The sequence below is a fragment of the Pongo abelii genome, chromosome 1 (genome assembly GCF_028885655.2).
Source record: "Pongo abelii isolate AG06213 chromosome 1, NHGRI_mPonAbe1-v2.0_pri, whole genome shotgun sequence".
In the NCBI taxonomy this organism is placed as follows: domain Eukaryota; kingdom Metazoa; phylum Chordata; class Mammalia; order Primates; family Hominidae; genus Pongo; species Pongo abelii.
Window position 1 is genome coordinate 205,950,693 of NC_071985.2, and position 61,062 is coordinate 206,011,754.

General features: G+C 46.6%; 1 protein-coding gene, 2 long non-coding RNA genes, 1 other non-coding gene and 2 pseudogenes across 7 annotated transcripts; 4 read left to right on the forward strand and 2 right to left on the reverse strand.

Annotated features, from left to right (window-relative positions):
• Positions 1-15,814: 15,814 nt before the first annotated feature.
• On the reverse strand, positions 15,815-15,914 carry LOC112130988 (U6 spliceosomal RNA; annotated as a pseudogene).
• A 6,333-nt stretch (positions 15,915-22,247) lies between these two features.
• Positions 22,248-22,836, forward strand: LOC100441247 (charged multivesicular body protein 1a-like; annotated as a pseudogene).
• An 11,083-nt stretch (positions 22,837-33,919) lies between these two features.
• Positions 33,920-34,026, forward strand: LOC112130911 (U6 spliceosomal RNA). Its single transcript, XR_002913078.2, has one exon. It is a non-coding gene; the product is annotated as a U6 spliceosomal RNA (small nuclear RNA).
• Positions 34,027-37,344: 3,318 nt separating this feature from the next.
• On the forward strand, positions 37,345-43,461 carry IFI6 (interferon alpha inducible protein 6). 4 transcript variants are annotated; one of them, XM_054539075.2, is made up of 6 exons: positions 37,399-37,474; positions 38,378-38,491; positions 40,249-40,362; positions 40,988-41,065; positions 41,148-41,297; positions 43,052-43,461. In XM_054539075.2, the coding sequence occupies exons 3-6, from the start codon at positions 40,281-40,283 to the stop codon at positions 43,144-43,146; spliced, it is 405 nt and encodes a 134-aa protein (XP_054395050.1). In that variant the 5' UTR covers positions 37,399-37,474; positions 38,378-38,491; positions 40,249-40,280; the 3' UTR covers positions 43,147-43,461. The 4 variants fall into 4 exon arrangements, with proteins under 4 accessions (XP_009231361.1, XP_002811238.2, XP_054395050.1 ...); XM_063714037.1 differs by having other exon boundaries at positions 37,405-37,474; positions 40,249-40,350; XM_009233086.3 differs by lacking the exon at positions 38,378-38,491 and having other exon boundaries at positions 37,345-37,474.
• LOC129051799 (uncharacterized) lies at positions 38,431-40,197 on the reverse strand. The gene is made up of 2 exons (XR_008516293.1): positions 40,009-40,197; positions 38,431-39,688 (listed from the first exon to the last, which is right to left on the reverse strand). It is a non-coding gene; the product is annotated as an uncharacterized LOC129051799 (long non-coding RNA).
• A 6,045-nt stretch (positions 43,462-49,506) lies between the features above and the next one.
• LOC129051801 (uncharacterized) lies at positions 49,507-59,114 on the forward strand. The gene is made up of 3 exons (XR_008516294.2): positions 49,507-50,822; positions 53,116-53,245; positions 54,798-59,114. It is a non-coding gene; the product is annotated as an uncharacterized LOC129051801 (long non-coding RNA).
• Positions 59,115-61,062: the final 1,948 nt, after the last annotated feature.

The following is a 61,062-nucleotide window of genomic DNA, read 5'->3' on the forward strand; positions in this document are numbered from 1 at the left end:
CACCATTGCACTGCAGCCTGGGCAACAAGAGTGAAACTCCATCTCAAAAAAAAAAAAAAAAAAAAAAGAGAAAAGACAAATTAATTGATTCACCAAATCCTTTCTGATAGCATGAATGCAATTAATTATTGCATAATGGAGTATTATTTCCCAAAGGTACCCAGTGTCAATTTTCTTGCTTCTCTTTCAATTTCAATTACTTTTCCAAACTGGAGGTGTTTGCTGATTACTTTGGTATTCACAACAACAGTTAGACATGGCAGCATGGAATGTTTTCCAATGGGACAAATCTTTTCTCATCTGTGTATGGACAGATCTACATGTAATAAAGGCGGAGCATGGTACAAATTCTTCCCATTGGCATTTAGATGGCTCTTGAACACTAAAATGGCAAGGTTTTTTTTAATTAATAAGATTTGATTAAATTTTCAAAAAAAACCAGCTTTAAATAATATTGATTTAAAACTTTTTAATGCCTATAATTTGTATTTTATTTTATTTTTTGAGACAGAGTCTTATTCCGTCTCTAGGCTGGAGTGCAGTGGTACAATCACAGCTCACTGCAGCCTCGATCTCCTGGACTCAACTGATCCTCCCACCTCAGCTTCTTAAGTAGATGGGACTACAGGCGTGTACTACCAAGTCCAGCTAATTTTTGTATTTTTTGGAAATACTGGGTTTTGCCACGTTGCCCAGGCTGGTCTCGAATCCCTAGGCTCAAACAATTCACCCGCCTCAGCTTCCCAAAGTGCTGAAATTACAGGTGAGAGTCACTGCACCTGGCCTATTTATTATTTTTATTATTTTATTTTATTATTATTTTTTTGAGATGGAGTCTGGCTCTGTCACCCAGGCTGGAGTGCAGTGGCCCAGTCTCGGCTCACTGCAAGCTTCGCCTCCTGAATTCACGCCATTCTCCTGCCTCAGCTTCCCGAGTAGCTGGGACCACAGGTGCCCGCCACCATGCCCGGCTAATTTTTTGTATTTTTAGTAGAGATGGGGTTTCACCGTGTTAGCCAGGATGGTCTCGATCTCCTGACCTTGTGATCCACCCGCCTCGGCCTCCCAAAGTGCTGGATTACAGGTGTGAGACACCACACCTGGCCTATTTATGTATTTATTTTACAGACAGTGTCTCATTCTGTCACCTAGCCTGGAATACAGTGGCACAATCATAGCTCACTGCAACCTGGAACTCCTGGGCTCAAATGATCCTCTTGCTTCACCCTCCAGAGTAACTGGAACCACAGGCGCAAGACACCACATCTATCTGCTTTTTAATTTTTAATAAATTATTTAAAATATTTTGGAGTAATTTTTAAAATATAGGCCAGGCAAAGTGGCTCTCTCCTGTAATCCCAGCACTTTGGGAGGCTGAGGTGGAAGGATTGCTTGAGGCCAGGAATTGGAAAACAGCCTGGGAAATATAGAAAGACCCTGTTTCTATAAAAAAATTAAAAAATTTTAAAAATATATAAAACATTTTAAGTTTTAATTTTCACATTTATTTTTATTTATTTTTTGATCAAAATATATTCAAATTTTATATACTTTAAAACAGTTACATTTTAGTTTAAATTCTTTTTTTTTTTTTTTTTTTTTGAGACAGAGTTTCACCCTTTTGCCCAGGCTGGAGTGCAGTGGCGCAATCTCAGCTCACTGCAACCTCTGCCTCCCCGGTTCAAGAGATTCTCCCGCCTCAGCCTCCCGAGTAGCTGGGATTACAGGTGTGTACCACCATGCCTGGATAATTTTTGTATTTTCAGTAGAGATGGGGTTTCACCATGTTGGCCAGGCTGGTCTCGAACTCCTGACTTCAGATGATCCACCTGCCTCAGCCTCCCGAAGTGCTGGGATTACAGGCATGAGCCACCATGTCCAGCCTTTAGTTTAAATTCTTTAGATCAGGGGCTAGTAAACTTTTCTGTAAAGGGCCAGATAGTAAATATTTTAGACTTTGAGGGCCATTATGGTCTTTGCCACAACTACTCAGCCATTGTAGGACAAAGGTAGCCATGGATAATACATAAATGAATAAGTGTGGCTGTGTTCCAATAAAACTTTATTTACAAAAACAGGCAGCCAAGCCTGATTTGACCCACAGGCTCTAGTTTGTTAATGACTAGATTGTTACTGTCAAGGCTGCGTGTGGTGGCTCACACCTATAATCCTGGCACTTTGGGAGGCCGAGGCAGGTGGATCACCTGAGGTCAGGAGTTTGAGACCAGCCTGGCCAAAATAGCGAAACTCCATCTCCATTAAAAGTACAAAAATTAGCCAGGCATGATGGCACATGCCTGTAGTCCCAGCTACTCGGGAGGCTGAGACCGGAGAATCGCTTCAACCTTGGAGGCAGAGGTTGCAGTGAGCCGAGATCACACCACTGCACTCCAGCCTGGGTAACAGAGCAAGACTCCATTTCAAAAATAAATAAATGGGCTGGGCGTGGTAGCTCACGCCTGTAATCCCAGCACTTTGGGAGGCCAAGGCAGGTGGATCACGAAGTCAAGAGATCGAGACTACCCTGGCTAACATGGTGAAACCCTGTCTCTACTAAAAATACAAAAAATTAGCCAGGTGTGGTGGCACATGCCTGTAGTCCCAGCTACTTGGGAGGCTGAGGCAGGAGAATCACTTGAACCCAGGAGGCAGAGGTTGCAGTGAGCCGAGATCATGCCACTGCACTCCAGCCTGAGCGACAGAGCAAGACTCCATCTCAAAAAAAAAAAAAAAAAAAAAAAAAAAGATACTTGCACACACATATTTATAGCACCACAATTCATAATCTCAAAAATATGGAACCGGCCTAAATGCCCAGCACCAGTTAGTGGATAAAAAAAATGTGGTATGGGCCAGCTGCGGTGGCTCACCTCTGTAATCCTAGCACTTTGGGAGGCTGAGGCAGGTGGATCATGAGGTCAGGAGTTCAAGACCACCCTGGCCAAGATGGTGAAACCCCATCTCTACTAAAAATACAAAAATTAGCCGGGCATGGTGGCAGGTACCTGTCATCCTAGCTACTCGGGAGGCTGAGGCAGAGAATTGTTTGAACCCAGGAGGTGGAGGTTGCAGTGAGCCAAGATTGCACCTTTGCACTCCAGCCTGGGCGAGAGGGCAAGACTCCTTCTCAAAAAAAAAAAAAAAAAGAAAGAAAGAAAGAAAATGTGGTATGTATACACCATGGAATACTACTCAGCCATACAAAGGAAAGAAATAATGGCATTTACAGCAACCTGGATGGAGTTGGGGACCATTATTCTAAGTGAAATAACTCAGGAATGGAAAATCAAATATTGAATGTTCTCATTTATAAGTGGGAGCTAAGCTATGAGGATGCAAAGGCATAAGAATGATATAATGGACTTGAGGGACTTACGGGGAAGAGTAGGAGAGGCGAGGGATAAAAAGCTATACATTGGGTACAGAGTACACTACTCAGGTGATAGGCATACCAAAATCTCAGAAATCACCACAAAAGAACTTATCCTTGTAACCGAAAACCACCCGTTTCCCAAAAATGATTGAAATAAAAAAAGAAAAACCTTTTCCTTTCTCTGCCACACGTCTAGGCTACAAATTTTCCAAACACTTATGCTCCATTTCCCTTTAAATATAAGTTCCAACTTTAAGTCATTCCTTTGCTCCTGCATCTGAACATAGGCTATTTGAAGCAGTCAGGTCACATCTTGAATATTTTGCTGCTTAGGAATTTCTTCCGCCAGATACCCTAAGTCATCACTGTGAAGTTCAAACTTCTACAGATACCTAGGGCATGAATTAAATCCAGCCAACCTCTTTGCTAAGGCATAACATGAGTGACCTTTGGTTCAGTTCCCAATACATTTCTCATTTCCATCTGAGACCTCAGCAGCCTGAACCTCACTGTCCATATCACTATCAACATTTTGGTCACAACCATTTAACAACTTCTGAGAAGTTCCAAAGTTTCCCTCATCTTCCTATCTTCTTCTGACCTCTCCAAAGTCTTCCAACCTCTGTGCATTACCCAGTTTCAAAGCTGCTTCCACATTTTTTGGTACCTTTATGGCAATACCCTACTCCTTGGTACCAATTTTCTGTATTAGGCCATTACTGCCTTGCTATAAAGAAATACCTGGCCAGGGCTGGGCATGGTGGCTCACACCTGTAATCCCAGCATTTTGGGAGGCCGAGGCAGGTGGATCACTAGGTCAGGAGATCAAGACCATCCTGGCCAACATGGTGAAACCCCCTCTCTACTAAAAATACAAAAATTAGCTGGGCCTGGTGGCGCGTGCCTGTAATTCCAGCTACTCGAGAGGCTGAGGCAGGAGAATCAGTTGAACCAGGAAGTCGGAAGTTGCAGTGAGCCAAGATTGCGCTAATGCACTCCAGCCTGGCAACAGAGTGATACTCCATCTTAAAAAAAAGAAAAAAGAAAAAATAGAAATACCTGGCCGGGCGCAGGGGCTCATGCCTATAATCCCAGCACTTTGGGAGGCCAAGGTGGGTGGATCACGAGGTCAGGAGATCAAAACCATCCTGGCCAACATGGTGAAACCCCGTCTCTACTAAAAATACAAAAATTAGCTGGGCATGGTGGCGCATACCTGTAGTCCCAGCTACTCAGGAGGCTGAGGCAGGAGAATTGCTTGAACTTGGGAGGCGAAGGTTGCAGTGAGCAGAGATCGCACCACTACACTCCAGCCTGGCGACAGAGTGAGAATATCTGAGGTTGAGTAATTTGTAAGAAAAGAGGTTTAGCTGGGCGTGGTGGCTTTTGCCTCTAATCCCAGCACTTTATGAGGCTGAGGCAGGTGGATCACGTGTGCTCAGGAGTTCGAGACCAGCCTGAGCAACATGGCAGAATGCCATCTCTACAAACAATACAAAAATTAGCCAAGTGTGGTGGCATAGACCAATAGGAGATCTAGTTTGTTTTCATAGATTCCAGTTCATCTTCATGGTGGTGTGCGCCTGTAGACCCAGCTACCCGGGAGACTGAGGCAGGAGAATTGCTTGAACTGGGGAGGCAGAGGTTGCAGTGAGCTGAGATCGAGCCACTGCACTCCAGACTGGGTAACAGAGCGAGATTCCATCTCAAGATAAAATAAAATAAAATAAAACAAAATAAAATCAGTGAAAAAAAAAAAAAAACAAGCCTGAGCATGGTGGCTCATGCCTGTAATTCCAGAATTTGGGGAGGCTGAGGTGGGAGGATCGCTTGAGGCCAGGAGGTTGAGACCAGCCTGGGCGACCAAGTGAGACTCTATCTCTACAAAAAGTTAAAAATTAGCCAGGTGTGGTGGTATGTGCCTGTATTCCCAGCTACTTAGGAGGCTGAGATGCAAGGATACTTTGAATCCAGGAATTCAAGGTTGCAGTGACCTATGATTGTGCAGTGACTCCAGCCTGGGTGACAGAGCAAGACCTTTTCTCAAACAACAAAAGCAAAAACAATAAGATTTTTAAAAACCAGAAAGTAGGAGAGAAAGATGTAAAAGATATCGCTGGGCACGGTGGCTCATGTCTGACCCCAACACTGTGGGAGGCTGAGGCAGGAGGATCACTTGAGGCCAGGAGTTTGAGAATAGCCTGGGTTAGCCGGGCATGGTGGTGGGCACCTGTAATCCCAGCTACTCGGGAGGCTGAGGCAGAAGAATTGCTTAAACTCGGGAGGCAGAGGTTGGCAGTGAGCTGAGATCATGCCACTGCACTCCAGCCTGAGCAAAAGAGCAAGACTCTGTCTCAAAAAAAAAAAAAAAAAAAAAAAAGAGAATAGCCTGGGAAATATGGTAAGACCTGATCTCTACAAAAAATAATTTTTAAAAAATTAGCCAGGCACTGGCCCAGGAGTTTGAGGTTGCTGTGAGCTGCAAATGCACCACCGCACTCCAGCTTGGGTGACAGAGTGGGATCCTGTCTCAGAAAAAAAAGAAAAAAACAGAATAAAGATGTAGTTATCTTATGAAAGGTTAAAAAAAAAGAAAAGTGTCTGAGAAGACTCCAGTAGAACAAAAGGAAAGAAAAAAGAGAGAAAAAAAGAATTATTCAAAATGATTTTTTTAAAAAGTAAATTTTGTCCTAAAGTCAAATGACTGGTTATTTAAGAAAGAAAAAATATAAAACAAACAAAAGGTCTGAGCAGGTTGTGGAAGGTCAGAGTAAGTCATAAAAGGTTTAGAAAGGATAAATTTATAAAAGAAATTTTATGTGTGATCAAGTTGAATATACTTAAAAGAGGATTATTTGTAGGTCTTTCTAAAGATTGTGCTTTAAACCAGGTCCAGCGGCTCACCCCTCTAATCCTAGCACTTTAGGAGGCTGAGGCAGGAGAATTGCTTGAGCCTGGGAGTTTGAGACTAGCCTGGGCAACATAGTGAGACCAGGTCTCTACAAAAAATAAAAAAAATTACATAGGCATGATGGCAAGCACCTGTAGTCCCAGCCACTTGGGAGGGTGAGGAGGGAGGATCACTTGAGCCCAGAATTTAAGGATGCAGTGAGCTACAATATTGCCACTGCACTCTAGCCTGGGCAACAGTATGAAACCCTGTTTCCAAAAAAATTAAAATTTAAAATTAAAGCATTAAAAAATGAATAAGCTTTAATATTAAAAATATAATTATACAAAACTAAAATTTTGGTCCCACATGATAGAACAATAAGTTTTTCCTGAAGTATTCATCTGCTTTCGGTAAAATTGCAAAAAGTTTTGACTTTTAATTCTAAAATCTGTTTCTGTAAATTTTCAACCATCTTCCAAACTACAGCTTTTTTTTTTTTTTTTTTACAGATTCCATTTAATTTTCCTAGTTTCCAGTTAGAAATAGTGTCTTCTTCATATAGAATGATTATTTCATTTCTCAAGGTAGGGTTTTCCTCTTGAAGCTTCTCAGGTACATCTCTTGGGATTTCACCTTTTGCTGTTGATATAGTTCAGATTTTTGTCCTTGCCCAAATCTCATGTTGAATTGCAATTCCCAGTGCTGGAGGTGGGGCCTAGTGGAAGGTATTTGGATCATGGGGGTGGATCCCTCATGCCTTGGTGCTGGCTTCGTGATAGTGAGTTCTCATGAGATCTGGTCATTTAAAAGTGTGTGTACCTCCCCTTGGCTCTCTCTCTTGCTCTTGCTTTGAATGTGTGATATGCCTGCTCCCGCTTCACTCTCTGCTATGAGTAAAAACTCTCTGAGGCCTTCCCAGAAGCAGATACTGCTATGCTTCCTGTATAGCCTGTAGAACCGGGAGCCAATTAAACCTCTTTTTTTGTTAGTTTGTTTGTTTGAGACAGGGTCTCGCTCTGTCAGCCAGCAGGCTGGAGTGCAATGGTGTGATCTCAGCTCACTGCAACCTTGACCTCCTGGGTTCAGTGGTCCTCCTGCCTCAGTCTCCTGAATAGCTGGGACTACAGGTGCCCGCCACTATGCCCAGCTAATTTTTTTGTATTTTTAGTAGAGACAGGGTTTCACCATGTTGGCTAGGCTGGTTTTGAACTCCTGACCTTGAGTTGGTCTTGAACTCCTGACCAAAGGTGATCTGCCCGCCTCAGCCTCCCAAAGTACTGGGATTACAGGTGTGAGCCACTGCGCCTGGCCATTTTTTTTTAAATTTATTTACTTTTTGAAACAACCTTAAATAATCTAGTATTTAGACAAAATTATTTATTTATTTATTTATTTATTTATTTATTTATTTATTTATTTATTTTTGAGACAGAGTCTTGCTTTGCCGCCCAGGCTGGAGTGCAGTGGTGCGACCTTGGCTCGCTGTAACTTCCACCTCCTGAGCAATTCTCCTGCCTCAGCCTCCCGAGTAGCTGGGATTACAGGCATCCGCCACATACCCAGCTAATTTTTTTGTATTTTTAGTAGAGACGGGGTTTCACCAAGTGATCAAAATTATTTTTTGAATAAAGAACACACTTTTATGTCTTTTAAATAATTTTTTACCTGGAACACTTTTTTTCTTTCTTTTCTTTTTTTTTTTTTTTGAGACAGAGTTTCACCCTTGTTGCCCAGGCTGGAGTGCAATGGCGCAATCTCAGCTCACTGCAACCTCCGCCTCCCAGGTTCAAGTGATTCTCTTGCCTCAGCCTCCCAAGTAGCTGGGATTACAGGCTCTGTAATAAGCTGAGTCTGGCACAGTCAGAGTAAGTAAGGACTTTGGCATTTACTTAGAAGCTATTGGAGGTATTTGAGCAGAGAAGTAACACATCTATCTGCCCAGTGGAGCAAGGTTAGAAGTAGGGAGATCAGTTAGGAGTCAATTGCAATAACCCAGGTGTATTAGGGTTCTATCAGTGAAGCAGAACCATTGGAAGTTATATAGAATAAGGGATTTATTATAGGGATGTGATCTGATGCAGTTGTGGATGCTGGTTAAACAGTTTACGCACAGCTGTTTCTTGTGGATCTGGTATTGGACTAGAAGTCATCAGGGCAGGTAACTGGAAAGGAAAAATGGACATGAAAAGGGGGAGGATAAGGTCAAAATGGAACCCATGAAAACAAACTAGATCTCCTATTGGTCTCTCCCTACCCCTAAGCCTCCAAGTTTGATGATGACCTACAGGAGAAGCTGATGACCTTCATCAATATATATCTAGCCCAGGAGTTTTGGAAGCTGAAGGTAGAAGTCCAGGGGGAGATGGAGTGGCTTTGGGCCCAGCTGCTGCCTCACACCAACAAGGGGAGTCAGCAGATTAATGAAACCACACATAAACTTCAGTAGCATCTGACTCTATGTTGGCTTTCCAATTGCAAACATGGCTACATCTGAACGTCTTCTTTCTAAATTGTGTCCTCATCTTCTTCTGGTGGCAAATTCTCACCCAAAACTACACAGGAAAGGGATTTCTAAGAAACATAGTTCCATCTTAGCTAAATTGACTACCAAGCCCACTATGCCAGGTGAGAAATTAAGATGGCTTGGACCAGAGTATCAGCAACAGGGGTGTGAGAAGTGTTTTGTGAAAGTTGTCAGAATCAAAATAAAGTCACCCATTTTGATTTAAAAACCTTGACAAATGGAGATGGGGAAGGCCAAAAAGGGAGTTTTCTTATGCACAAATGCCTGATAATAAGAAATATCACAGAAGACTCTGCAAAAACCACATACTTGCACAAAGGCCACCACAAACTTATATACACACAAAAATATATCCACGAGAACATCTGTCAACTGCTGTCCAACCTCAGACTAGCATCACCCTTGTTATTAATATTTGATCATTGTAATCAAGGATAATTATCTCGGCCTGGCACAGTGGCTCACGCCTGTAATCCCAGCACTTTGGGAGGCTGAGGCAGGCGGATCACCTGAGGTCAGAAGTTCGAGACCAACCTGGCCAACATGGTGAAACCCTGTCTCCACTAAAAATACAAAAATTAGCCGGGCATGGTGGTGTGCACTTGTAATCCCAGCTACTTGGGAAGCTGAGGCAGGATAATTGCTTGAACCCGGGAGACAGAGTTTGCAGTGAGTTGAGATCGAGCCACTGCACTCCAGCCTGGATGACAGAGTGAGACACTGTCTCAAAAAAAAAAAAAAAAAAGAAAGAAAAGAAAAGAAAATCAGATCCAGGATCAGGTAAAAAGTGCAGAGTGCAGAGTTGCAAAAGATTCTAAATGAACAGATTTGGTAGGTCTCCTGTGTCAAAGTCAAGGCACTGATAGGGAAAAAGTAGGACCCTGAGACCAGGGATAGGAGCGTTATGGTGGACAAACCTAAGAATCTTTATCTTACAAATTCTCCTGAGTTCTGGGTGGCAGAAGCAGCCCCTTCCCTCTTGCCAGGGAAGAACAATTTTCTCTTGACTCATGTGAGGAAATGATTTCATGTGAACCAGGTGCTTCATAAGATGGCATTTGTTCTTCTTAAGACTTGTTTCCATCACACTGTCAAATAACTGAGGTCAATTCCTAGGAGATCCTGAATGTGGAAATTTGCTTATTGGTCTCAGGATAAATAAGCTACACCTCAAAGGACGTGAAAGACTAGTGAATATATATGGAAATAATTTCAGGATTTTTAGGCATGGTGGTGAGGATAGGGAAGCAGGAAGAATATAAGATTGGCTAATGGGGAATATATTGACATAAACCACTCTTCAGTAACTCAGGCTTCAGTATTCTTGCAAGAATGCCTAGAGCTGGTCTCTGGTAGATAGTTTCCAAAGATGGCCACTATCAAATTCTTCCCTCCCTGTGTGTACATGCCACTCCCCACATCAAGAGATGGAGTCTATTTTCCCCCATCCTTAAATCTGCAAACACTTATTAAGCCTAAACCAGACAGCAGAATTGTGAGACGTAATAAATTGCTGTTGTTTTAAGTCCTTAAACTTGGGTGGTTTGTTAATTTGCAATAGATAATTGAAATATAGTCTTAATAGTTTGCAAGGATGTTTCTTAGAGCTTGGGCTGGATGATGACCTACAATAAATGAGCTTAATATACTAGAATTCCCATGGTAGCGTTTTTTTTTTTTTATTGAGACGCAGTCTTGCTCCGTTGCCCAGGCTGGAGTGCAGTGACGTGATCTTGGCTCATTGCAACCTCCGCCTCCTGGGTTCAAGCAATTCTCCTGCCTCAGCCTCCCGAGTAGCTGGGATTACAGGTGCCTGCCACCATGCCTGGCTAATTTTTGTGTTTTTTCAGTAGAGACGGGGTTTCACCTTGTTGGCCGGGCTGGTCTCGAACTCCTGACCTTGTGATCTGCCCACCTCGGCCTCCCAACCATGGTAGAGTGTTTAAGAAGAGGTAAGAAAGTTCAGGAAGGTAGGACTATAAGACCCAAGAACTCAGCACCAGACTGTGTTCTTTAGGAAGGCCCAGAGGATATTCTTTTCACTAAGACAATAAGTTCACTGTAAGGGAACACCAGCATCTTTGAGTAGCTCAGTGATGTCTGTCTTCAGTACTCTCGGATTAAAAGTAAGAAGCACTACCATGGAACTGAGATCCTAATTATCAATCCTAATGTTCAGATTCCAGAATGGCAGAGGTGACATCAAGACCAGGTGAATATAATTACTGTTAAAGGCAGCAGTCCCAGAGTGGCAGTGAGTGTGCCTTGACCGTCAAGGATCCATACGCTGATTATGGGAATGGGATACAGCTAACTGGATGGTCCTCGATTTTTATTTTTATTTTTTAAAATAAAGTTCTGGCAACCAGAAGACTGACATTAGCTGCTGCTACACTGGAAAATTCTGGTCCCTCATCTAGATTTTTAAATTTTTTTCATTTTTTTTTTCTTGCTCTGACACCCAGGCTGGAGTGCAGTGGCGCCATTATAGCTCACTGCAGCCTCAAACTCCTGGGCTCAAGCGATCCTCTCTCCTCATCCACTGCACCCAGCTAGATTCCTGACCAAAATTCACAGGACCAGAACCACTTAAATATAGGGTGACCATACCCCCTTAAGGAATGACTCTGTAATCATACCATCATTATATACAGTAAATATCCTTCCAATCCTTCCCCAGAGGGCTGATCTGCTGCCATTTACACTGTTCACTGAAAAAGAAGACTATCTAGAATTTTCAAAGAGCATTATAGAATCTGTGCTGTCATGGAAACTAGAAAACAAAATACCATCATCACTTCCTGATTAGAATAGGAGCTAAGGGAGGCCAGGTGATAGATGGAATTGACCTTAAGTCCAATGAGTCTCATAGAAATTAACAGAATCCTCTTACAATGTCGTGACCTGTGGAGTAGAAGCTATTATGATAGGAAGAGCCAAGTGGGATCCCGAAACTACCTGTATTAGTCAGTGTTCTCCAAAGACAGTGCCAATAGAATGTGTATATTTATGTGTGTGTGTGTGTATACATCTGTATACGTGTATATATACAGTCATGTGCCACATAATGATGTTTCAGTCAATGACAGACTGCATATATGGCATTGGCCCCATAAGATTATGATACAGTATTTTTACTGTACCTTTTATATGTTTAGATATGTTTAGATACACAAATACTTAACATTGTGTTACAACTGCCTACAGTATTCAGTACAGTTACATGCTGTACAGGTTTGTACTCTATGAGCAATAGGCCATACCATACAGCCTAGGTGTGTAGTAGACTCTACCATCTAGGTTTGTGTAAGTACAATCTCTGACGTTCGCACAATGACGAAATCACCTAATGACACATTTCTTAGGACATATTCTTGTCGCTCTGTGACACATGACGGTATATATATAGAGAGAGGTTTTTTTTTTTTTTTGAGATGGAGTCTCGCTCTGTAGCCCAGGCTGGAGTGCAGTAGTGTCATCTTGGCTCACTGCAAGCTCTGCCTCCCAGGTTCATGCCATTCTCCTGCCTCAGCCTCCCCAGTAGCTGGGACTACAGGCGCCCGCCACCACGCCCGGCTAATTTTTTGTATTTTTAGTAGAGATGGGGTTTCACTGCGTTAGCCAGGATGGTCTCGATCTCCTGACCTCGTGATCCGCCCGCCTCAGCCTCCCAAAGTGCTGGGATTATAGGCATGAGCCACCGCGCCCAGCCATAAATACTTCTCCAACTCTCTATTGGAAGGCTGTCAATGGTGAGTTGTGTCCAGAGCAAGAGAGGGCTGTTGTGATATTGTGAAATATGTTTTTGGTCTTCATTCCTGTTTCCTGGCATACAACTCCCCAAATCCTTGGAATTTCCAAAGTGATGTCTTTTTATATGCTAATAATTGACTGGTGGCTAGCAGCTGCTAAGTAGCTTCAGGATGGAGGCTGGTGACCAGAAATACCTAGGCAGGATTACAGAGTTGAGACTTTCAGCATCACCCCCCTACCCTATGGGGAGGGCAGAGGGGCTGAAGGTTAAGTTGATCACCAGTGGCCAATGGTTTAATCAATCATGCCTACATCATGAAGCCTTCATAAAAAAAAAAACAAAAGGAGGCCAGTATGGTGGTTCATGCCTGTAATCCAGCACTTTGGGATGCTGAGGTGGGAGGATCACTTGAGCCCAGGAGTTCAAGACCAGCCTGGGCAACATAGGGAGACCTCCTTTCTACAATACAATACAATACAATACAATACAATACAATAATAAAATAAAATAATTAGCTGAGTGTGATGTATCTATAGTCCCAGCTACTTGAAAGGCTGAGGTGGGAGAATCACTTTAGCCTGGGAGGTAAAGGCTGTAGTGAGCCAAGATCATGCCACTGTACTCCATCCTGGGTGACAGAGCAAGACCCAGTCTCAAAAACAAAACAAACAAACAAATAAACCTAAAAAAACAGGGTTTGGAGAGCTTCTGGATAGCTGAACACATGGAGGTTCATGGAAGGTGTGTGCCCAGGAAGGGCCTAGGAGCTCTGTACCCTTTCCCTCATTTCTCATCCTCATTTCATCTGTATCTTTTGTAATATCCTTTATAAAAAAATTGATAAACATAACTAAGTGTTTCCCTGAGTTATGTGAGCTGCTCCAGCAAGTTAATTGAACCCAAAGAGGGGATCATGGAGACCCCAACTTGAAGCCAATCCATTAGAAGTTCTGGAGGCTAGACTTGTGCCTGGCTGGGGGAGCTTGAGGAATGAGCCCTAAACCTGTGAGATCTGATGCTATATTCAGAGGTGTTTGAACCAGAATGACTCCCTCTTGAATAGGAGCTGGGTAAAATGAGGCTGAGACCTGCTGGGGTACATTCCCAGAAGGTTAGGCATTCTTAGTCACAGGATGAGACAAGAGGCCAGCATGAGATACAAATCACAAAGACCCCGCTGATAAAACAGGATGCAGTAAAGAAGCCAGCCAAAACCTGCCAAAACCAAGATGGCAATGAGAGTAACCTCTGGTCATCCTCATGCTCATTATACGTTAATCATAATGCATTAGCATGCTAAAAGACACTCCCACCAGCACCATGACAGTTTACAAATGCCATGGCAATGTCTAGAAGTTATCCTACATGGTCTAAAAGTTAGAGGGGTGTGGTGGCTCATGCCTGTAATCTCAGCACTTTGGGATGCCGAGGCAGGTGGATCACCTGAGGTCAGGAGTTTGAGACTAGCCTGGCCAACATGGTGAAACCCCATCTCTACTAAAAATACAATATTAGCTGGCTGTGGTGGTGTGTGCCTGTAATCCCAGCTACACAGGAAGCTGAGACAGGAGAGTCACTTGAACCCGGGAGGCAGAGGTTGCAGTGAGCAGAGACTGTGCCACTGCACTCCAGCCTGGGTGACAGAGTGAGACTCAGTCCCAAAAAATAAAATAAAATAAAATAAAATAGGCCAGGTGCAGTGGCTCATGCCTGTAATCCCAGCACTTTGGGAGGCCAAGGCAGGTGGATCACGAGGTTAGGAGTTTGAGACCAGCCTGGCCAACATGGTGAAACCTCATCTCTACTAAAAATACAAAAATTAGCTGGGTTTGGTGGCACATGCCTGTAGTCCCAGCTACTTGGGAGGCTGAGGCAGGAGAATCACTTGAACCCGGGAGGCGGAGGTTGCAGTGAGCCTAGACTGTGCCATTGCACTCCAACCTGGGCGACAGAGCAAGACTCCCTCTCAAAAAAAATAATAAATAAATAAATAAATAATAAAATAAAAGTAAAAGGAACTCTCAGTTCCAGGAAATCCCCGCCCCCTTCCTGGAAAACTAATGAATAATCCACCCCTTGTTTAGCATATGATCAAGAAATAACCATAAAAATAGCCAAGCAGCAGCCTTCAGGGCTGCTCTGCCTATGGAGTAGCCATTCTTTTGTTTCTTTACTTCTCTAATAAACTTGCTTTCAGTATAAAAATGAGACTCTTGCTGGGTGCAGTGGCTCATGCCTCTAATCCCAGCACCTTGGGAGGCCGAGGTGGGCACATCATGAGGTCAAGAGATTGAGATCATCCTGGCCAACATGGTGAAACCCTGTCTCTACTAAAAATACAAAAATTAGCTGGGCATGCTGGTGTGCGCCTGTAGTCCCAGCTACTTGGGAGGCTGAGGCAGAAGAATCGCTTGAACACAGGAGGCAGAGGTTGCAGTGAGCCGAGATTGCACCACTGCACTCCAGCCTGGTGACAGAGCGAGACTCTGTCAAAAAAAAAAAAAAAAAAAAAAAAAGCTGGGGTGTGGTGGCTCACACCTGTAATCCCAGCACTTTGGGAGGCTGAGGCAGGCGAATCACCTGAGGTCAGGAGTTGGAGACCATCCTGGCCAACATGGTGAAAGCCCATCTCTACTAAATATATAAAAATTAGCTGGGCATGGTGGCAGGCACCTGTAATCCCAGCTATTTGGGAGGCTGAGGCAGGAGAATCGCTTGAACCTGGGAGGCAGAGGTTGCAGTGCGCCGAGATTGTGCCATTGCACTCTAGCCTGGGGGACAAGAGGGAGACTTCATCTCAAAAAAAAAAAAAAAAAAAAAGAGAGACTCTTAATTTTGGGGGTCTATTTTGCCTTCCAACTGTGCCTACTTCTTAAGCCCTAAAAAGTGCATGCTTTCCTGGCCCTATTCTCAAAGGGCTCCACTCTAAAGCCAGTAAAACAATTAAGTCACTTAAAAACTGGCAAATGAAAAACTCTTACAACTACTGGATCTTCTTCTGTCTGTTCAGCTGTATTTATGTGTCGTGTGCGATGTTTCACTACCAAAGTATATTAAAGAGCTCTGATTAATCGGCTTAAAAATAATAAATACTTAAATAAATATTTTGTCAGAAAAATAACAATTTTAATGCCTCTTAGTTCACATGACTTTAGTAATTTTGGAAAAAAGACAGTTTTAAAGATTATTGGTAAATTAAAATATCTTCAAGATTAAGACATTTGGTCTAAAAAAGGCAAGTGAGATATCAGGTTTGCTAAATGCTTTATTTTTTAATATAAATACTTCATGAATTTGTGTGTCATCCTTGCACAGGGGCCTGCTAATCTTCTCTGTATCTTTCCAATTTTAGTATTGTGCTGCCAAAGCAAGTACTGCTAAATGCTTTAAGGTCATAAATTGCTTCTTTGACTTTGAAAATTGTTCAGTTTACCTGCTTTGGAGCCATTAGATTTTAGGGAAGACTTGGGGATATATGGATTTAGCCATGCTCCCTAGCTGTGCTGGAAAGAGTTGGACCTTATCTTCACTTCTGTCTGGTATCCTAGGTTCCACACCTGGTACATAATTAAAATTGCTTACTTACCAGGTTTTTCACCAAAAATAAAAGTTGCTAAGAGTTAACATTCTAACACATGTAATCAAGACTACTAAGAAACAGTTTACATGCAAGTTGTGTAAGGAAAGTAGAATATGTTTCTGGTAAAAAATTATAAGAAGGCATGGGAATGTGGGGTTTTTTGGTCTGGTTTAAAGGATTAAAGGATTGTTTTATGTTAGGTAGGATAAAGCTGAAGGTTTGGCCAAGTTATGGAAGGTTTGTGAAAGATTAATCTTGTAAAAATTCTGTGTGTGAACCTATTGGTCAAAATTAAAGGGATATTATTTAATTATTCAGCTTTTCTATAAATCAAACATTGAAATAAAAGCACAACAGGGTTTTCTTACACTGTTGATCTGCTTTTTAACAGAAAATTATAAAAGATTATAACAGGTTTATGAGAATCTTACCTTATGGTCAAACTGATTAAGATTGGGTAGATTTGTGTATAAGGTCTTGTTTAAAATTGGGTTTGATATTAATTGTATACTAATGCAGAGGTGAAATTTGGCTTTCTCTCCTGAACAGGATCTTTATGGAATATTGAAAAAGTGAAAGATTTGTGTTTGCCTTTTAAACAAACTACAAGAAAAAGGAGAGAAAATAGATTATTTGGAAAGCTAAGTCTTTCCTCTATCAATGAGTAAAAGTTTTCAATTTTTAAACATCTTTGAGTTATCATATTGGCTAAATGAATGGCCTATGGTGACCTGAAATTCTATTTTATCAGTATTTTAAACTTTTGATATTTGACAAACTCCAAAATCAAATTATAAATTGTATATTTTTATGATTAGATTAATCGTTTAGATATTAGGTCTCCCTAAAGCTCAAAAATGACATATTTGCCTTATTTTGTATACTAAAATTATACAGGAAGCATTGTCAAATGTGAAATGGTGTTTGGATTTCTTTGGGCTGTATTTGTATAAATATATTATTGGTATGTGTTCCAAAATTATGGGAAACCCCTTTAATTCTGATAAGACATATTTTACATTATCAGTAATAATTATAATTGTTATATAAAATTGTTGTATGCCACAGAAGCAACCCAAATTCCTAGTTAATTGTGTCTTTAACTGTGGCTGCCCTAAGACTTTGTCATCCACAGACAATTGTTGTCTTGTTTTGACCCTTTTTAAAGGGTGGTTTATAATCAGCTATAGGACTGACAAGTACTCTTAAATGCAGCTCTCTGCTAACTTTGGAAAGTGTGCCATTAAAATAGAGAGAAGGAATTTACAAGACTTTCTTGGAAAACTAATGTAATTATAAATATCAAGCAAAACAGGAATTAATTGCATAGACTAAACTAATAGAAGACCAAAATAATCTTTTTATGATGTTTTACTTAAAATGTTGCTCATCCTTTCTGTTTTGTTTTTCAGAGTCAAGAAAACTTTTCTTTTGAGCTATCTACAGTTTTTAACAATTGAACAAAGTATACTCCTATGGGCAAAACTTTGAGCATATTTCTTTCTCTCTACTTGATTTTACCAGAATTTGGAAACTATTTGTGAGTATTCTTAACTTATGGCACTATAGTTAAGTTATTTGCATAAGTGTAATAAGAATCTGTTTTATTTTATAACAGGACACAATTGGAGACACTGATTATTTTACCAAGGCTTTGACTGGGATGGTGTGCTTTCAGATACAGACAGCTTTAAAGAATCAAAGCCGACTTACAGAGTCAAAAAAAAAAAAAATGCCCCTTGAGAAAACTAGCCTTATACCTTGTCTATGCAATCCCTGTACAGGGTTCCTGATCTGTAGTAAGTAAAGAATGTCACTTTCTGACAAGCCCAGGAACCCCAAATTATCTTGAGACCTGGAGAGGAATTCACCCAACTCATACAGGTATTTTCGGGAATAGACAGATAAATTCTTGGCTGGGCTCAAGGCTTTAAAAAGTCTAATCTAAGATTACTTATGGAATAAAGTTCCATCAAAGCCAATTTTAAAAGGAGCCTATATGGCAAATAATTATTCTTACTGCACTTTATATAAATAATCAGGACAAGTATAATAAGACTAAAGCTTATTTTGCAAACAAATCAGTCCTACCATGACTTGTTTTTAATGAAAATGGGGACTGGAGAGAAAAAAATTATGTTTCAAAAACTTCTGTACATCTGTTATTAGATTCTAATCTCATCTTTGTTTTTGAGGGTTTTTTTTTTTTTATATTTAGACTGACCCTACTTATTCCTGTAAATCAACCAGTGATCTCTGGCTGCTGCTCAAAAGAAAAGAGGGAAATAGGTAATGTAAAAATCTAGATCAGTATTCTAATTCTGGTCATGTATTGGAATCAGCTAGTGATCCCCTAACAACTTGGTTCCAACAACAGTCAAGTTCATGAAAAGCCTTCTTATTCAGTCTACTGGGATAATTTTACTTATTTCCTTTACTGCTGTGGAATATATTGCTGTTGTACTATTTTGTAGATACACAAAATAAGGCTACTCAACATTTTCTTAAATTGAACATTTATTATCTTTCACATAGCACCTTTTGTCAGAACAGAAGGTGATATCTGGAAGAGTTATGAATGGTCTTCACCATAACTGACTGAGCTCTTCTCTACCCTGAATACAAAAGACCCTAATAATTAGGCAAAAATATTATCTCCCCTATTCAGCCTGAAGAAGTTACAGAGGATAGATCTACAACCCTCTACAACCCTTAGGCTTAAGAGTCCCCTCGTAAAAGGGAGGGGGGAAATATGTCAAAGGTGTTCGAACAAGAGCAATTCCATCTTGAACAGGGGCTAGAGAAAATAAGGGTGGGACCTGCTGGGCTGCTTTCCTACGAGGTTTGGCATTGTTAGTCACAGGATGAGAGAGGAGGTCAATACAAGATACGGGTCACAAAGACACCACTGATCCCACTGGTAAAACAGGATGCAGTAAAGAAGCTGGCCAAAACCTGCCAAAACCAAGATGGCAACGGAAGTGACCTCTGGTTGTCCTCACTGTTCATTATATGTTAATTATAATGCATTAGCATGCTAAAAGACACTCCCACCAGTGTCATAACAGTTTACAAATGCCATGTCAACGTCTGGAAGTTACCCTATATGGTCTAAAAGGAAGAGGAACCCTCAGTTCTGGGAAATCCCCACCCCTTTCCCAGAAAACTAATGAATACCTCACCCCTTGTTTAGCATATGATCAAGAAATAACTATAAAAATAGCCACACAGTGGCCCTCAGAGAGTAGCCATTCTTTTGCTTCTTCTTAACGAACTTGCTTTCACTTTACTCTGTGGACTTGCCCCAAATTCTTTCTTGCATAAGATCCAACAAGAACCCTCTCAGGGTCTGGATGAGGACCCCTTTCTGATAACACTATCTCTGAGTAGATAGTGTCTGAATTGAATCAGAGGACACCCAACTGGTGACTGCTGCTTGGTGTGTGGGAAAATCCTCACGTACAAATTTGGTCACAAAAGTCTTCTGTGTTGATTGTTGTTGTTAAGTGAGATAATAGAACAGGCACATTGACTGTGGTTTCCCCCCACCCTGGCAGAGCTGGTGTCACGGAAGTGGGATTTGCTAGAATGGCCTAGGCTGATGGAAAGTTGTGGTTTGGGAAGAGAAAGGATGAAAGAGTGCGGAGTGAGGAACTTTTGATCCCTGAGTAGCCATGTGGTCACCCATGGCTTAGAGCCGCAGCTGTGCTGTGCTCAGTTACTAAAGATAAAAGTTACGAATGGAATTTAGAGACAGAACCACCTCCTGGAGAGTTGATTCACTGGATGCATAAGGAAATGCAAACTAATAAGCAAAAAGAAAAATATTCTTGTTTACTGTTAACTATAATAGCTAAAATGAAATTGAAAGAGAGTGCTGTGTCAGACCTTGGTGCTAAACCAAGTTCAGATTTCAGTGAGTCTGAGCTTCAGCTACTAGCCTCCAAACTGATGCCCAAGGGAAAACTTATGCAGGGAAAGAGAAAATGACTCAGAACTGGGTTACCAAGAAGACAGTCAATGTAGGGGAAGGGCAAAACCAAGTCACTATAGACTAGAGGGTACGATGTGAAGGAATTGTTCCATTTTGTAGATTACTATCTTCAGCTTCCTGAGGAATCATTACTAAGATGGATTGCAAGAGTAACTAGATTTCAAGTGCTGCAGAATGGAAGAGCATGTTGAGGTTGACGCAGGATCCACAGCTCACCACAGAACAATTGCAGGTGGCTATACATGACCCACACACAAACAGGAGGTTATTCCTGAGGGAACAGCCAGCCCGGTAGATTGGATAAAAGCCACTGTAAAATTTGTTCACCCTGAGAAGGGAGACTCTCCTGAAGGAGCTCAGAGAACTTCACCCAAAAATAAGGCTCCCTTTGGTATAATGAGGATTTTTAATTTTTAATTAAAGGCCTTTCGAGATGCACAGCCACTAGAAGAGACTTTCCCCCTATCTATATAAAGACTGGATGGATTCTCCAAGAACAATTGTTTTTCCTTCCACTCCCTGTTATTTCATTATGTATTACAGAAATGAAGACCGAGAATGTAAGCACATTCTTGAACAGACCCATTCACAAGATAATATCTCTTTCAGGCTCATTCACTTTCCAAGAGAACCATTTACAAGTTTGTTGTTGTCATGGTTGTTGTTGTTTTTGAGACGGAGTGTCTCTCTGCTGCGCAGGCTGGAGTGCAGTGATGCATTCATAGCTCACTGTAACCTCAAACTCCCGGATTCAAGGGGAGCCTCCTGACTATGGGTATGCACCACCAAGCCCAGCGAATTTTAAAAGTTTTTGTACAGATACGGTCTCACTGTGTTGCCCAGGCTGGTCTTGAACTCCTAGCCTCAAGCAGTCCTCCTGCTTTGACCTCCCAAAGTGTCAAAATTAAGGTGTGAGCCACCATGTCCAGCCCATTTATAAGTTAATCTCTATTCCTCCGTCCCCATCCATTCATTCTCCCTAGTAATCATTTATTGTCCCTCAACAGAATTACCTATATTCCCCATCTCCCCTATCCCCTCTGAAATAAAGCTATAGAAGTATTTGGGCCTTATTGGGATTTGGGTAATCACTCTGTGATTTTCCCTCATGCACACATTAATACATTTGTATGATATTTCTCTATTAATCTGCATTTTGTGGGTTGAATTTACAGTGATCCTTGAGAGGGCAAAGGAGAAGTTTTTCCCTTCGCCCCTACACTCCCTATAAATGTCAAATGAAACACCCCAGATGAAGCAGTTGATCGGTTTCATATGCAAGCCATGTGGAGCTGGCTTTACAATGACCAGGGATTCACCCGCTGAGGATGCCTGTATGGCAGATGCACCTGACAGCAATAACTTAACTGAAGCATACCCTGAGAATGATCCTAGGGTCTAAGAAGAATGTGTGTTCAGAGTCCTGAGCTAAGGAATCTGGGAGTGGCCAACCCAGAGTTTCGCTCCTTATCTATGAAGGACATCTGAGCCCCTGGCTCATTCCTTGGAACACGGGCCATACAGGGGATGGAGTCCCTTTTTGTGGATTAAATGGAGGTTGCTGGGTAGACGTTGCTAGGTGGAAGGTGCTAAGTGAAAATACTGTATCAACTGCATGTCTTTTATAAAAGGTAGCGGTTCTCCTGTCCAGCCCGCCACCACTGGACCGTCCCTGTGTGTGAGTTCCCCTCAGTAAACCCTAAGTCTCATTCACTGGTTCCGGGTCTCTTTGGCCTCTAGGACACAGTGCCATCCCTACTGGAGTCAACAGGAGTCCTGCATGACAATGCTTATTACCCGGGTCATGATAAATGCTGTGTTTCAGGCAGCGTCTTTTGCATGGGCACCTCATGTAAACTTACTACTGCAAAATTGAGCTATAGTCAGAGAAGCCTTATCAAATTTGCGCCTCAACTTCCCCTTGTGGGTCTTACGGATGGTAATAAAAACATTAAGGCAACTAACAAGAGAATAGGTAATGGGAGAGGGGAGAATCAAAGGATTTCTCCCACGAAGGCAAACATTTTTAAATGGTTATTAAGAAATAAGGCAAGAGCCACTGGCACCTGATGCCTCCCGGAGTTCATGTCCCTTCTGCCTTTCCAAGGGGTGCTTCTGTCAGACTGGCCATGGACGATACCTTGTTCCAGTTGAAATTTATGGTGAAGCAGCTGGAGAAACCAGACAAGAAGGCAGAAAAGCACTGCTATGCCAACCAGGCCAAAGTGAAGAAGTCCCTTCAGCAGAAAAACATAGAGTGCACCTGTGTGTACGCCAAGAACACCATCTGCAAGGAGAACAGCAGCGTGAACTGGCTCTGCATGGCATCCGCCTGGACACAGTGGCCCCCGAGGTGCGGACAGCTGTGACCATGAAGGTGGTAACCAAGAACATGGTGTAGGTGACCAAAGCCCCAGACAAGGCCCTGAACACCACGGACCTGCAGAAGGGCCTCTGCAGCGATGGACAGGTTCGAGTAGCAAGCGCAAAACCTGGCCGTGCACACGTTAGTGATGGAGGATTCCATGAGCTCGGCCACCACACTGACTATGCCTCAGGAGCAGGTGGAGAGCCCCACTGTGCAGAGCGCCAAGGAGAATGGCCTGGAGGTCCTAGACCAGCTCAGCCAGTTGCCCAAGGGTGCCTCTGCCAGGCGAGAGCTCCTTGTGAAGCCAGGAGGAACAGCTGTCAAGGGCGTTGGCCGCCCTGAGGAATTAGCTGCACCCTGCCGTGGGCACCGCCTCCTCTGCTCTGTGATGTGCCGCAAGGCTCCTGGCCTCCTCCCCACTGCGTCTTGCCTTTCTGTTGATCCTGCAGAGCTGCAGCTGGCAGCCACTGCCGCCCAGCTCCTCTCACCTGCCTGGCCTAAGTGGCCTTGGAGTTGTTCCTGTTTTCTTAGGTTGGGCGGTGGATCTGTGTCCTAGTGTTGAGTAGGGGTGACTTCTGTGACTCTGGGGCCGACCGCTGGGAGGTCAGCAGGCTCTCTTTTGCTCTCTGTGGAGTTGATGGAGTCTGGCCAGTGGGTGCCATATAAACTTTTGCCCAACACTGCGGGGACCTTCAGACTCTGTGATAGCAGACATGCTGCTCACTGTCAGCCAGTGGGGGTCAGGGCTGCCCTGTTTTCCAGGCAGCTCCTGGAGAAGGCCTCTCCACGCACCCTGTCCCCACCACCAATAGGCAGGAGGTCCCACCATGTGAACGGACACAGCCTGAAGAGGCACCAGTGGCTCGTGTATGCTGGGGAACGTCAGGTGCCACCCAACAGTGTCTTGGTGGCATTTACAGATGATGACCCTCCTCCTCCTCCTCTGTCATTCTAGGGGTGGGGTCTGGGCTGCTCCTGACAGCTGGCTGAGCCTCCCTGGGCCTCCTACCCTCAGCATCCCTGGTTCTTGAAGCTGCCCAGTCCATGGGGACAGAAACTTGCCCGGCTCCAAATCCAGGAGTTTCCATCCTGGTGTCCTCATCCTTGCTCAGCTGCCACCTCTGGAGGTGCCTTGGGCTACATGGGCTGTGCTGTTCTGTCCCCTCAGCAGGGGGTCTGTCCATGCACTGGCCGGAATTGAGCATGTGCGTGGGGCCTCCTCGGTGATGCTGCCTGTGTGCCATTCTCTTCTGTCTCTCTAAATAACTGGGTGCCTCCCCCGACTGCACCCCATCCTACCTTCCCAGCGTGGAAGCCAGAGTGGCTGGTGAAGGGAGCTTGGGAGAGTCACCTTCAGCTGGGCCAGTGGCTCTGTGAGGAAAACCTGTGCTGTGGCCACGCGGGCACCACCAGCAGCAGCTCATCAGGAGGACTCAGAGAGGGGGACGGCAGAGAGAGGGCTTTGGGTACAGCCTTCTGTTTTGTTTTTTCTGTTCCCTAAAGTTTACTTCATTTTCTTGAAGCTTCCAGGGTTTTGTTGTTGTTTGCCAAAGTAGAAAGGGCAGGTGGCAGGTGGGGAAGGTGAGTTCCAGCCCCTCCTCAGCACCAGCGCTGCACCTACACAGCCCATACCAGGGCTGCCGCGGTGTCGTGGCTCTTATGAAGGGAAGCGTAAGACCCTCACTCAGTGCGCTTGGTTTTCTTTTCAAGATTTCAGAGCCCCTGGGGAGGAGATCCCATTGGTGGGTCTGGACATGCGGAGGTCGAGGCACCATCTGGCCATGGTCCTCTCCAGCCTCCCCCAAAATTGACCCACATGCTGGGTGTTGAAACAAGGTCCTTCTATCCCTTGCAAATAACAGCTTTGGAATTAACAGTGTTGGGGAGCTACCTTGTCCTCCCAAGGGTGCAGGGCTCCACAGAGCCGAGGGCCAGGCAAGGGCTACCTCAGCCGTGTCTCCTTGGGCACCAAAGCAGGGATTTGTTGAAGGAGAGAGCCATGTTTGCCCTTTTCCTAAAATGCTGTTGTAAATAAACAGGTCCCCCAGCAAGCAAGGAAGCAAAGGAAGGAAGGAAGGAAGGAAGGAAGGAAGGAAGGAGAAGGAAGGACGAAAGGAGAGAGAGGGAGAGAGGGAAAGAAGAGAACACTGATAAGGGTAAAACTAAGAGGAAAAAGAAAGGGGAGAGTCATGAGACTCATCCGAGCAGGATGGAAATCCTTAGATGGTTATTAAGAAATACGATGAGTAAAATAAAAATTAATGAGGTTTTTAAAAAGAAAATTAATGCAGTGAAAACAAATGTCTTTTTTTTTTTTTTTTTTTTTTTTTTGAGACAGAGTCTCGCTCTGTCACCCAGGCTGGAGTGCAGTGGCGTGATCTCAGCTCACTGTAACCTCTGCCTCCTGGGTTCAAGCAATTCTCCTGCCTCAGCTTCCCGAGTAACTGGGATTACAGGGACCTGCCACCACGCCTGGCCAATTTTTGTATTTTTAGTAGAGATGGGGTTTTGGCATGTTGGCCAGGCTGGTCTTGAACTCCTGACTTCAGGTGATCTGCCAGCCTCGGCCTCCCAAAGTGCTGGGATTACAGTCATGAGCCACTGCGCCTGGCCAAAATAAATGTCTTAATACAACACTATTGAAGGTTGGGTGGACCAAAGAGAGTCTCTGATGGTCTTCAACATTAAAGGCCCCAAACCAGTTTGCTCTATTTCCTCCAGTTTGGAGGAATTTTAAAAGCAGGAAGGTAAAGATTTACAATAAGAAACGCCACCTGGAATTGCCTGGGGTGATGGTCAGACTGGTTAATCAAGGTAAGATTGACAGAGAGGCCAGAGTCTCCTGGCCTGGCCTCTGGCTAGGGACCTAAACACTTATTGCCCAAGAGAGAATAAAATGGTCTGGGGAGGGGGTGGAGAAGAGAAGTTCCCGGGACATAAAAATGTGCTTGGTCAACAGGATTCTGAAAGTGGGAATGTCTAAACAGGCTTTATGTAAAGGCTTAATGTAAAGTGGTTGTGTCTCCTTTATCTAATGTTTTACGGAAAGGGGCATTGTATATGACAGGGTTGTTCCCCCTACCTAGAACTGTAAAACAGAAGGCATGTAAATCCACCCTTCTGGCAATTTTAGTTGGACATGCTAAATGGAAACTCAAGCCCACACTGTAGAGTAGAAGCTGGAGTGCTGATAGGGACAAGTTCTCCATTCAATAGCTCTTTGTGGAGCATTTGCTGGGGCTATGACAAAAGCCTATGAGTGGCTGGGCATGGTGGCTCACACCTGTAATCCCAGCAATTTGGGAGGACAAGGCAAGAGGATCATCTGAGGTCAGGAGTTCAAAACCAGCCTGGCCAACATGGGGAAACCCCATCTCCACTAAAAATTAAAAAATTATCCAGGCTTGGTGGTGGGTGCCTGTAATCCCAGCTACTCGGGAGGCTGAGACAGAATTGCTTGAGCCCGAGAGGCGAGGCAGAGGTTGCAGTGAGCAGAGATGGTGCGACTGCACTTCAGCCTGGGCAACACAGCAAGACTCTGTCTCAAAAAAAAAAAAAGAAGAAGAAGAAGAGAAAAGGCTGTGAGCACCTGCAAGCAAAGACTACTGAGATTTTGGACTAGACAATTTCCACTTGAGGGGCACTTACTAACTTGTTATGGGACATTAACTGAAGCTACCCCTGTGACTGAAGGACATAAAATGATCTTGACACCTGAAATAACCATGCCGTCTCAGGTGATGTCACAGAAACACTCAAATAGAGACAGCAGTGTCCAGAAGAGTTCCATAACAAAATGGAAATGGCTTATACAGGAGCATGCTACCTGGGGAGTGCCAGGAGGAGATAAAAGAAAGGAACCTCTTTCTGCTAGGACCGGTTTGCGTGAGGAGCTGCTGGCTTCTACAGTGCCCCGTAACGGTCTCAAATGGCCAGCAAACAGCTTGGTTTGTGGATGGCAGTTCCAAGGTGAATGGACAATATCCTGTTTGGAAGTCTGCTCTGTTGATCAAAGAAGTGTGAAAATAAATAAAATGTAAACCTTATTGGAACCCCACAAACACCTTAAGCTTTGAGAGAGATGTGACTGTGATCTCGTAGCAGGGCAAGCCACAGACAAAACCCCTCAGACACCAAGTTAAAGAAGGAAGGGCTTTATTCAGTGGGAGCTTCGGCAAGACTCACATCTCCAAAAACCGAGCTCCCCAAGTGAGCAATTCCTGTCCCTTTTAAGGGCTTACAACTCTAAGGGGGTCCGCATGAGAGGGTCGTGATCGATTGAGCAAGCAGGGGGTACGTGACTAGGGGCTGCAGGCACTGGTAATCAGATCGGAACAGAACAGGACAGGGATTTTCACAGTGTTTTTCCATACAATGTCTGGAATCTATAGATAACATAACCTGTTAGTTCAGGGGTCAATCTTTAACCAGGCCCAGGGCACAGCGCTGGGCTGTCTGCCTGTGGATTTCATTTCTGCCTTTGAGTTTTTACTTCTTCTTTCTTTGGAGACAGAAATTAGACAATATAAGGGGTGGTCTCCTCCTTTAATCTGAGTCACATATAGTTACTACTTCCGTTTCTCAGATTATAGATTAACTCGCTTTCTTGTTTGTCTTATTCTGTACAATGACTAGAGAGAGTTACATGATGTCAGGGATAAAAACCACCCCCCTTCCTAATGAATGACCCTTTTTGTAGATTAACTTCCCCGTTGTTGTCCTGCTTTGCCTAGACCAGATGACAGAAAACCCATGACTATTACACCCTCTGTAAAAAATTTTAAATGCACCCTTTCCAAAAGGAAACACTGCATAAACCAATCAAATTGCTGTACCTATGCACCAATCGTGTGTGAAAAATGTAAGGCTAGGCATGGTGGCTCACACTTGTAATCCCAGCACTTTGGGAGGCCAAGGTGGGAGGATTGCTTGAGGCCAGGAGTTTGAGATCAGCCTGGGAAACAAAGCGAGACCCTGTCTCTACAAAAAGTAAAAAAAATTAATTAGCCAGGTGATATGGTTTGGCTCTGTGTCCCCACTCAAATCTTATCTTATAGCTCCCATAATTCCCACATGCTGTGGGAGGGACCTAGTGTGAGATGATTGAATCATGGGGGCAGGTCTTTCCCACGCTGGTCTCATGATAGTGAATGGGTCTCATGAGATCTGATGGTTTTAAAAATGGGAGTTTCTCTACACAAGCTCTCTCTTTGCCTGCCACCATCCACATAAGATGTGACTTGCTTTGCCTTGCCTTCCGCCATGATTGTGAGGCCACCCCAGCCATACGGAACTGTAAGTCTATTAAACCTCTTTCTTTTGTAAATTGCCCAGTCTTGGGTATGTCTTTATCAGCAGCATGAAAATGGACTAATACAGTAAATTTGTACCAGGAGTGGGGCGTTGCTGAAAAGATACCTGAAAATGTGGAAGCTACTTTGGAACGGGGTAACAGGCAGAGGTTGCAACAGTTTGGAGGGCTCAGAAGAAGACAGGAAAATGTGGGAAAGTTTAGAACTTCCTAGAGACTTGTTGAATGGCTTTGACTAAAATGCTGATAGTGATATGAACAATAAGGTCCAGGCTGACATGTTCTCAAATGGAGATGAGGAACTTGTTGGGAACTAAAGTAAAGGTGACTCTTGTTACATTAAAGAGACTGGCGGCATTTTGCCTGTGCCTTAGAGATTTGTGAAATTTTGAACTTGAGAGAGATGATTTAGGGTATCTGGTGGAAGAAATTTCTAAGCAGCAAAGCATTCAACAGGTGACTTGGGTGCTGTTAAAGGCATTCAGTTTCAAAAGGGAAACACTATAAAAAAATTTGAGGGGTGCATTAAAGTTTGGAAAATTTGCAGCCTGACAATGCAATAGAAAAGAAAATCCCATTTTCTGAGGTGACTTGGGTGCTGTTAAAGGCATTCAGTTTCAAAAGGGAAATACTGTAAACAAAATTTGAGGAGTGCATTAAAGTTTGGAAAATTTGCAACCTGACAATGCAATAGAAAAGAAAATCCAGGCTGGGCACGGTGACTCACACCTGTAATCCCAGCACTTTGGAAGGCCAAGGCAAGTGGATCCCATTAGGTTGGGAGTTCAAGACTAGCCTGACCAACATGGAGAAACCCCAACTCTACTAAAAATACAAAATTAGCCAGGCGTGGTGGCGCATGCCTGTAATCCCAGCTACTCAGGAGGCTGAGTCAGGAGAATTGCTTGAACCCAGAAGGCAGAGGTTGCGATGAGCTGAGATCATGCCATTGCACTCCAGCCTGGACAGCAAGAGTGAAACTCCATCTCAAAAAAAAAAAGAAAGAAAGAAAAAGAAAAAAGAAAAGAAAAGAAAATCCCATTTTCTGAGGAGAAATTAAAGCTGGCTGCAGAAATTTGCATAAGTAACAAGGAGCCCAATGTTAATCACCAAGACAATGGGAAAAATGTCTCCAGGGCATGTCAGAGACATTTGTGGGAGCCCCTCCCATCACAGGCCTGGAGGCCTAGGAGGAAAAAGTGGTTTCAGGGGCTGGGCCCAGGATCCCCATGTTGCGTGCAGCCTAGGGACTTGGTGCCCTGTGTCCCAGCCACTCCAGCTGTGGCTTCAGAGGGTGCAAACCTCAAGCCTTGGCAGCTTCCATGTGGTGGTGAGCCTGCAAGTGTGCAGAAGTCAAGAATTGAGGTTTGGGAACCTCCGCCTAGATTTCAGAAGATGTATGGAAATGCCTAGATGCCCAGGCAGAAGTTTGCTGCAGGGGTGGGGCCCTCCTGGAGAATCTCTGCTAGGGCAGTGCGGAAGGGAAATGTGGGGTCAGAGCCCCCACACAGAGTCCTTACTGGGGCACCATCTAGTGGAGCTGTGAGAAGAGAGCCACCATCCTCCAGACCCCAGAATTATATATAGATCCACTGACAGCTTGCACCGTGCACCTGGAAAAGCTGCAGACACTCAACACCAGCCCATGAAAGCAGCCATGAGGGAGGCTGTACCCTGCAAAGCCACAGGAGTGGAGCTGCACAAGACTATGGGGACCTACCTCTTACATCAGCGTGACCTGTATGTGAGACATGGAGTCACACGAGATCATTTTGGAGCTTTAAAATTTGACTGCCCCCCCTGGATTTCAGAGTTGCATGGAGCCTGTAGCCCCTTTGTTTTGGTCAATTTCTCCCATTTGGAATGGCTGTATTTACCCAATGCCTGTACCCCCATTGTATCTAGGAATTAACTAACTTGCTTTTGATTTTACAGGCTCATAGGTGGAAGGTACTTGCCTTGTCTAGGATGAGACTTCAGACTGTGCACTTTTGAGTTAATGCTGAAATGAATTGAGACTTGGGGGACTGTTGGGAAGGCATGATTGGTTTTGAAATGTAAAGATATGAGATTTGGGAAGGGCTGGGGCAGAATGATATGGTTTGGCTCTGTGTCCCCATCCAAATCTCATCTTGTCACTCCCATAATTCCCACATGTTGCAGGAGGGACCACATGGGAGATGACTGAATCATGGGGTAAGGTCTTTCCCCTGCTTTTCTTGTGATAGTGAATGGCTCTCACAAGATCTGATGGTTTTAAAAATGGGAGTTTCAGCCAGGCATGATGCATGCCTATAATCCCAGCACTTTGGGAGGCCAAGGCGGGCAGATCACCTGAGGTCAGGAGTTCAAGATCAGCCTGGCCAACATGGTGAAACCCCATCTCTACTAAAAATACAAAAATTAGCCAGTCGTAGTGGCATGGGCCTGTAATCCCAGCTACTCGGGGGGCTGAGGCAGGAGAATTGCTTGAACCAGGAGGCGGAGATTGTACTGAGCCAAAATTGTGCCACTGCACTCCAGCCTGGGCAACAAAGTGAGACCTTGTCTCAAAAAAAAAAAAAGGACATACAACTCAAAAGATATTGCCATAATTAGCTGAGCATGGTGGTGCCCACCTGTAGTCCCAGCTACTTGGGAGGCTGAGGTGGAAGGATCACTTGAGCCCGGGAGGTTGAGGCTACAGTGAGCTGTGATCATAACACTGAACTCCAGCCTGGGTGACAGAGCGAGACCCCATCCCCTGCACCTGCAAAAAAGATACTGCCACTTTACTAAAATTCTATTCAATCATTAATAGTTAGTCCCATCCATCATATTGTATGAATGTCTCCCAGGGTGATGTCATTCAGGTTTGCAGGCTTCCATTCAATCTTGTCAGGTTCCAAAAGCAGGAGTGATCTCAGCAAATATCTATCACTCTTTCTGACATTTGAGATAACCGACCACAGACAATGTCATCTCTTGCTCTGAGCCTCTTTTGAGGTGTTAATGTAATATCAGGTTTCTCTCAGTTCATAATCCATTTATTAAATTCTTTACCCTCAGCTACTATTCCTCCTTCTCTCCATTAATATCCAAAGATTATACCTTTGGAAGGGACATTAAGATTGCCACTGTGCTGGTCTAGATTGCAGCCAGCAATACTAGTCTAGTAAGTACTCCTCCTTAGTTAACTTCAATTTGAATAGGGTAAGATAGCAAAGGTGCAGAACTTGCGGGTGATTTTTACCACCAGGCAGTATGGCTGTACTCATTGTTAACTCCAATTTTGCAAAACCCACCTCCATCAGGCCTTTAGGAACTGTGACATAAAGTTTAAAAACATAGTTCTAGTTTTTGGCTTAGGAATCATCCCTGCTGCCAGCACTTTCCAGAACTCAGGGAAACACTTATATTTACTAGTTTATTATAAAGGATACTACAAGTGGGGACTGTGATATTGTAGCTGTAGCCCTGATCCTAGGACTACATCAGGAAGAGGAGGAAAAAAAATTTTTTTGAAGTGATTTGGGGAAGAAAGAAAAACAGTTATGGCCATTGTACCAGTGTACTCCTCCCTTGGCAAGAATTGAATAATCATACCAGCATCCTCCTCACTCCCTTTTTTCCTGATCTATTGGAAAAAATGAGGAAAATCTAGTGGGGCCACTCCTTTAGTCTCCACTTGTGTTGTGTGTGAGCAACATGTAAGCCAGCCCTTCATGCTTTCATCTCCCCCTATTTTAGAAAACAAATGTTTCAATTACCCACTCCACTTCTCTATCAAACTATTACTTTGAGGAGGATATCTCTCTGCCTATTATTATTATTTTATTTTAATTCCTTTTTTTTTTTTTTTTGAGACAGAATCTTGCTCTGTCACCCAGGTTGGAGTGCAGTGGTGCAATCACAGCTCACTGTAGCCTCGACCTCCCAGGCTTAAGTGATCCTCCCATTTCAGCCTCCCAAGTAGCTGGGACTACAGGTGGGCACCACCATGCTTGGCTAATTATGGCAGTATGTTTTGAATTTTATGTCCTTTTTTTTTAGACAGGGTCTTGCTCTGTCTTGGAGTGCATGGAGTGCAATGGTGTGATCTCGGCTCACTGCAACCTCTGCCTCCCGGTTCAAGCAATCCTCCTGCCTCAGCCTCCTGAGTAGCTGGGGAGTTGTATGTACTTTTTTTGTTTTTTGTTTTGTTTTGTTTTTGAGACAGAGTCTTGCTCAGTCACCCAGGCTGGAGTGCAGTGGCATGATCTCGGCTCACTGCAAGCTCCGCCTCCCAGACTCACGCCATTCTCCTGCTTCAGCCTCCCGAGCAGCTGGGACTACAGGCGCCCACCACCACGCCCCGCTAATTTTTTTGTGTTTTTAGTAGAGATGGGGTTTCACCCTGTTAGCCAGGATGATCTTGATCTCCTGACCTCATGATCCACCTGCCTCGGCCTCCCAAAGTGCTGGGATTACAGGCATGAGCCACCGCACCCGGCCTTGTATGTACTTTTGATGTAAGAAATTTTGGTTTTTAGAGGACGGGTTAATAGGTGCAGCAAACCACCATGGCACACGTATACCTATGTAACAAACCTGCACGTTTTGCACAGTATCCCAGAACCTAAATTAAAATTTAAAAAAAAAAAAAGAAAAAGAAAGAAATTTGTGTTTGAAGGCCTGGTGCAGTGGCTCATGTCTGTAATCCCAGCACTTTGGGAGGCTGAGACAGGTGGATCACTTGAGGTCAGGAGTTCAAGACCAGCCTGGCCAACATGGTGAAACCCTGTTTCTATCAAAAATACAAAAATTAGCCAGGCATGGTGGCACATGCTTGTAATCCCAGCTACTTGGGAGACTGAGGCAGGAGAATCACTTGAACCTGGGAGGTAGAGACTGCAGTGAGCCAAGATCATGCCACTGCACTCCAACCTGGGCGACAGAACTGCCATCTCAAAAAAAAAAAATGGGGTTTGAAGACCAGAGGTGGACAGTGATATTGTGAAATAGTTTTTGAAATAGATAATGAAGCCTCCATAAAAAACCAAAAAGACAGGGTTCCGAGAGCTTCCCAATAGCTGAACCCATGGATGTTCCTGGAGGACTCTGTGCCCATTCCCCCATACCTCATTTCCTGGCATACAGTTCCTAAAATCCTTAGTATCTCCAAAGTGATGCCTTTTGTGTGCTAATGATTTCTTATTTATTTTTTTAGAAATGGGATCTCAGTGTGTTGCCCAGGCTGGACTTGAATTTCTAGGCTCATGCAATCTTCCCACCTCAGCCTCTCAAATAGCTTGGACTATAGGTGTATGCCACCGTGCTTTGTATACTAGTGATTGACTGATGGCTAGCAGTCTCTAGGTAGCTTCAGGATGGGGCTGGTCACTGGGAAGATCAAGGCAGCGTTAGAGGGTTGGGACTTTCAGCTCCACCCACTGAAGGGGAGAGGGACTGAAAGTCAAGTTGATCACCAATGGCCAATCGTTTAATCAATCATTCCTATGTAATGAAGCCTCCATAAAAAAGGAAAAAGACAGGGTTCTGAGAGCTTCCCAATAGCTGAACACATGGATGTTCCTGGAGGACGCTGTGCCCATTCCCCTATACCTCACCCAACACATCTCTTCATGCGGCCTTTCTAATTTCCTGTATGGTAAACTGCTAACTGTGTTTCCCTGTGCTCTAGGAGCCTCTCTAGCACATTAATTGAACCCAAAGAAGGGATTATGGGAATCCCAACTTGCAACCAGTCAGAAGTTCCAGAAGCCCTGATTTGTGTCTTGGGGGTCAGTGTTGAGGAGTCCCTCAACCTGTAGGATCGATGCTCTCTCCAGGTAGACAGTGTCAGAATTGGATTGGAGGCTGGGCACAGTGGCCTATGCCTGTAATCCCAGCACTTTGGGAGGTTGAGGCGGGCAGATCCCTTGAGCCCAGGAGTTCGAGACCACCTGGCCAACATGGCAAAACCCCATCTTTACAAAAAATACAAAAATTACCTGGGCATGATGGTGCATCCCTATAGTCCCAGCTACTTGGGAGGCTGAGGCAGGAGGATCGCTTGAACCCAGGAGGTCGAGGCTGCAGTGAGCTGTGATTGAGCCAGCCTTGGTGACACAGTGAGACCTTGTCTGAAGAAAAGAAAAAAAGTGCTCACTTCAGCAGCACATATACTAAAATTAGAATGATACAGAGAAGATTAGCATGGCCCCTGTGCAAGGATGACATGCAAATTCATGAAGCGTTCCATATTTTTATTTTAATAATAAAAAAAAAAGAATTTGAGGCCAGGCAAGGTGGCTCACACCTATAATCCCAGCATTTTGGGAGACCGAGGTGGGCAGATCACCTGAGGTTGGGAGTTTGAGACCAGCCTGACCAACATGGAGAAACCCCTTCTCTACTAAAAATACAAAATTAGCCAGGTGTGGTGGCTCATGCCTGTAATCCCAGCTACACAGGAGGCTGAGTCAGGAGAATCGCTTGAAGCCAGGAGGCGGAGGTTGCGGTGAGCCGAGATAGTACCACTGCACTCCAGCCTGGGCGACAAGAGTGAAACTCCATCTCAAAAAAAAAAAAAAAAAAAGAATTGAATCGGAGGACATGCTTGGGGTGTGAGAAAAAAACCCCACCCACACATCTGGTCTGTGGTGATTGTTGTGTTGAGTGAGAGAATAGAAAAAGCAGGCCGGGCATGGTGGCTCCCACCTATAATCCCAGCACTTTGGGAGGCCGAGGTGGGCGGATCACGAGGTCAAGAGATCGAGACTATCCTGGCTAACACAGTGAAACCCCGTCTCTACTAAAAATACAAAAAATTAGCCAGGCGCGGTGGAAGGTGCCTGTAGTCCCAGCTACTCGGGAGGCTGAGGCAGGAGAATGGTGTGAACCAGGGAGGCGGAGCTTGCAGTGAGCCGAGATCGCGCCACTGCACTCCAGCCTGGGCAACAGAGTGAGACTCCGTCTCAAAAAAAAAAAAGAAAAAAAAAAAAGCACATTAGGTCATTTTGGTTTTTTTCTTTCCCCTTAACTGTGTAGCAGGTTCAGGCCACAAAACAAGCTATGCTGCCACTTCTGATTATATGATCCTACAATGTTGCTGGATATATCTGTGTAAAGATGGATAACGATTCTGTAGGGAGGGAGAAAAAAGATTCTGTAGAAGGTCTCTGAAAGCCCACATAGGAGAATTGCGGTTAGGATTCTTAGGATTCTGCAGTAAGGCTATGCTTACTGTGGTCCCCTTGGGAAAAGAGGCCCTGATGTGTCACTGGGCCCCAGTAGTGACTACACATCTCACCACTGGATGCCAGGTAGCTATATATCTTAAGTTGGGTATTATCAGAAAGGTAGAGCAGCAATTCCATATGTGATGGAAGCTGGGCGCATTGGCTCATGCCTGTAATCCCGGCACTTTAAGACCCTGAGGCAGAAGGACCACTTGGAGCCAGGAGTTGGAGACCAACATGGGCAATGTAGTGAGACCTCCATCTCTAAAAGAAATATAAAAATTAGCTGGGTGTGGTGGCACATGCCTATAGTCCCAGATACTTGGGAAGGTGAGGTGGGAGGATTTCTTGAGCCTAGGAAGTCAAGGCTGCAGTAAGCTATGATTGTACCACTGCACTCCAGCCCGGGCAACAGAGTGAGACCCTTTCTCTAACAAACAAACAAACCAACAAAACAACAAAAAGGCCGGGCGCAGCGGCTCACACCTGTAATCCCAGAACTTTGGGAGGTAGAGGTGGGCGGATCACCTGAGGTCAGGAATTCAAGACCAGCCTGGCCAACATGGCAAAACCCCATCTCTACTAAAAATACAGAAAAAATTAGCCGGGCGTGGTGGCGCGTGCCTGTAATCCCAGCTACTCGGGAGGCTGAGGTAGGAGAATCGCTTGAACCCGGGAGGCAGAGGTTGCAGTAAACCAAGATCACACCACTGCACTCCAGCCTGGGGAACAGTGCAAGACTGTCTCAAAAACAAAAACAACAACAACAAAAAACAAAGAACAAAACAAAACAAAAAATATATGATGGAAATGGTATATTCAAGGCTGAGCAAAAGGGGTCTAAAAGGCATGAGTAAATTAAATAAATAGGGAGCTCAGAGTCCTGTGGCACCCAACTCTGTTTCTCTGGGTTTTCTCTTTGACCCATATATATGGCCTCATGCAGTGTTCCCAGCAACCAACAGATAATGGAGGAAAGGAGTCGAACTCAGTTCACAGATAAGTCAGTATAATATTTTGGTATCAGCTGGAAATGGACCACTCTATTACAGCCCCAGTTGGGGGTGGCCGTGAATAATAGTGAATCCTCTCAGGGGGCAGAACTAGGAGCAGTATACCGTGTTGTTCCCTCTGTATGCAGAGAGAGAGAGAGAGAGATGGACTGAGGTACAGACATACACCAATTCCTAATAAGTGGCAAATGACTTGGCTGGTTGGTCAAAGGCATGGATGGAACAAGATTGGAAGATTGGGAATAAGCAGGTGTGGGTTAGGGGCATAAGAATGAACTCTGAATGGGCATAAAGCACCTGGATCTGTGTCTCATGTTAATGCTGACCAGAGATCATCTGCTGCAGAGGAGTCTCTACAGCCCAATGGCCAGGATGTCCCATCCTGTGGATGTCAGCCAGCCCCTAAACTTAGCCCCACTATTGCCTTGTAATAGACCTATGAGTGTCCAAGGTGGTAAGGATGGGGGTTAGAAATGAGTCCAACAACTTGGGCTCCCTCTCACCAAAACTGATCTGGCAATTGCCAAAATATAGCCAATCTACCAGCAGCAGGTAGCAATATGGCAAAATTGCTCAATGAGAATAGCCAGCCATCTGGTGGCAGGTCGATTATTTCAGACCCCTTCCACTTGGGAGAAGGCAATGATTCATCCTTCTGGAATTTCTAGGTTCTCCAAATAGAGGTTGCATTTCTGACCTATAGCGCTTCAAGCATCACCATCCAAAGGCTTTAAAGAATGCTCAGTTCATTACCTAGGGCCAGGGGACCCATCTTGAAACTCAAGATGTATCATGATGGCCACATGAACACAGGCTTCACTGGTCTCACCATATGCCCATGACCCAGAAGCAGCCAGCCTGAGAGAATAATGGAACAAAGTGACTTAATTTCCAAAGTTCTGGGGGTTTATAAACAGCATATGGTATGTCACATGACTACTGTGGGATTGGAAAAAGATCCTGTAAATAGAACACTTTGCACAGACCCTTGCATGCAGCAAGTGCTCAATAAATGGTAGGTGTTGTTTATTAATTGGACTGAATGGTGAAAGGCCTGTGTGCCCCAGGGGGAGCTGGTGATCAGGCTTCACTAAGCCCAGTGTGGCCGTGGCTCTCATCATAGTGTGACATGCTTTGAATACCCTTAGCGGCTCCAAAAGTCCTCAGCTTGAAGTGCATTTTTCTGCCAGCAGGCAGCACACAAATGTTCCCGCTGGGCGGAGCTGGGAGAGAGGGGAAAATGAAACTCTGCAGAGTGCAGGGGCTGGGAGAGAGGAGAAAATGAAACTGCAGAGTGCAGAAATAGAAACTCCGACAGGGATTGGCTGCCTAGGGTGAGACGTGGGAGGATCCGCAAGTGATGATAAAAAGCCAGCCTTCAGCCAGAGAACCATTTACTCGCTGCTGTGCCCATCTATCAGCAGGCTCCGGGCTGAAGATTGCTTCTCTTCTCTCCTCCAAGGTAAACTCAGGAGCTATGAAGTGTGGGCATCAAGCTGCCACCTTCTGCCAGGCTGCCTGCCTGCCTGTAAATCTCATGTTCCGAGAGCCAGGAGGCCCCTTCTCCTCGGAGGCAGTACCCCTGGGTCCCTTTTAGTGCCCTGGGCTGGGACTTGTTTAAGAGGATGGGTTGGAGATTTTTAGGGAGATGGGATACAAAACCCCAAGTGGCATGAGACCCAGCTTACAGGTGCAATATCAGCGATCTGTGGCCTTAACCCTGTCACCTCTTGGAGCCTTAATTACTTCCTCTGTAAAAGGAAGGTTAAGTTGCCTTAGCTGCTCAAAGGACTGGATGATTTTAGAAGCCCCTTTATTACAGGATCCAATGTGACAGTGAGTTCATCTTTAAGGATAGATGAAGCCATCTGGAGTAGTTGTTAAAAATGTGGGCTTGGTGGCCGGGCGTGGTGGCTCACACCTGTAATCCCAGCACTTTGGGAGGCCGAGACGGGTGGATCACGAGGTCAGGAGATCGAGACCATCCTGGCTAACTAAAATACAAAATACTGTCTCTACTAAAAATACAAAAAAAATTAGCCGGGCTTGGTGGCGGGCGCCTGTAGTCTCAGCTACTCGGGAGGCTGAGGCAGGCAGGAGAATGGCGTGAACCTGGGAGGTGGAGCTTGCAGTGAGACGAGATTGTGCCACTACACTCCAGCCTGGGCGACAGAGTAAGACTCCGTCTCAAAAAAAAAAAAAAAATGTGGGCTTGGGTATTAGCCAATTGTGGGTTTAAACTCTGACTTTGCCACAACCTGGCTAGGCAGCCTTGGGAATATTACTTAACCTCTCTGAGCTTCAGTTTCCTTATCTATAACATGTGGTTGATAACAATGGTACCTACTTCGTGGTGTTGTTATAGGTACAAGTGGACTGCGTGCCATAAAGTGTTAAGTACTCAATACATGAGAGGAGTTTCTTGTTTTTCTTTTTAACTTAAGGAAATAGCATTGAGCTGACAAAGATCACATTAGAGGTGAGTCTGAGGGCATATGCATTTTCCAGTTTTGTGGTATAAAGGAAAGAGCATAGGTTCTGAATTCTGACAGTCTTGAATGTGTACCCATGTTGCACAATTTGCTGTGTGACCTTTATCCCTTGTGATATTGTAAAATATATTTTTTCATCCCCCAGTTCCTGACATACAACTCCTAAAATCCTTGGAATCTTCAAAGTGATAAATATCTTTTGGGTGATAACTGTCTAATAAGTTGACTGATGGCTGGCATTTCCTCTGGGGAGGGGAGAGGGGCTGAAGGTTAAGCTGATTACCAATGGGCAATGATTTAATCAGTTGTGCCTATGTAATGAAGCCTCTATAAAAACACAAAAGGACACGGTTTGACGAGCTTCCAGATAGCCGAATACAAGGAGGTCCCCAGTGGGTGGTGCTTCTGGAGAGGAATGGAAACTCCATGCCCTTCCTCCCATACCCTGCCCTGTGCATCTCTTCATCTGGAGCATTTGTAATATCCATAAGGAACCAGTAAATGCGGCTGGGTGTGGTGGCTGATGCCTGTAATCTCAGCACTTTGGGAGGCTGAGGCAGGCACATTGCTTGAGCTCAGGAGTTCAAGATCAGACTGGGCAACACGGTGAAACCCCATCTCAAAAAAAAAAAAAAAAAAATTAGCTGGGCGTGGTGGTGCATACCTGTAGTCCCAGCTACTCTGGAGGCTGAGGTGGGAGGATCACTTGAACCTGGGAGGTGAAGGTCTCAGTGAGCTGAGATGGAGCCACTGCACTCCAGCCTGAGCAATAGAGTGAGACCCTGTCTCAAAACAACAACAAGACCAATTTTTTTTTTAAGAAAGAAACCAGTAAATGTAAGTAAAGTGTTTCCCTGAGTTCTGTGAGCTGCTCTAGCAAATTAGTAAAACTGCAGGAGGGAATTGTGGGAACCCCAATTTATAGTCAGTCAGAAGCACAGGTAAAACAACCTAGGGCTTTCAATTGGCAGTCTGGGGGACTGAACCCTCAACATGTGGGATCGGCCACTATCTACCCATAGTGGTGTCAGAATTGAATTTGGGGACCCTCAGCTGGTGTTCACCAGAGGATTGATTGCTTGCTTGCTGGTGGGGAGAAACCCCCACACTTCTGCTGTCAGAAGTCTCTTGTACGGTGAGGGAAACTGAGTTTCTTTTTCCACACACTCTTCTGTGCTTTCTTTCTGAAAAAAAAAATTAAGTTGATGTGAGGCCAATGTTTGGTGCCTGTAGATATTCAATGCATTGTAAGAATGAGTTTATCTTTAAAAAAATTTTTTAAGCAAATTCTGTGCGTCAGGCACTGTTCAAAGTGCCGGGGATACAGCGTGGAACAGTTACTAAATTAACAAGTACTCTCTGAAATAGGCTCTATTAATACCCCAGTTTTAGAAATAAATAAACTGAAGCCCAGAGAAGCAAAGTACCCTAGTATCCTGCCCAAGGTCACTTGGGTACAAGGCCAAGAACCACCACAGTCATGATTGACATCTGCGGAGCTTACCACGTGCCAAACACCGTGCGAATCCGCACAGAATCCGCACACCCACCGGTTGGGGCAGGGACATCTCTGCCACTGATGCGGAGAGGAAACGGATTCCCGAGGCTCCTGAGAGGGATCCTGGATTCCATTCACCACACCTCGCTGCTTTTTACTGATTCAGTCGGAACTGGAAGGGAAAACAACGGAGCTGATGAGCTCCAAAAATGCCCCGGGGACCATCTCCCTCTCGCCCGTTCGCAGGTCTAGCGACGGAGCCCGCGCGCGGCGCCACCATGCGGCAGAAGGCGGTATCGCTTTTCTTGTGCTACCTGCTGCTCTTCACTTGCAGCGGGGTGGAGGCAGGTGAGAATGCGGGTAAGGATGCAGGTAAGGGGATAGGTAAGGGTGCAGGTAAGGATGCGAGTAACGGTGCAGGTAAAGATGCGGGTAAGGATGCCGGTAAGGATGCGGGTAAGGATGCAGGTAAAGATGTGGGTAAGGATGCGGATAAGGATGCAGGTAAGGATGCGGGTAAGGATGCAGGTAAAGATGTGGGTAAGGATGCAGGTAAGGGTGCAGGTAAGGGAACAGATAAGGGTGCAGGTAAGGGGACAAGTAAGGAGGCATATAAGGGTGCTGGGGGATGGGAGGAGTGTGGGATAAAGGAGAGAGTTTCAGGGTCCCGGGTGTAGAGAGTCTGGCGTGCTTCTATAGAGACCCTGGCGTCCATTCCAATGGACAGCGCAGTGTTGGTGTCGCCAGAGTCCCAGATTCAAATCCCACTACTCTGTTCATTCCTCCATCCTACCGAAATTTACTCGATGCTAGTTCTGTGCCAGGCTCGGCGCCTAGGGGAAAGTCCCTTCCCCTCTGTGAGGCTCTCTGAGTAGGAGAGTGGTGGCCCCCGCCTCCAGGAGTGGTCCTGAACATCAGACACAGAGTAGGGGACCCCCGTGTCCCACCCCAACACCCCCACTACGCTTTGTCTGCCCTCCTGCAGGCAAGAAAAAGTGCTCGGAGAGCTCGGACAGCGGCTCCGGGTTCTGGAAGGCCCTGACCTTCATGGCCGTCGGAGGAGGTGGGTCTGGAGGGCAAGGATCTCGGGCAGGTGGGGCGGGCCTCTGCCGTGGGCGCTCCCTCACCTGCGCCTGTTCCTCCAGGACTCGCAGTCGCCGGGCTGCCCGCGCTGGGCTTCACCGGCGCCGGCATCGCGGCCAACTCGGTGGCTGCCTCGCTGATGAGCTGGTCTGCGATCCTGAATGGGGGCGGCGTGCCCGCCGGGGGGCTAGTGGCCACGCTGCAGAGCCTCGGTGAGTGCGGGGCCTGGACCCCTGGTGGGATGTTCTTTACTATTATTTTCATCATACATATGGGGAAACTGAGGCATTCAGGAATTAAGTAATTTACTCAAGTAATTAGTTTACCAGGAATTAAGTGATTATTTATCTATTTGTTTTGAGACAGAGTCTGGCTGTGTCACCCAGGCAGGCTGAAGTGCAGTGGTGTGATCTCGGCTCACTGCAACCTCTGCCTCCCCAGTTCAAGCGATTTTCCTGCCACAGCCTCCCAAGTAGCTGGGATTACAGGCACACACCACCATGCCTGGCTAATTTTTGTATTTTTAGTAGAGATGGGGTTTCACCGTGTTGGCCAGGCTGGCCTCAAACTCCTGACCTCAGCTGATCCGCCCGCCTCGGGGTCCCAAAGTGCTAGGATTACAGGCGTGAGTCACCGCATCCGGCCAGGAATTAAGTAATTTACTCAAGTCTCCCTGCTAGTTTAGACCAGAGCCTAGATTCTGACCCAGTCAGTACGATGCCAGAAGCCCCATTCTCAGCCTCACAGGCTGGGTGCCTCACTGATGCTTTGGCCAAATCACAACAAGCTTCAGTTCCCTCAGTGGTGCGTGGGGATGATCATCCTCAGTTTAACATTTTTTGAATCTGCTCAATCTCAGAGACCACAGTAGCAAAGAAACATAGTAGAGTAACTCAGATCAATCTCACACCAAACTGGTCTTGATTTTCACTTTTTGAACACCATGGAGGGAACAGATACAGAGCTCACAGTGACTCTTCTACCGATTGATCAATCTATTGATCTATTTATTATAGATAAAGGTCAAAACAAGGTCTCACACTGCCAGGTTGGAAAGCAGTGCATGATCACAGCTCACAGCAGCCTCGAGCTCCCAGGTTCAAGCTATCCTCCTGCCTCAGACTCCCAAGTAGCTGGGACTATAGGCACATACCGCCACACACCGGCTTTTTTTTTTTTTTTTTTTTTTTTTTTGTAGAGACGAGGTCTCATTGTGTTGCCCAGGATGGTCTTGAATTCCTGGGCTCAAGCAATCCTCCCATTTTGGCCTCCCAAAGTGTGAGATTGCAAGCGTGAGCCACTGTGCCGGCCCAGAGTGACTCATAAAAAATGGCCTCACTTCCCTCTCTCTCCTCTCTCCCCACCCACCCCCACCTCTCTCTCTCCCTCTGAGGCCTCCAAAATCCTGGAGAAAACTTGCCCCTGACAAACTTCCCTCTCTGCCTTTCTGAACCTCGCATCTTCTCTTCTCTCAATTCTGAATGGCAAAAGCCCAAAGAACCAGCCCAAAAGAAGAGAGCGCTGCTCAGAGGGGGCCACACCCCTGCAATGGGAGGGGAAGAGTGTGGGCAAGCCCAGGGACACCTCTGGGCTATAAGCTAGTTGTCCTCTCACATGCCACATAGCTGTGACAAGATGAAATGATCCCTGGCTTGTGAACCCCCCACACCCACACAGGGCTCCACAAAGGTGGCTGTTAGCATGATTAATAACATGGTGTTTCCATGGCAGACATCAAGTGAAAGAGCCATTATTTTTGCCTTTTTCATCACTGAAACACATCTCTGATTTGGGATGTCAAGGCAAGGTAAAAATGGGACTCACTTTGTAGTAGTGCCATCCCCTCTCAGGGCCTCTGTTTCTCCATCTAGAAATGTGGGGTTGGACTCAACCAATGGTTTCCAGACATTTGGATTCCCAGGCCTGGCACTTGGGCCCCAGTGACTCATCTGTGTTTGCTTTACAGGGGCTGGCGGCAGCAGCGTCGTCATGGGTAATATTGGTGCCCTGATGGGCTATGCCACCCACAAGTATCTCGATAGTGAGGAGGATGAGGAGTAGCCAGCAGCTCCCAGAACCTCTTCCTCCTTCTTGGCCTAACTCTTCCAGTTAGGATCTAGAACTTCGCCTTTTTTTTTTTTTTTTTTTTTGAGATGGGTTCTCACTATGTTGTCCAGGCTAGAGTGCAGTGGCTAGTCACAGATGCGAAAATAGTGCACTGCAGCCTCCAACTCCTAGCCTCAAGTGATCCTCCTGTCTCAACCTCCCAAGTAGGATTACAAGCATGCGCCGACCATGCCCAGAATCCAGAACTTTGTCTATCACTCTCCCCAACAACCTAGATGTGAAAACAGAATAAACTTCACCCAGAAAACACTTTGTCCTGCTGTCAATCGTGTTTGCAGTGAGAAGCCCAAAAAAATCTGGCTCTGGCCTGCACCATCCACACACCCCCATTCCCATTTTCCCCTCGAGTCAACCACAGCTCCCGGAACACAACCCGTTGATTTTGTTTCTGGGCCTTAGCACATGTTGGTCTCTACCTGGAATGCCTTCAGAAGCTCATCTGCCTGAAAAACTCCCTTCCATCCTTCCAGACTCAGTTCAGACATCCCCTCCTTTGGACTCCTGCCTAGCAGGGCCTCCTGCATAAATGGACAGGCTCGATTCCACAGCGTGCTTGGGGAGGCAGAACTCAGTTTGTTCTCACTGAAAGAAGCTTCCAGGTACTTCTCTGATTAGGCAGAGATGGAGAAGCCAGGTCTCCGTTCTCTCAAGAAGCGCTAGTGATCACCCTCAGATGGAGAATAAAGGCCAGCCCTTTGCTCTGGGGAAAGGGCGTAACAGCAGCTTTTCAAGGGCTCGGCAAGGCCCCCCTTTCCTCATAGGACTCTGGGGATAGGGAGAACAGTTTGCATATGGAGTTCACAGCCCCTCTGAATAGAAAGGAAAAGACAATCCAAGCACATAGGAAGCATTCCGTAAATGTCAGTTATGATTGATGAAGGACTTGCATAAAACAAAGAGGAAACAGCCAAGTGACAACCAGGAATTAGCTCATCTGACTTTGGAGTCAGGGTTTACTCTCTGGGGCTCACAGACCACATTCTTCCTTTCTTCCAAAGTTGGCACCAAATTAGGGTCTCTGCCCTTAGAAGAAGCCCCCTCCACTTATTCCCTTGGACAACATCAAGGCCAGAGAGATGGGCAGCTCTGCCCCAGGATTTTAGATCTGAGGCCTCAGCAGTCCTCAGGCTGAATGACACTGGAAATGACCAGTTCTTTATGGGAGACTCCACCTTCCCCAGGATCCCTTGGGACCAGCCTGCGCAGGATAACTCCTTGCCTTCATTCTGTAAGTGATGGCAGGGGCTAAGGACACCACAGCGGATGGGACCCAGTTCCTACCTACTTGAGGCTTATGATGCGCAAATGAGGACCCCACCTTTTCCTTCCCTGTCACCACCTCCCCACCCCCATCTCCTTTCACCCACCCTCACCCTTGCCAGGGACCACAATCCTTGCCAGGGACCACAATCCTTGCCAGGGACCACAATCATCCTATCTGCAAAACCTGTGGCAGAAGGGTGAACACACACCAGAATTCACCATTGCAAATCGAGAGATGTTCAACACACTTTTAACTAATTAATTATTTTTCTTGAGACAGAGTCTCACTCTGTTGGCAGCCTGGAGTGCAGTGGTGTGATCTTGGCTCACTGCAGCCTCTGCCTCCCAGGTTCAAGCGATTCTCCTGCCTCAGCCTCCCAAGTAGCTGGGATTACAGGCACCTGCTACCACCCCCAGCTAATTTTTGTAAGTTTTAGTACAGAAGGGGTTTCACCACGTTGGCCAAGTTAGTTTTGAACTCCTGACCTCAGGTGATCCGCCTGAGGATCACTCCCAAAGTGCTGGGATTACAGGTGTGAGCCACTGCACCTGGCCTCAATGCACTTTTAGATGCCTCCCTGGCAGCAGCCTTCAGAGAGACACATGGCTGTGTCCCCGCCCAGCTCCAGGGCTGAGTCACCTCAGACAAGTTAAGTACTCTCTTGGGGTCCCAGCTTCCTTGTTTTTGTTGTTGTTGTTGTTTGAGACGAAGAATCTTGCTCTGTCGCCCAAGCTGGAATGCAGTGGTGAGATCTCAGCTCACGGCAACCTCCACCTCCTGGGTTCAAGCAATTCTTGTGCCTCAGCCTCTCAAGTAGCTGGGATTATAGGTGTGCGCCACCACACCCGGCTAATTTTTGTATTTTTAGTAGAGACAAGGTTTCACCATGTTGGCTAGGCTGGTCTCGAACTCCTGACCTCAAGTGATTCGCCCACCTCAACCACCAAAAGTGCAGGGATTACAGGCGTGAGCCACTGCACTCAGCCTGCTTCTTTGTTTTCAAAACTAGGGGTGGGGTGTTACATATTGTGGTCTCCAGGGCTTCCTCCTCTAAAACATCTGCTGAGCCTGAAGCACATGCTTCTGAGTCCCCTCAGCCCTGTCAGATCCTGGCTTTCTGAGGATGAATTTTATTTTTGGAAGCAGCCAAAAGCCACTCTGTAGTGCCAACTTTGGTGACTAAAGTGGGTGACGGTGTGGGGCGATACCATGTTTGGTCACAAATGAGGGTAACTAGAAACTAGCAGGGCTTGTCTCTACTAAAAATACAAAAATTAGCCGGGTGTGGTGGCGGGCGCCTGTAGTCCCAGTTATTCAGGAGGCTGAGGCAGGAGAATCGTTTGAACCCAGGAGGTGGAGGTTGCAGTGAGCCAAGATCACCCCATTGCACTCCAGCCTGGGCGACAGAGTGAGACTCCGTCTCAAAAAAAAAAAAAAAAAAAAAAGAGTCCAAAAATAGATCCCATCTCTGACTGCCAATGTAAAGGTTCTCTGTCCTCATCACTTTCCTCTGGACCTGTTTCCCAGATTGTAAAATGGGGAAGGGAAGGAGTTGGACTCTCGTCCAGACCTAGAACGTCTTTCTCAAGTGCTCAAGTTAGGAGCGTCTTGCTCTTAAATAAAATACTTTAGGGATTTCCTTGTTCTTTAAGGGCCTTCCAGGTCCCCCATACCCTTGAATCACCACTCTCCCGGCAGGGGCTCTCACAATTTCATGGTGCTATGTGCTGATCTGACCACCAGGTGGCAGTACAGTCCCATCTTGGAATCCATCAGCCCCCATCAGCCTTGAGCAGCTCCACAATTACCAACAGCCCTCTCTGGGGCAGGCCCCACCAGGGTTAAATAGAGACGGAAATGAATAGACCTCGCCCCTGCTCAGCAGCAGGAGCTCCTGAAGCTCACAAGAGTGGTCCATCAGAGAATCCCTCCAGGGCCCACCTCCTCTCTCCTTCAAGTCCTCAGTCCTACAATTTGGGGATCTCCAAACTCCTGTAGTCAGGTGTCACCTCCAGGCTCACTGTCTGCGCTCCCAGACCCAAGTCACAAGGATGAAAGTTAACGAGAGGAGCACGCCACACGCACTTCTTGGCTGGGCAGCAGAGGGGGATGCTGGGAACTGGGCATCACTAGATTCTGCCTGGAAAGGGGGGTCTGGGCCAGCCGAGGGTCTGGGGCAACAGTAGCTGGAGGCTGCCGAGGCAGAGGAGGCCTGTGGCTTCCTGTGAAGAACAGAGGAGCCACTTCCTTTAAGCAGATGGCTGGGGGAGGGGTGGAAGATGAGGGAGCATAGGCTTCCTGGCTTAGTGGGAGGAAAAGGGGTCCCAGGAAGGCCCCATGAAGAAGTCCAGAGCAGCCTTCTCTTTCCCTCCTTCTGGGTCTCCATGGACCAGACAGCTGAGACAAGGTAAGGTCACACTTGTGAAGTTCTGTGCCGTGAAGCCACAGAAAGGATGGTCAGGTTAGGGAACAGGCTCATCTGTAGAGGCCAGTAAAGAAATGGAGCCTTGGTTATTTCAAAAAGCAAGTCCAAGCACCTACCCCCTAGTATCCAGGTCCCAGTCCCCAGCCTCAGAACCCAGCCCCAGAAAAATCCAGCCCCCATTTCCCCGCTCCAAGCACCAGTTTCCAGAGAAACGTCCAGTGCCAAGTCAGAAGCTGGCAGAGGCCCAGTGGTTCATTATCTGTGTGAACAAATGGCATGGCTCCACAGGAGAGATTTTTTTTTTTTTTTTTTTTTTTTTTTTTTTTTTTTTTTGGAGACAGGGTCTTGCTCTGTCGCCCAGGCTGGAGTGCAGTGGTGCAATCATGGCTCACTGCAGCCTTGACCTCCTGGGCTCAAGTGATTCTCCCACCTTAGCCTCCCAATTGGGACCACAGGCATGGACCACCACATCCAGCTAGTTTTTTTTTTTTTTTTTTTTAGATGGAGTTTCGCTCTGTCACCCAGGCTGGAGGGCAATGGTGCAATGGTGCAATGGCGCGATCTCGGCTCACTGCAACCTCCACCTCCCGGGTTCAAACGAGTCTCCCGCCTCAGCCTCCCGAGTAGCTGGGATTACTAGTGCGTGCCACCATGCCCGGCTAATTTTTGTATGTTTAGTAGCTACGGGGTTTCGCCATGTTGGCCAGGCTGGTCTTGAACTCCTAACTTTAGGTGATCTTCCTGCCTCGGCCTGACCACAAATTCCTGATGAACCAGTAGAGCTTGCCTCCCAGCACCCACAGCTACCAGGGCACAGCGTGGTTTAACTGCTCCAGGTTCTGATCTGCAGAAGGGTTAGGGGTCTTCACTCGGCCATGATCACTATCCTTGGAACCCACCAAACTAAGCCCATTTCTCCTTCAGTCTTTCACACTTGGGCCAAAGGCACCTCCAGGCATGCCGGTGCCTAGGCCAGACACCTTCCCAAAGGCTTTTCCCCCTAACTTTTCAGTGATGGCTCCTTCTGCACTCTTTGGTCTTCACTCAAATGTTACCTCCTCAGAGAAGCCCTCCCTGACCACCTACTTTAAAATTGCCTCCTCGTTTCTCTCTACCACAGTAATTGCCAACTTGTCTGCCCCTTGGAATCACTTGAGAGCTTAAAATTGTACTGATACCTGTGTCTCACTCACAGTGTGGGAACGGCTTGGTCTAGCATGTCACTCTTTTAATTTTCTGTATAAAGCCAGTAAAGACATAGAGCCTTGGTGACTCCAAGAAGTAGGCCCAGGTACCCAACCCCAAGTACCCAAGTCCAAGTCCTCAGCCTCAGAGCCCAGCTCCAAACACCCAGGTCCAAAGTTTTACATATATTAATTCTTTTCATCCTTACAATAATTCTCTCGGGTGTTCTTAGGATCCGCATTTTACAGATGAAAAGATCAAGGTACAGAGAGGTTAAATAACTTCCCTAAGGCAAGCAGCTAGCAAGTGACAGGACAAGGATTTGAACCCAGAGAGTCTGCCTCTGTAGAACAGTGCCTGGCATCTAGAGGGGCTCGATAAATAATTGTCCAGTGAATGAATGACTTAATCTTAACTCCCTCTGCCTCACCCACCCCCATATTCAATCCATCAACTCGCCTGCCTGAGGATTTTATCTTCTAATTATTTATTGAGTCTGTTCATGTCCCACCCACGGTAGCCTCCCTCTCATCTAGCTTACTACCTTCCATGCTGGAGGGCACCTCCTAGGTGTCCCTGTGTCCACTCTTACTCCTGTGTCCACTCCTGTCTATTCTCCACACAGAGGTAGGGAGATTTTAAAACACTAAGTACCCAGTGACTGCCCACAGCACTTAGAAGAAAATTCTATTTCCTTACTATGGCCTCCAAGGTCTTAAATAATTCGCTCCCCTAAACCTCCAGAGCCTCATCTCACTCAGTTTCCTTTCCCTTATTTTCCAGCCTGCTAGCCTCATTGCCTTTGCACAAGCTCTTCCCTCTGCCTGGAACACTTGTTGCTTCAGGAGTCGGCTCGATGTAACTTCTGCAGGGACCTGAGCCCCAATCCAAATTAGACACCTGGTTATTGTAGCAGCCTGTATCTCACCGTCCCAGAATTAATCATGACTGCAATAAAAACGATGGCATGAGCATTTGTTACCATCAGGCTTCCGCCCTAGATTATGAGCTCCCTGAGGACAAGCAGAGGGTTCATCTCTATAGCCAGAATCCAGCACAGCGCCTGGCACACAGGAGGCGCCCAATTACTTTGGCTGAGTGGATAGACATACATACAGACGGACAGATAAATGGCTGGAAGAGGAGTGATTGAACAAATACATTTTAAAATGCCCTGGCTGCATTTCTTAGAGCAGTTATAATGCGCGCAATTCACACGGGAGTTATTTTCACCCTTTGAGGGCCCGCACCCACCGGTGCCCCGGTCGCCTTTCCCAGGCAAGGCCACTGGGCGGGGCATCCGGGGCCGTCGGAGTGACGTCACAGCGGGGCGCGTCCGGAGCCGGCCCTCACTTCCTGATTGGCAAGCGCGGTGGCCACACCCACCGCCGCAGCCGTCGGAGTAGAGATGGTGGCAGCGGTGGGCTCAGGGGGAAGCCAGGCGTTCGCGCAGACGGCGGCGCGGCGGGGCGGCGGGGCGGCGGGGCGGCGGGGCGGCGGGGCGGCGGGGCGGCCGTGCCGGCTTCAGGGCGTCGGGGTCTCCCGGGGCACGTTCATGAAGCCGGCGAGGTGGAGACAGGGCGCCGAGCGGTTCGCGAGGCTCGCGCGGTTCCGGGGGACAGTGGGACGGCGGAGGGCTCGTGCGCTGCGGCTAGACCGCTCCCCGCGGCGGGCCGGGCACAGGGTGTGACCGGGCCTCCGGGCGCTCGCTGCAGCGCGTCTATTTCGGTGCCTCTGACCTCAGCGAGGAAAGTCCCAGAAACACAGCCCCACCCTCCCCCTCACCCTCCTCGACACGCTCGCCTCTTCCCCACCACCCCAAACTCAGACCCAGAGGAACTGCGGGAAGCTAGGCGCCTGCAGACCTGGTTTCTTAGCCCTAACTCTGTGTGACCCAGAACAGGAGTCCATGCCTTCTGGACGCTAGTCCGCTTATCTGTAAAATGAAGCGACACCTGCGTTAGATGATGCGCGGTATGAAGTACCCTGCACTAGGGGTGCTGGTGCTAGGTGCTCCAGGGTTACTAGTTTCTTCCTGGTCCTGCCGCTGATGTGCTCTGTGTCTTAGAGCAATTTCACTTAACCTCGGGGGCCAGGCTTCCCCCATCCTAGGATGAGTCAATTGCCTTTTTAGTCCCAGGGTCCTGGGGGCCAGGCCTTCTTGAATCATGGAGTCAGTGGCGAGCCAAGAGCAGGCACCGCCTCCTGGTGTCGGGGCTTTTGCCTTTCTGAGCCCTCACCCTCTTCTTTCCCCATGCTCCCCACCCCCCAGCTCAGGGCCCTCCAGCCTTGTCTCTTGACTTCTCTAAGGTTCCTTTGACAAGTGAGTTTTCTCATCCTCCCTGATGGCTCGAATGAGGTTGTGCCTAAGATGGCTGGGCTCCCCAGAGGTTCTTTGAGGTTTCAGTCTGCTGAGACCTTAAAGGGCATCCCAGGACAACCTTCCTGCATGTTCCTACCAAGGTTGAGTCACCCCTGCACAAAACCATTCAGAGGCTCCGTATGGCCCTCAGGCCACTTGGCAAGACCCACAGGCCACAATACCAAGGTCTTTCTTCTCAGCCAAGCCCCCAGCCAGGCTATAGCCAGACTCAACTTTCAGCTGTCTTTCCTCTCTCCCAGGGACACAAACCTCTGCCGGGCTCACTTCTTCCCTGAGCCATCCCCTCACACCTTTTACCTGGCTAACTCCTCATCCCTGACCATCACGGAAGAGGACGGATCCTGACCCCTAAGGTGGGTCTCAGTTCAGTTGAGGACTGGTGAGTGACTGCTGACCTCGCCCAGCGCAGCCACTCCCCTCCTTGCCTCCTTCCCTCTGCCCACGTTGAACTTTCAGCTGCTTGAAAATACATGCCTCTCTCGCCCCTGAGCCTTTGCACCTGTTTTTCTCTCAGACCTAAACGTTCTTCCCTTCCCTACTTGTGTTTGTCCTTCAAAAAAAAAAAAAAATCTCAGTTTAGGGCCAGGTGTGGTGGTTCACGCCTGTAATCCCAGCATTTTGGGAAGCCAGGGTGGGTGGATCACCTGAGGTCAGGAGTTCAAGACCAGCCTGGCCAACATGGCAAAACCCCATCTGTACTAAAAATACAAAAATTAGCCGGGCATGGTATGGTAGCATGCACCTGTAGTCCCAGCTACTCAGGAGGCTGAGGCAGGAGAATCGCTGGAACCCAGGAGGCAGAGGTTGCAGTGAGCCGAGATTGCACTACTGCACTCCAGCCTGGGTGACAGAGCAAGACTCCATAAAAAAAAAAAAAAAAAAAAAATCAGTTTAGAAGTCAGTTTCTGTAGGGGTTGGAGGTTGGAGTTTCATGACCAGACCCTACAATATAGAGCACACACTTTCTTGGCAGTATTTAATGTCTCCCCATTAGAATGTAAGTTATTGGTTGGCAGTGGTGGCTCACACCTGTAATCCCAGCACTTTGGGAGGCCGAGGTGAGATGATCGCTTGAAGCCAGGAGTTCAAGACCACCCCATTTCTACTAAAAAAAAATTTTTTTTTTGAGATGGAGTTTCACTCTTGTTGCCCAGGCTGGAGTGCAATGGCATGGTCTCGTCTCACTGCAACCTCCGCCTCCTGGGTTCAAGCAATTATACTGCCTCAGCCTCCCAAGTAGCTGGGATTACAGGCATGCACCACCATACCTGGCTAATTTTGTATTTTTTTAGTAGAGACGGGGTTTCTCCATGTTGGTCAGGCTGGTCTCGAACTCCTGACCTCAGGTGATCCAGCCGCCTCAGCCTCCCGCAGTGCTGGGACTATAGGCATGAGCCACCATGCCTGGCCTCTACTAAAAATTTTTTAAAATTAGCTGGGCATACCTGGCATGTACCTGTAGTTCTAGCTAATCGGGAGGCTGAGGCATGAGAATCACTTCTGCATAGGAGGTTGAGGCTGCAGTTAAGCTAAGATCAAGCCATTGGACTCCAGCCTGGGCAACAGAGCAAGACCCTGTCTAAAAAAAAAAGAAAAGAGAAGAGAAGGGAGGGGAGGGGAGACCGAGCGTGTTGGCTCACACCTGTAATCCCAGCACTTTGGGAGGCTGAGGCGGGTGGATCACCTGAGGTCAGGAGTTCAAGACCAGCCTGGTCAACATGGCGAAACCCCATCTTTACTAAAAAAATACAAAAATTAGCCAGTCGTGGTGGTGGGCGCCTGTAATCCCAGCTACTCGGGAGGCTGAGGGAGGGAGAATCGCTTGAACCTGGGAGGCGGAGGTTGCAGTGAGCTGAGATTGCACCACTGCTCTCCAGCCTGGGCGACAGAGTGAGACTCTTGTCTCAAAAAAAAAAGGCAGAGTGCTGTGGTTTACACCTCTAATCCCAGCACTTTGGGAGGCCGAGGTGGGCGGATTACCTGAGGTCGGGAGTTTGAGACCAGCCTGACCAACATGGAGAAACCCCGTCTCTAATAAAAATACAAAACTAGCCGGGCGTGGTGGCGCATGCCTGTAATCCCAGCTACTTGGGAGGCTGAGGCAGGAGAATCACTTGAACCTGGGAGGCGGAGGTTGCAGTGAGCCAAGATTGTGCCATTGCACTTCAGCCTAGGCAACAAGAGGGAAACTCCATCTCAAAAAAACGAAAAAAAAAAAAAAGATGTAAGTTACAGGAGAGTAAAGATGCCTTGTCACTATATCTCCTAATGATAATGATGGCCACAGGCCCTGGCCCAAAATGAAATCTCAATAGGAGTTTATTGAATTAATGAGTGAGTGAATCTCTACCCAGTGCTTGTCCAGTCACTGCTTACATACCTCCAGAGGCAGGGAGCTCACTACTCTTGAAGCAGCCCACTCCGTTTGCAATGAGAAGACCTCTAATTCCTGCCTACCCCCAACCATTGCCCAAGAGATTCCCTGGAGCTGAGGCCCAGAGAGAGTGATTACCTTGCCTGAGGTAGTTGGTGCAGAGCCAAGACCTACTCAACCGTCCTGAGGGCATGTGCAGGCTCACCTAACCCTGAAAGAACCCCTAGGTGTCAGCACTGGCCAGATCCCCCACAGCTTGTATCCATTTGTAGGCCTGGGACTTGAGATGCCATCACAGCCCATTTCCCCTTTGCTCAGGAGCAGCCAACCAGCATCTGCTGAAGACAGGGATAGCAAGTCCCCAGTCTTGGAGTGGGGAAGCTAAGAAGGAAGCACTTTCAGGTAGCACTGGACTTCTGTTGCCCCTTTCAACCCCCATGCCCACCCTATAAAGCAAGACTTGCCGTTCCCATTTTACAGATGCACAAACCGAGGTGCTAGTTACCTAAGATAACACAGCAAGATAGTGGCAAAGCCAGGCCTAACTTCAAAGCCTGACCTCTTTACTCTGCCCCTCAGCTTGGTGCCTCTTGTCTATCTGCCCTACTTCCAGGCCAACTCTTTCCTAAACCTCATGAGGTCCTGAAGTGTCCTGTGGCTTTTGTTCCCCAAGCTGGGTCCCGCCCACAGTGAGGACTCACCAGCTGTGCTTTGGCAGCAGCTAAGAGCTGGCTGAATAACAGGAGTCATCCCTTCCTTCTGTATTTAGCAACTCCCTAAAACTGCAGGGGGACCCTGACCAAATTAGGTAGTGGCCAAGGAGGTGTTTTGGAGAGGCCAAGCCCCTGAAACTAGGCCAGGCCACCTATTCGCTGTATCACTTAGGTCTGTTTCTTTCATGGAGCCTCAACTTACCATCTATAAAGGGGGCGAATTATCCTTTCTCAGGGCCTCTGTGTGCAAGGATTCAGGAAAGCTGCTCTCCTCTCTGCCAGGCCACCTCACCTTTGCACCTTCACCTTGAGGAACGGATCCCCACCCCACCCCCCAGCCAGGGTCCCTTTGTTGGCAGAACTCCAGCATAAACTGCACATAACCTGATTGTTGATGGGGGCCACAGATCCGGGGTTGGGGGCCCAGCTCCCCAGCTTCAGCCCTTCCTGGCCTTGGTTCCTGCTGGGGAACAGGCTCTGTCATCACGTCTGCTTCTTCTTCTTTCTGTGGCCTTTGCAGAGCCATTTCCCAGGGGGCTCTGCCTCTCCTGCCTCCTGTCTCCTCCTCTGTCTTCCCACCCTTCTTCCTCACACAGTGTTTATCCGCGCCTACTCTGGGCCTGGCACTTGGCTCATAGAGCTGAATAAGCTCAGGGCCTGTCCTTGCAAAGCTTACAGTTTGGTGGGGGAAAATGGACAAGGAAATCAAGTTACAATTTATTCACCCATCCCAAATCCTATTGCCCTCCCTGCCGCTGCCCTCGCCCCTGCAGTCTGCGCTCCACGCAGTAGCCTGAGTGATCCTGTTAAAAGGGAGGTCAGAACATGTCACTCTTCTGCTCAACCCCCTCGCCCCCTCTATGGCTCCTGGTGTCAGAGGAAAAGCCAGTGTCCTTGCTGTGACCTACAAGGCCCTGCGTGATCTACCTCACTGCCTCCCACTCTCTGCTCTGATCACTCCCTTCCAGCTGCACTGGCCGCCTTGCTGTTTTTCAGCATGCCAGGCGTGCTCCTGCCTCAGGCCTCTGCATTTGCCCTTGGCCCTGCCAGGCATGTCTTCCCCCAGGTAGCCACGTGGTCTCCCTTCCTTCACTCAGGTATCTCCCCCTCATCCAGGGGCCTTCCCTGGCTGCCCATCTAAATATTACCCCTTAGTTGCCTTCTGCTCTTTTACCTGCGTTATTTTTTTTCTTAGCCACTACCAAATGACATGTGATTATTGATTTTCCTTTTCCTGCAAGAGCATAAATCCCATGAGGTCTCCTGAGGTTCCCCACCCCCAAAAACAAACAAAAAAAGGACAGAAGAGAGAGAAAGAAAAAGAATGCCAGAAAAATTCTGAAAAAAAAAAAAAAAAAAAAAGAAAAGGCAACACTCACTGGCTACTGTTAGATAACAATATTTAAAGCCTCAAAAATTAAAACAACTTGGGACTTGACGGGGTGGCTCACGCCTGTAATCCCGGCACTTTTGGAGGCCAAGGCAAGCGGATCACTTGTGGTCAGGAGTTCAAGACCAGACTGGCCAACATGGTGAAACCCCATCTCTACTAAAAATACAAAAATTAAGAGCCAGGCATGGTGGCTCACGCCTGTAATCCCAGCGCTTTGGGAGGCCGAGTCAGGCAGATCACCTGAGGTCAGGAGTTCGAGACCATCCTGGCCAATGTGGTGAAACCCTGTCTGTACTAAAGATACAAAAATTACCTGGGTGTGGTGGTGCATGCCTATAGTCCCAGCTACTTGGTAGACGGAGGCAGAGAACTGCTTGAACCCAGGAGTTGGAGGTTGCAGTGACCTAAGATCGTGCCACTGCACTCCAGCCTGGGCAACAAAGTGAGACTCCATCTTAAAAAAAAAAATACAAAAATTAGCCAAATTAGCCTGGCCTGGTGGCAGGCGCCTATAGTCCCAGCTACTCAGGAGGTTGAGGCAGGAGAATCACTTGAACCCAGGAGGCAGAGGTTGCAGTGAGCCGAGATCATGCCACTGCACTCCAGCCTCCTAGACAGAGAAACGAGATTCCATCTCGAAAAAGTAAAATAAAATAAAAATAAATAAATAATTAAGGCTGGGCATGGTGGCTCACGCCTGTAATCCCTGCACTTTGGGAGGCTGAGGCGAGTGGATCACTTGAGGTCAGGAGTTCGAGACAAGCCTGGCCAACATGGTGAAACTCCTTCTCTACTAAAAATATAAAAGTTAGCCAGACGTGATGGTGGATGCATATAATCCCAGCTACTTGGGAGGCTGAGGCTGGAGGATTGCTTGAACCCGGGAGGCAGAGGTTGCAGTGAACCGAGATTAAACCACTGCACTCCAGCCTGGGTGATGGGGTGAGACTCAGTCTCAAAACACAACAAAACAAAAAATAATAATTAAAACCACTTGGTTTGGTTCAGGAACAGACAAACAGACCAATGGACTAGAATAGAGTGTCCAGAAATAGACCTAATTGCATGCAAGAATTTAGTATTTGATAAAGGTGTCCTCTCAAAGTGGAAAATGGACTCTTTAATAAATGGTGTTGGGACACCTAGGTAGCCAACTAAGAAAAAAAAAATTAGATCTGTGCCTCACACTGAGCACCAGGATGAGCTCCCAAGGGATAAAATATTTAAATTATAGAAAAATCAAAATAAAACCATAAAGGCACTAGAGGAAAACATGGGAGAATGTATAATCTCATAGTGGAGAAAGTTTAACCATGACTCAAAAATCAAAAAGCTGTAAAAAAAGATTGATAAAGTCAACTAGATAAAAATCAAAAACTTCTGCATGGAAAAACACTGTAAATCAACGCATAAGACAAATGACAAACTGGGGGAAATATTTGCAACTCTAATCACAAACAAGGGAACATCTCTCTTATTTAGAATTCCAGGAAATTCATTAAAAGGACCAACAATCTTATAGAAATAGAGGCCTAGGCTGGGCGCGGTGGCTCATGCCTGTAATCCCAGCACTTTGGGAGGCCAAGGTGGGCAGATCACCTGAGGTCGGGAGTTCAAGACCAGCCTGACCAACATGGAGAAACCCCGTCTCTACTAAAGATACAAAAAAATTAGCCGGGCATGGTGGCGCCTGCCTGTAATCCCAGCTACTCAGGAGGCTGAGGCAGGAGAATCGCTTGAACCTGGGAGGCGGAGGTTGCAGTGAGCCGAGGTCACGCCATTGCACTCCAGCCTGGGCAACAAGAGCAAAACTCCATCTCAAAAAAAAGAAAAAAGAGAAAAAGAAAGAAATAGAGGCCTAGCATATGAAGTGACAGTTCCCAGAAAAGTAAATGTAAGTGATTCTTAAACACATAAAAAGAAGCTCAAACTCAAAAGAAATGCAAACCAGAAAAACTAGACTAGGATATTGCTACAGTTCAAACGTTACGCCGCGAAAAGCAGGTGCTGGGAACTTAACCCCAATACAACAGTGTTGGGAGGTTGGGCCTAAGGGGAGGTGTTTAGGTCATGAGGGTTTCACCCTCATGAATGGATTGGTGGTGCTGTTATAGCAGGATTGGGATTATTCTGGGAACAGATTCATTATAAAAGGGCAAGTTCAGTTCCCTTTTCTTCTCTCTCACCCTGTCTTTGCTCTTCCACCATGGGATGACACAGCAAGAGGGCCCACGCCAGATGTGGGCCCCATGATCTCGGAATTCCCAGCCTCCAAAACTGTGAGCCAATACACTTCTGTTTATGATTAATTATCCATTCTGTGGGATTTTATTATAGCAGCACAAAATGGACTAAGATACCATGTCTTATCAGTCTGGCCAAAAAAAACCCAAAAACTGAATAACATATTCTGTGAGCATTTCTATGAGGAAATAGTACTACTCTCACACATGTTCTCACACATGACTCTCACATGTGTGAATATAAATTGGTAAAAGGGCATTTTGGCAAAATCTATCAAAATGCATTCAGATAACCTACTTCTGGGAATTCATCTTCGGATAGACTTGCATGAGTAATAAATGGTGTATGTATAAAGTTATTCTCTGCAGCACTGTTTCCAATAGCCAAAGACTGGAAACAACCCAACTGTCAATTAGTAAGGGGCTAGACTAGGTAGAGCACAGTCCATCCACAAAATGGAATACTATATGGCTAAGAAAAAGAATCAGGGAGATCTGTGTGTTCTAGTAGGGAAAGTTTTATAAAGGATACTAAGGGCCGGGTGCAGTGGCTCATGCCTGCAATCCTAGCGCTTTGGGAGGCCGAAGCAGGTGGATCACCTGAGGTCGGGAGTTTGAGACCAGCCTGACCAACATGGAGAAACCCCATCTCTACTGAAAATACAAATTTAGCCAGGCGTAGTGGCGCATGCCCGTAATCCCAGCTACTCAGGAGGCTGAGGCAGAAGAATCGCTTGAACCCAGAAGGTAGAGGTTGCAGTGAGCCGAGGTTGCACCATTGCACTCTAGCCTGGGCAACAAGAGTGAAACTCCATCTCAAAATGAAATAAAATAAAATAAAGGATACTAAGTTTGGCCATGCGCGGTGGCTCACACGTGAAATCCCAGCACTTTGGGAGGCCGAGGCGTGTGGATCACTTGAGGCCAGGAGTTCAAGACCAGCCTGTCCAAAATGGTGAAACCCTTCTCTACTAAAAATACAAAAATCAGCCAGGTGTGATGGCGCACGTCTGTAGTCCCAGCTACTTGGGAGAGAGAATTGCTTGAACCTGGGAGGCAGAGTTTGCAGTGAGCTGAGATCGTGCCACTGCACTCCAGCCTGGTGACAGAGCGAGACTCCGTCTCAAAAAATATATAAATAAATAAAATAAAATAAATAAATAAATAAATAAATAAACCATATTACTCTCCTGCTCAGAAACCTTCCAGTGATTTCCCATCACATTGAGAATAAAACCAAATAACTTTCTCGTAGCAGACAAGGCCCACCAGCGTGAGCACATCCTTCCTGAACAGCTCTCAGTTCATCTTCCCTCGCTCACTGTCTTCCAGCCACACTGGCCCCCAGGCAGACTCTCGCCTCGGGACATTTGCACTCAGGGTTCCCTCACTTTATTCAGGTCACTGTTAAATGTCACCTCTGCAGAGAGGCCTTCTTTCACCTAAAAAATAAAAAATAAAAAAAAATTCTTTTACGCAGCCCTGACCCCTGATTGCCAAGACGTTCTAGCCCCTTCCTTTCTTTACTTCTCTTCAAAGCGAGTCTCACCCGTGATGTCACACGTCTGTTGATTGTCTCCTCCACTTCTAAGTTCCAAGAGGGGAGGGGAATGGAGCTGCCTTGTTCACAGCTCTCTCCTCAGGCCCTAGCACAGGGCCTGGCACATTCAGTAAATATTTGTTGAATGAATGGATGAAATGTGACACCAGATGTAAAGTGCTTAGCATGATCCTGGCATACAGCAGGGGTTTGATAAACGTGACTTCCTTCTCCTTCCCTGGGACACCTTCACACTCCTCTCACCCCTGCCCCTCCAGGAATACTTCCCATGTGACCACATGGGCTCCTTGTCTCAGGGTGCCCTCCCTCTCTCCTTTCCACGTGGCCTTTTCATTTGGCTGTTGACCGGGGGGTATGACATGACTTCTCCATTACACAGTGGTTCCCCTGTGCAGGAACTATGGGAACCATGGTTCCTACTCACTCAGCCTCCCTCCTTTTCCAAAGCTCACCCTATGAAGCTGCCTACAGGGCCCACACGTATCATTTCCTGACTCTGATAAGGAATTCCCCCTCTGGTTTGTTCTGTTTCTCTGTCAGTTCCTTCTTCAGTCTAACCGAAATCATTCTTGCTGCAATAAAGAATGAGTTTCCTTTATTTCTCTAGGGCTTCTGAGAAGGCAGCTGGGCTAATTTTTTCCTGTAATATTTTGGTAGTTGTTAAGGGTTTGGAGGTGAACCCTCCCCACGGAGTCTGCAGTCTCAATTCTCAGGCAGAGCAACTCTTGTCAGCTGCTTGGCAGGAAAGGTTTCTCTGTATTCATCTTAGAGGATTTCAGCATACCCTGCAGGGCAGCCAGCTCCCCAGGACTGTGGCCCGTCAGGTGGTTGGCAGACAGGGACAAGATGGTGGACATGGTTGTGGGCATGACTGAACCCAGATGAGAGGTGAGGTTGGCACCTTAACCTTCACCACCTCACTCCCACCTCTCCCTTCTTAATTTATCCATCCATTTAGTCAGTCAGCTCAGAATAAGAATCAGAAGCACCAACTATGTGCTAGGCACCCAGCTCTTATCTTCTCTAAGTCTTGCTTTCTCTGTCTATAAAACGGAGATAATAGTACTTACATGGTCATTGTGAAGACTAAATGAGCTCATGTATATAAAACCCTTAGCATATCCTTGGCTCATTATAAATATTCAATAAACGTTTTATTTTTCAATTCAACCAGCAAATACTGAGAGATGCCATCTCTGGGCCAGGCCCTCAAGGGTCCAGTGGGAAAGGCAGATCTGGAAACATATATTTATGAATAAAGTGCAGGCCGAGCTCACGCCTGTAATCCTAATATATTGAGAGGCCAAGGTAGGAGGATTGCTTGAAGCCAGGAGTTCAAGGCCAGCCTGGGCAGCATAGCAAGAACCTGTCTGTACAAAAAAAAATTAAAAATTAGCCGCATGTGGTGGTGCACACCTGTAGTCCTAGCTACTCAGGAGACTGAGGCAGGAAGATCATTTGAACTCAGAGGTTTGAGGCTGCAGTGAGCTAGGATCATGCCATTACATTCCAGCTTGGGCGACAGAGTAAGACCTTGTCTCTTAAAAAAAAAAAAGTCCAAACAGAGTATTTGGGGGACAAGGTGGGGCTGGGAGCCCACCTGCCTGCTGCTCGGCTGGGTGACCTTAGGGAAGGCACACCCTCTTTAGTCCTGCCAGGGAGAATGCAGGAGTTGAGATGGGGACTCAGGCCTAAAAATAAGGCAGGGCAGGACTAAAGACTTGGAGTTGAGCCAGCTAGCCTGCTTTCCAATCTTGCCTCTGCTGAATTCTCCCGGTATGACCTTGGGCAAGCCTCCTGCCACTCTGAAACTCAGTTTCCTCCTCTGAATAGTGGGGATGGGGATGATCTCATCAGGTGGCAGGGTGGCCGTGAGGATGCAGAAGAGGGCAGATGGCAAAGTCAAAGGTACTATGCCCTGTGTGGGAGCCAGCCCTGGCCCACCTGAGGATGAGGAGGAAGTTCTCCCTGCGCAGCTCCAGGTACTCCTTGCTGCTATAGCTCCTCCCGTGCCAGTGGCAGGAGTGATCCAAGAGGCTGAGGGTCGGGTCCTTGCCATGTTCCATGAAGTCTGGCCTGGGGTTCCCTGGCACACAGTGGTGTACCTAGGCTGAAGAATTTCAGTTTCATGCAAAACACATCTTGGGGTGGGGGCACAGGGGCACCCAGCATATTACATCTGCTCCTACCCTGAGCCAGAGGGGCTGAGTGCTTGGTGTGGGGCCTTGGCCTGCTCATTGAGTCACTATATTCTTGGACTTCTCTGGACCTCAGTTTCCCCATTTGTAGAATCAGGATAATGGGCCAGG

Bases quoted from the DNA above. Each gene is read 5' to 3' on its own strand.
- IFI6 (XM_009233086.3), top strand. From the start codon at position 40,281: ATGCGGCAGAAGGCGGTATCGCTTTTCTTGTGCTACCTGCTGCTCTTC. The intron at 41,066-41,147 runs GTGGGTCTGGAG...CTGTTCCTCCAG, and splicing joins CTTCATGGCCGTCGGAGGAG to GACTCGCAGTCGCCGGGCTG. The intron at 41,298-43,051 runs GTGAGTGCGGGG...TTTGCTTTACAG, and splicing joins GGCCACGCTGCAGAGCCTCG to GGGCTGGCGGCAGCAGCGTC.